This window comes from Protopterus annectens, chromosome 6.part0 (assembly GCF_019279795.1).
Source record: "Protopterus annectens isolate FY-2018-M chromosome 6.part0, PAN1.0, whole genome shotgun sequence".
Lineage (NCBI taxonomy): Eukaryota > Metazoa > Chordata > Ceratodontiformes > Protopteridae > Protopterus > Protopterus annectens.
Window position 1 is genome coordinate 346,314,520 of NC_056737.1, and position 72,089 is coordinate 346,386,608.

A 72,089-nucleotide genomic window follows, 5' to 3' on the forward strand; every position below is an offset into this window, starting at 1 on the left:
CCCACATCGAGACATTATGATGTTCACAAACCTGTAACTCTTTCTTGTGATGCTTCAAAGTATGGTCTTAGCACAGCATGTCTTAAAGAAGGCATACCAGTAGCCTATGCATCCAAAACTTTAATCCAAACAGAGAAGAATTATGCATAAATAGAAAAAGAGCTGTTGGCAGTAGTGTTTGCATCCTGAAAGTTCAATAATTATATTTAGTGAAGACCTATCCAAATAGAGACTGATTACCAACCTCTAGTGACAATTCTGAAAAAAATAATACATACAGCCCCAGCACACCTGGAATGCATGATGTTAAAATTGCAAAACTACAGTTTCAATATTGTTTATACAAAATGAAAATATCTTTACCTGACTGATGCTTTGTCAGAAGCACCCAGATTTCTAATAGAGCAACATGAAAACACAAAAGCAGACTTTGAAGTCATGGAAGTCAGAAATGTTTTCATCATCATATCTTGATGAGCTTAGAAATCACACAGCCTCAGACCCAAATCTCCAAAAGCTAAAAAATGTTATCAGTCAAAGATGGCCAACATGGCAATCCAGTCTACTACTTGATATAACAGAAGTATTTTTCTTACTGAGATGAGTTCATGATGGAAAATGGGATCATCATGAAAAGTCCTAAAGTGGTCATTCCTAAAGCATTACAACAGGGATATATTAAAATTTTGCATTGTGGTCACCCAGGTACTGATTCTACCAAAAGAAGGGCAAGAGGCATAGTATTTTGGCCTTATGTGTCAAAAGATATAGAGAAGGAAACTCTACCATGTTTAGTTTGCTAAATTGTTGAATAGTAATAAATTGCACCAACAAAAAGAACTACTTAAACTGAACCAGATGCCTGAATTACCATGGTCAAATGCTGCACTACAATAAGTCCAGCAAACCTTTTAGACCATTAAGATAAGGAGAGATTGTGAGAATGCAAATATCTAAAGGATATGACTGAGTGGGTATCGCTAAAAATCTTTGTGAAGAACTGAGACTTTACATACAGTTTGAAGGAATGGATTTCATAAGGAATTGACAACATATACTTCCACTCTCTGAACCAGTGACACAGCAGATTGCATGTGCCAGAGACTCTGTTTTTCAGAACGACTCTACACTTGTTCAAATTTCAGAGGATAGTGTACCTTCTTCAAGTAATCCTAATGTAACCCCTGAAGTTCCAATTGGAAAAGGATCCCCAGAGACTGTCTCTCTTGCTAAACCCAGTGATAATTTCTGTGTGACCAGATCAGGTAGAATTTCCAGACCCAACCTGAAATACACAGCAACTTGGACTTGAATTTATTTGTTGAAATGTTGATGTGATATCTAACATGTAAAATGTTTTGCTTTCCTATTGCATGTTGAACAAATTAAAGAGGGAGGATGTAGATCAGTATGTGTATTGAACCTAGTCAGCCACTGTAGCTAGATAGCACATGCATATAAGTTATTGAACATGTGCAAGTTCAGTGCCATTTTGTACAGTCTGTTGGAGTGAATACAGTCCTGAATGGAGATGCACATGTAGGTGTGTTTGAAGTAGTTAGTGAATCAGTTAGCTTAAGTACATGTTCCAGTTACAGTTCCTGATGTGTTTATGTAGAATAAATATCTTGAACCCTTACATTGATTCAGCATCTCTTTTGAATACATGAGGAGACAAGTGACATATGGCACCAATGAAAAACCCTACACATCCCCTCTGAACAAGGTTACAGTGATGCACACACTAATACTAGAAATATTATTGAGTGTGTTTTTGGCTTGCTCAAGTTACATTTCCAAATGCCCTGCAGTATGTTCCAGTCACCCTGGCCAAAATACTGGCAGCCTGTGCAATGTTGTTAGAAAACACAATAGGGCAACAAGGTGAAGAACTGTACTTCCAAGCACCACAGGCAAGGCCAGCAGGGCAAGTAGACACAGATGAAGAGTATGATGAAGAACCAGCAGTTGGGGATGATCATGGCAGATAGAGGCATACACAATATGGTAAAGGTCAGAGAATAATATGCTCAATAACTACCTAAGTGAAAACTTAAGACGCTAAGCACATACAAACAGTAACAGTGATGCAGGCAAAATTATTAGCATTTATATACTCATGTAATGGTTGTGTTCTGTGAACTTCAGAGAGAAGTCAACCCCAGAACAGACAATTTGTATCAGCAGCATTAACCATGGTAAGTGATGGACCTGAAAAGAAGATATAAAAGTGTTTACCCTCATATACAAGTCTTTTACTTCACTAAGATAAACTATGGCTCAGCTACCTCCAAAGGTGGCCATAGCAGCACCACCACAGGTATCATACCCAACACAACTGGGTCCTAAACTGTCAGTTTTGTCTCCACAACTCCTGCTTTTCCTGGACCAACTGCATTAGGTAGCTCTGCCCCATAAGCTGGTGCACTAGTACCCACTAAAAGTAGTAATAGTGGAAGTACTGATTTTGGTTACCTGTCAGGAGATGACAGAACTGGTAAAAGACAAGATAGAAAGGAGCACCGGTGCCCAAACTGGCAAACTTGAGAAAGTCCTACATTAAATAGCTAGGCTGATGCCCTGTACAACACTGACCCAGGTATCTGTGACAGGAGACAGTGATGACAGTTCTGATGGTGAGGACTAGACTCTCATTATACTCATGCTGACTGTGGATGCACCTCTGATATCCCCTACTGATCCACAGTCATAGTGTCCCCCAACCTTTTGTGTCCATTACCATCCTTGTCTATCTTGTATGCACCTGCTCCATAAGCTACCCTACATACCTAACCCTCTTATTCCTAGTCACCTTCCTCCAACATTCCTCTCTTAAAAATGTCCCATACATAGCTCTCAACTTTACCTATTTGTCTATTTGATGCACTTGATTTGGTCCAACTGGCTATATAGCATTACTTAGTTGTCATCCACTCCTGATGTGGTGGTTATCCAAATTTATCAAATTCTTGTTACAACTATACATTTATCTTGTGAGGAAGTGGATAGCTATGGTGGTCTCCCACTATCATCCTGCACATTCCTCTATTCTTCTCCTTGTGTCCTACCCTTTGCTTGCTCCTCATTTTCACCACTCTTCCAGCAACCCTTTTCACAGTTTTAATCTTCTGAAAAAATATAATCATATACAACACATGTAGCCAGAGATGGCCCATAAAAAACTTCAATTTTTCTCCTCACCTTTTGCACAATGCTTGGCATTATGCGCTAGCAGTAAATGACAGTAACTGGCATTTAATGTCCTATGGCAAAATCTGACAATATTACATTCATCCTCACTATTACAGTTATCTTCATGCAAATGTGCTTAGCCTTGTTGCACTATAGAAACACATGCTGATAGCGTTATGAGGATATAGTTACTCTTATATGTTTATAGGGCAGTAGGATGTAATGTACACCTTATTGGATATTACAACTGTCATCACTGTGGTGAAGCCTGATGGCTACATTCTCCTACATTCTCCTTCACTTCTGTTATCTGCCACTGTCCATTCAAATGTGTGTTTTTTACTATGTGAAGAATGAGTACCTGTGTGGTCTGTCTGCCTAGGTCTGTAGAATGCTTTTGCTGAGTGTCAAGGGTTCAAATCCAGAAGTATGTAAAACATTATGTAATGCTTTTCATATTAATTTTACGTGTGTAAATGTTGATTACATATTATATTAACCCACTATTATCATATTTATGTCTTAATTATGGTTCTACTATCCTACCCCTGCTTGATTCTTATTGGAAACACATCATTGTTCACACCATGGTATAATTATGATGAAAACTAAGATTAATACACCACAAAGATGGCCACAAATGACCCATAAATAAAGATCTTTTTAGCTGTCTCTCCCTCTCTGTCTCTCTCTCTCTTTCTCTCTCCATCCTTATTATTCTTCTTTGTTATTGAGACTGGTGATAACATGAGGAGACAGTTATTTTCATGTGTTAAACAGGCTTCACAGTTGAATGTACACTAAATGAGACTTTTCAAGTTTTACTACTGTTATGAAGTATGCTGCTCACAAATTCCCTTGTTTCATATTGTTTTCATACTCACTTCAAATGTTTGTGCATAGCTAATGATCATGTCTATAGACTGTCAATGAAGACTGTCTGTGTTTGAAGCCAGCATCAGGTCTACAATTGTGAACAATATTATTTTTCATTAAATGCTGCCCTGTAAAATTATAGATTCATCTGTTATTCCACCAGCAAACCTTCCCAGCAATAATTACGACATTTAGTCAAATAAAGGATATATATGGTGACAATTAGATCTGCAAACATTGTTCCTATGCACACAGAAGGTGGTAAGATTAAATCTTTAATATTAGCTTGCATTTTCAAAAGTATTTGAAGTATGAAACATATATGCATATTATCAAGTAGTGACTGCATAAAAAAACAGTACAACACAGGGGAAATTCAATAAAGCCTACACGGAGTGAATTTCTGTGTAGGTGTAGTGGCATGGAGCTTACACAGAATTAAGCTGCCGTGCAATCCAGAAAACAGAGCTGAGGGGCGTGCACAAGTGTGCAGGCATGAAAGTGTCAGTAGCGTGCAAATCACCTCATAAGCAGGTGAACTGCATGCAAATTAGGGTGTTGGAGTGATCCAGCAAGCAGATAGACAGTCCTGCAGACACCGTGTTGGTGTACAAAATGTACACAGAAAATATCCATGTACAAAAAAAAAAAAAAATGGAACAGGAGCTGTCAAAGCTTATTTAGAAGGTCAGAAATTGCACAGTAGGCAGATTATGTGCAAAACTATCCCCTGTGTCCAAAAAATCATGCAAAATAATGTAATAAATAATTTTTTTTAATACTCATATTATGTTTGCATGGCACGCAGCAGCATGCAATTGTGCTGTTATGAAAAAAAATATTAAAAAGTATAAAAAGTAAAAATAAGAAATATGTGAGAATAATGGATTGTAGGGCCCTGCATGGAGTATGTACAATGGTAGATTTCAGTGGTTGCTAAGGAGGCAGACTCTGGAATAGTAAAGTATCCAGGTTGTGTGCACGGATCTGTATACAAATGAGCTGGGGTTACTGAATAGCAAAAATGGGCTACTGTGTGCAGATCAGTGTAGTACAAGAACTGTGTTGGTGTAGCTGACATCAAAATGGGGTGTATCACTGTATGTTTAAGCAGATTGGAGCTCAGCAGCACCCGTTCGTGTGGTGCACTGCAGTAGTTAGCAGGGAAGGCAGTTTAATTAAAAAAAAAAGAAAAGAAAAGAAAAGGAAATTGCCTGGAAAAGTCAGTCATAGAAAATACTGAAATATTGGTAACCCCTGTTCCACTTACACTGGCCCATTCAAACCCTCAGTGATGTACCTGGCTGGTAGAATGCATCATAGTTAGCCAATCACACAGGCTGCATCGGCAACAGAGCACTATAAGGTATGCATACACCCTACAATCTGATTTTCACCCACACTCTGCATCATTGGAGTACAGACTTGGGAATTGTAACTGACAGAATGCTAGGGGCTGCTGCTGCCCTGCTACACCTGTATGTGTTAGAGGCTGAGGTTACTGCTAATGCTGTCACTGACAAAAGGCTTAGAGTGAGAAGGAGAAGAGTGTTCAGGCCCAGGGTAATCTTCCAGGAGCTACATAAGCTAGAGATTGTAGACCACTACAGGTTGGACAGGGACATACTACAACAACTTACTGAGCTCTGCCATCCTTAACTCAGACCCAGAGCAAACAGAGGGGAACTCATCCCAGTGGAAAGCAAGGTATGTGTAGCCCTTAGAATACTAGCTACAGGCACTTTTCAAAGACCAACTGGGGACATGATGGGGGTCTCACAGGCATCTGCATCCAGGGTACTCTAACAGTTCCTGGCTGCCATGCAAATACATGTCAGTGAGCACATTTATTTACGCTGTGTGCCTGAGGAGAAGGCTAGCAGCATCTCTTCTACCATGTAGCATATTACCCTGAGGTATTGGGTATCACAGACTGTACTCATGTACACATTAAAACACTGTCCAGTGAAGAGGGTAGAGTCTACATCAACCACAAGAGGTATCACTCCATCAACTGCCAGGTCGTGTGCAATGCCCAGAGCATCATCATGAATGTGTGTCCTTGCAGTGCTGGCATTTATCACGACTCCCATATCTGACATGCATCACAGCTGTACCAGATGTTTGCCAGGGGGGACATCCCATACAGCCATCTAGTGGGGAATGCTGGTTATGCACTGGAACCGTGGATGATGATACCCATCAGAAGTGCACACACACTTACCGAAGAATGCCATAATGAGGCACATGCAAAAACTAAGAACACCATAGAGTGTGTGTTTGGGCTGCTCAAGTAATGGTTCCAGTGCCTCAATATATCTAGTGGAGTCCTGCAGTACTTTTCAGCCACATGTGCACAGATGTTCACAGTATGTGCCATGCTACACAATATAAACCTGTGGAATCATCACAGGGAAGGAACACATAGCCCCCCACCACTGCCAAGGTCCCAACAGCCACACTCACAGGGAGACTCAGAGGAGGAATGACCTGAGGCTGTCCCTGTAGGCAGATGTAGGCATGCCCAGTATGCCCTGGCCTTGGCAAAGAGGGAAGGCATAGCACATGCACTGACAACCTAGGATCCTAGGGATTGACTGACACCTTACTCAGATTTGCATACATAGTAAAAAGGATGCCAGCCACACCACACAACCTGTACCTTACCATGTATTGGCTGTGTACTGCATGCATCAGACAGAGTCAACCCTGGAAAACAGGTACCACAACTGCTGCATGCACAAGGTAAGTCACTCTCCTTTACAACAAATGTACAGGGTACTACACTATGGTTGCATATGTATGGACCTGCTGCATTTATGCAAGGGAATAGAGTGGGCAAACGGGCTACTTGTAGAGAATAAAGAGCTGTGTTGGACAACAGGTACTCTGTCCAATAGTGACTGTTCCTTAATATGCAGTATTACAAGGCAGCAAAACCCACCGCAGTATGTAAGGGAAGTGCCAAACAGTGGGGTCATAGGACAGAAGCATGACTCTCAATGCTACAATCCCCTATCCACAACACAATTGAAGTAACAGAGTATATGTTTGCAAGGATATATCAGCAGACCACACAATTCCAGTGCTGTCCCAGACAACCTGGGTAAATGTCCTATTTTCCACAATAAGCAGGGGTCAAAGTGTACATGTCTGTCTGCTGTTGATTGTGTGAGGAATCAAAGCTCACTTTCTGGTGCCTGTTGTGGCTCAGTGGGCTAAGTACAGTAGCATGGTTGATGGTGTTCATGGTTCAAAGCTGGATGTACCTACAACTTTTGCATGTGAGGTACTCCTGTGGTATAAGGTGGGAGGTTGGCATAATGGTTAAGGTGTTTTCCTTCAGACACATGGTACAGGAAGGCTTATACAATGGCCCACAAGGCAGTTAGCTTAGTACTAATCTATGAACCTATGAACAAGAAAGCTGGACAAAGCCAGAGACAATGGAGGGCAGAGGGTCAAACCTACAAACATTACATATGCTCTGAGTAACCGAGAAGGTGGCAAGTATAACAGCAGGTTGCAACAAGTCAGAGTAGCAGCAGGATGTAAAGGCCATCACTTATCTGTGTCAGTTGTGTTGTGTCGGCGGCTTTTCAGTTTTCCAGTCACCAGAGGAACTCGGTCCACTCACTATGGATGGCAGGTTTTTTCGTGCTGAGTTGCCAGCTCTGATGCACAACCTTCAATGAAGGTATGCCCATTCACTCATGTCTCCACACAGATAGCGCCTAGCTGAGAATCGAACAGGACAGTGTTATAGTGAGGGGCGGCTAATGCTACAAGTTTCAGTGGGTTCCATGTAGTAGTATATTACAGAGAAAACAGAACTGTATGAGGAGCAGAGCAGACATATGGGGTGGAATTCTGGGCATTCTGCAAAACATGTACAGTCAGAGGTGTGAAGACTGTCACCGTGTGTGCGATGTGTTACATCATGTATCCCAGTTACAGCATACCTACTACCACTTAGAGCAGAGAATCTGGACAAACCCATGAACAGTAGTGAGGCAAAGGCCCAAATATAAGGAGAAGGTTTAACTAGTGGCCAGAGAAATGTAGAAAGTTTGGAGAATAACAGGTCGTGCGGTAGTCCGGGTTTCCTGGTGTGTATGGAGTTAGTAACTTAAATGTCTGCCATCATTTCCTAATGTCAATCTATAATGATTTCCCACTGATGTACCAGAAAATCACAATGCTATGTAAAATGTTCCATGCATATGATGCAAAACTATGTAAAGTCTATTACAATCTATACAGTTGCTAGGTATGAGTCATATATGGACAAAATATCAGGGAGGTGCTGGACTGCCGAATCAGTTTTAGCAGCCAATTGGCTGCAGCACACAAAATCCCAGACTGGAGTATAGGTAGGTCTGGCCTGGAGTCACCTTGTAAGTACTGGCAGTCACACTGGGCATGGTCCTTCACTCAGCTAACTTGTCTTGAGCCCATGTCTGATGCCTCATCTGCCAAAAGAACCGATATCTGAAAATATGTCTGTGCTTACAGACAGCTATTTATACATATCTGTCTCTCCCTATACCCATCACACATGATCACCCTATCTATTATTATGTGGCACATACATATATTTATATATCTATAGAGCTACATAAATGGGTAGAGTGATGTAGACCCTCCACATATATCTATATAACACTGCAACATAACGCACACATAGCTACACCTAAGTTGACATCCCGTTCTTATATATATATATATATATATATATATATATATATATATATATTCATTAGTATATGTGTGTGGGGATGCATGAATGTCCACACCTTCACAGAGGATGCTGGATTTAAATGCACCTACACACATAACAGTTGTCTGATGGTAAAAGACCAAGGCCACATAATGACATACTCCAACCAACCATAGAAACCTGTGCCTGTGGAATGTCACCCTGTAGATGGACAATGGAGAACAGGTGTTGTAATGTGCAATGGCTTTAATACAGGACTTGGACAGGCCATATTGTCACTGGCCAATTTTCCACCTAGCAAACTGCAACTGGTCAGAAATGGTGATACTGGTAACCATACACACATAGCAAGGGTATTAACAGGTACGCCACTGCTAGGACACTCGATACAGTCACAGCATAAAACAGTTTCACTCTGCAGGCCACACAGACTGTGTAAGACAAGGCCAGGTTGTGTAGCCCACAACTACTGTGGCTGCAGCCACATGTACACCACATGTAACCAGTGGCATGTGCAATTCATACTGCAAGCTGTAGTGTGTAATAGCAGGTAGGTAAGTGCTCAAATCTCACAACAGCCACCGTGTGTGTGTGTGTGTGTGTGTGTGTGTGTGTGTGTGTGTGTGTGTGTGTGTGTGTGTGTGTGTGTGTGTGTGTTGTGTGTTTGTATATAGATATTTCTTTACAGTAGTACAGATATGCTCATATCATTTTGTGGGCCTGTGAATAGCATCTGCTGATGTCATCCACCTTAACAGCATTGGCTGACAATGTCAAAATAGATAAGCTCCACGAGGCATGTGATAACTATGTAGTGCTATAGTGTATACAAATAGATTGGTAGGGGTTCTAATCTCCCAAACAGCAACTGTGAGTGTGTGTGTGGGTATAAATATATCCCCTTGTAGCAGAATGCCTATCTCTCTGGAATGGTTATACATTTTAAGGTCCTGTGACTACCTGCCAACCTCCCCATTGGCGTCCTTTACAAGCCCTGCTGATCTCATCCAGTTTAACAGCAGCAGCTGACAACATCACAACAGATAAGCTCTATGACACATGCAATAAACAGTGCTGTAGTATATACTAATAGGTAGAGGCTCTAATATCACTAATGACAACTCTACGTGTGTGACTGCTCAAATATATTCCCATGCAGCAGTACAAATATGGATATATGGGTGTCCAATTGTCATGCATTTTACTGCCCTGCCTCTAATAGCTAGCCAAGGCATAGGCACTCACCCACCACACCACCACATTTGCATGCACTTACAGAATTCCCAGGTGACATTATCCAAGGGGTAGCAGGCCTTGTCAGGCAGGCACATGCAGACGCTGACTGCCCCCCCCCCCCCCCCCCCAACACTGGCCCCACATACATACTAAGGTAGCTATACCTTGCTGATGTTATATTTCTGCTCTGCTGCCATGCTGTCCTGTGCCACTGTATTGCTGCCAAGTCTCCATAGCTTAGCCACTCAGACCCCTGGAACAGAAACATATACAGTTCTGTGCGACACTTGCCATTCTGCAACACTGCTGCTAATCTAACATCATGCAACAAAGGTACACAAACTTTGATGTGTACTCATGACACATGCCAGCATACAGCACCTGTCATGCCATAACACTACTGCCCTAAAAAACACATGTAATGTAATATTGTCACCCTGTGCGTCAGACACATATTTGCATGTATAAAAATGCTCACAGTCTGCCAAAAAACACAAATAGCAAGCTTCACACAGGCAGAATGACAATTTTTCTCCACCACTTTATTTGGTACCTCGGCCTTTCACCTTCAAAGAATACATTTTATATAATAAAAAATAAGATGTGTTAAAATGTATAGTTAGAGTGATGCACATGTTATTAACCTGATAGCATAAATTTGAACATAGTTATTTATAAGAATGCATTTAAATGAAATTTAAGATGCATATGCTTTTAAAAAGTTAATTGATTAATTATATGAGTGTATATTGAATGGGGTATAAAGGAATGGAGCACTAAAATGTAATTATTCTTTGAAGGCGAAAGACCGAGGTAGCAAATAAAGTGGTTTAAAAAAAATTGTGATTCTGCCTATGTGAAGCTTGCTATTTGTATTTTTTGACATATTTGCATGTCCCTGCATCAATGATTTGGATGGCAGGGATGTGGCACAGGTATCATCACATGCACAGCGTGTAGTGTGGGGATTCCAGAGGCCTAGGCTGAGCCAAACAGTTGACAGCATGTGTGTCAGTCAGGAGGGGTGCTGTGTAGCTGGGCCATGGAAAGGTTCCATGTGTGTCTGTTGGTGACCTGCATGCGACAGTGATGTTTGAGTATGTGCGTGTACACAGTCAAGTCAAGTGCTTGCCCTACACATTTGTATGTTGGACAGCTGTAGACTGTACATGGCAGAGTGGACAGTTCACCGTCTCTAGCCACGAACACAGACAATGGCTCTGCCAGGAGTGGCATTGGCATGACCATGCCCAGGGTAAAATGCAGTGCTAGTTGCTGACAATGACTGGTGTCTGCTGGGCCTGTGTCCCACATGGGACCACCCAGGACCACATGCCCATGGCTTGCCACATCATGGTGTGGACAGCACACTCCCTTCTCTAGTCCTGGAGGTACTGCCACTATGGGAACGTGCATGTGTCTGGCCATGTGGACTCTCAGCAGATGGTGTTGCTGACCTATGTCCATGTGTCTGATGCCCTACTCCCACCAGATGTTCCAGCACAGACAATGTGTGGTCAAGGACTGACAATGTCTCACCCCACCATCTGTCCACTACATCAGTGAAACAATCCATGGTGTCACCAATGTGGTGGAGGTAGTCATGGATGTCAGACTGTGCTGCATCCATGATTCTGAGCATCCATCTGGTGTTGCATTCATAACGTGCCTGTGCCTCCATGATGGACTAAAACATGCATCGAGTGACCCATGATGTGACTCCTGTGACAGGTGGTGGATGGACAGCAGTCCTCCTTCAAGCACCCTTGTCAATCTGCATTTGTGGAACCTCACCAGCTTTCTGGCCATGGCTAGTGTCTACACTCACTGATGCCATAGTTGCCATACTCTCTTGATCGATGTCCCCACACTCTGACTGTCTGATATCTGAGACTGCAGGGGACTGGGTATGTGTGGGCATCCTGACTGTGTGCGGAGACACTAGGAAAAGAAGTGGGATGTCAACCCATGGGACAGATTCAGTTGCCAACAACCCCACCTGTGCCTCACTATGGCCACCATCATCATTAGAGACCAATGAGATACTGCCACCAGGTTGTGAGGGGGGCACATTCCAACCTCCATGTTCACCTGTGAGGAGGAAGACAAAATAAGCACATTACTACCTGCACTATTATGTATGATAATCCACAGAAATTTATCTATAGGTGAGGTGCCTCAGTTGCATTACACATACCACATCTTATTTCTGATCCCATGCACAACAACCAAGCAGACTACAACATACACAGATGAGACCGGCTCTTTATAGCATGCACTGCAGCTATGTCCTGTTAATGTTGACAGTACTATGCACCTGTATTATAAGCAATATGTCAGTGTATGTGATTGACCTACACCTAAAAAACAGTGCACCCACCTTGACCATACTATGCCTGTTCTAGTATCACTGCCTCAGGTATGTACCATCTCCATATTGTGTGTGAACAGGCATCTGTAAGTGACTGCCTCTTCTATAGTAGACTGCATAGATCTTCTCAAAAAGAAGTGCAAATCTGTTACCACTCCTGCAAATACACAACTGTGATTACTCATTCATTGCATGTCAGTTAATCCTACCAAAATTGAACATACAAATATTTTACTCTGGCTAAGCATAACAGTTGTGCCTAGGCCAAAATGTCAGGCATTAATATTCTTAGGGTATATATGATCCATACAGCAAAAGTAGCAGACTTACCAAGTACAGAATCTTGGACTCTGGCCACACCTGATATACCTATGGAAATATGAGGGAGACATATTGTCAGCAATAGCAAATGTGACACTGTTACAGAATAATATGTGCGTATATCAACATGTACAGTAGCTAATGTTATACTGCCTACATTGCTGACTATGTGTACATAACTGTAGATTAAAACCAAACCATCCCCCAATACATATAAACCTGACACCCATGTATTGGTATGCAGAGGCTGCCACAATGACTGATACAGTATTATACTGATGAACACAGGAAGCTTACCTGGACACTCCTCTGCTGCGGATACTGTGGCACCCACCTCTATGATGTATAGGGTGATGGATGCTTGGGAGCTGGTGGTTTTTCCCAGGTTTGCCAAGAATTCCTCTTTAGCCGAGAGTGGTTGTTCTGCTGCGGGACCTCCACAGGTGGCAGCAGTGTCCCTGACCACAGCAGCAGCCCTTTGCAATGCAGCATTGACCATCTCTGTGGCTCAGTGTAAGACCTTCATGTAGGTTCTGTCTTGTAGCCCTATATTATTGACTGTTGTGATGAGGTCAGCCCACAGTGCTGCATGTTGGTCACTATTGTGGTGTGTCCTGGACAGCAGAATTTTGTGATGCAGTTTGAGGCCATCCAGGATGACATTATTTTCAGCCTCTGAAAATGGTGGGTGCCTCCTTCAATACATCCTGTCTGAAAGATAAGAGGGGAACACATCACAGAACCAGATCTGTTGATATCCACTATGTACAGACTCTGCACTTGAAAATTGCCCTGCACTATCCACTGCCACCTCCCACACCATATGCCACAGTCTACAAAGACACTATGTATGTCACTATCACCAACATAGTGGCAATACCAGTTGTGTCCCTGTGTGCCATGACAGAGTGTGCTGTATGTCTCCATTCCCATCAATGTTGTCTACTGTGGTGTGTCCCCAGTAGGCAAAGTTCCACTACTATCTCATACGGCCACTGTCAGACATGTGTGTGTGTTATTACAAGTATATGGGGACAGTCCAGCAACATCACTGTGCCACAATGACAGACAGCAATGCAAACCTGCTGTTGTCTATCCTCCCTTTAGGCATCATACTTCTCCAGTACACAAATGTTTGCCGAATGTGGATGTATGCCTGATATATGTGGTCTCTTTGGCACAAACCTATGGATGCCTGGCAATCTGGTTTGCCAATAATTGATGGTTGTTCTCACAATATGGAGAATATCGAGAAGCTGGCTGCCACATGCCAGAAGCCTCAAAAAACAGTTATGCTACAGTAATATCTGTTACTCTATTCATATTCTTACTTTGTATGACCAATATGTACACTCTGTTGCTGAGGTTTGGCCTGTGTCCTCCTAGTAATACTGGATACAACCTGATTTTGTTGTAGGGGGTTGCCAGGTATGTTAGCCATAGCTCTCAAGGAATGAAATATGAATGTGGACTAAACTGTGACCTTGCCAGTGTACATCAGGGAAAGTCATGAACACCTTAACAATGTCTGACCTATTCCTGTGTGACATTCACAGACTGAGAGGTGCTAAATGACAGTACATCATGTGATATGACAGCAGTGTCCACCCTTACTTACTTATTGTCAATATGTCTAACATACAATCCAGTAAAATTCGTACAGGAGCCAACCTTTGTAGGAGGGAGCAAGAGGGCCACAGCTGTGATGTAATTCACAGCAGGCACAGTTGAGAGGCATGCCTGTAGCTGTTGGACAGCAGAGTATCAACTACATGTCATTCCCAGAGATGTACTACAGGTCTACTGTTGTAATCCCTATTCCCCATAACTGCATCCTCACATCTATGTCCCATTTTATGTGGACATGTATTACATACCTGGTAGAGTAACATAATCCTGAAGAACAATGCTTGGTAAATCCCAGTCTGTCTTGGTATAGCAAGTTACAGACCTGTTTTCCATAGACAGTTGTTTGTCTTTTGCAGGTAATGCTCATTAACAGGTAATTACCTGTGCCCCAATCTGTGGCTCAGACCTGCTAATTGCATCCAGAATAGCTGGATTGCACTTTCATTAGACAATGACACGGCACAACAGTGCAATATTTAAGGCCTTCATGTAAGCCTTAACCCTTTTCTTAGTCTGTGAGATGGACATTAATGAGGTGTTGAGTAGGTACTAACATTGTCCACTGTTGAGGATTATGAGGTATGTCCACTGTTTTCCATGCTGTTTTGGCCATTGTCAAATGACTTTATGATTATCTGGCAGTTCAGTGTTAAACACTGTGGGGTGAGGTCAGTAAGAGAGAAGAGACATGTGTGTGTCAGATGTCATACCCATCAGAATATGTGTGCTGCTGCACTATCTGCTGGTATATCAGCTCTGTACATTTGTAGGGGCAGACTGTGACACATGTCCCTGTCACTTGACCTTTGCCCACCACTCCTTTATGTATGAGTGTTGTGTGGCTCTCTTGTTCTAGGGGGTTGTGAGGTATGGTAGGTCTGCAGCAGGTAGTGTAACATACAGTTGCATATGTTGCAGCCTGCAGCTGCTGCTTTTTGCCTAAGACTCATAGTGGGGGAGTGTGAACATATTGGAGGACAGCAAGCTGTATGTCTCACTGAGGGAGCAGTGTCAGCTCTGTCATCACAACAGAATCAGGGTGAGGGTGCCCATAACACTCCAGTTGTGGCATGTGCTTAAGGTACATCTGTTATGTAACAGTGGTAATCAGAGAGTAGTAGGCAACATATAAATTGGCTATACAAATATGTTCAGTGTGTCCTTACCTAAAGGCTTTTGACTTGCTAACATGTGTAGCAGTTAAGTCAATAGCAGCAACCTGTTGTGGTTAAAATTTCATGACTCAGTTGTTATTTGCTATATTCACAAGAATGTGATTGAAGTACAACCCACTGGATTTGAACCCAGAACTGTGGGTGGCAAAATGTACTGCATGCATGACATTTAACAGACTGAGTCACAGCTGCAGTAGATGTATTTGCAAGATATATGTCCATAAATACAGTCTATGACATAGGTATTGTATTAGCATGTGTTTTATGATGGATATGAGGTGTGACACTCAAATGTCTGTCATGATTTTCTAACCAAAGTCTTTAATGACTTGCCAGTACATTAGCAGACAGATATGTTTTTGTGAAATTTTAAAACTAGGGAGCACAGCTGTGGTCATTCTGCAACAGTTTGTACAGTTGACATCTATTCCGGCCATCCCAAGCCTTACATACATCCATTAATATTTATTTGTCTGTGTACTGGTGCAGTGTTGCATCACAGTCCAAGTACACTGTCAATTTCCCCTTTATATGTACTTGCAGTGTGTCAGTTGCAATCAGGATATGTTGGTGGAAACACTTGTTGTAATTCAGAGCTGAGTGGTCTAGTGGGCTAAAGCACTCTGCTGTAGTTGACAAGGGCCCACGTGTGAAATGTGGCAGGGATGATTATTTTGCAGATGTGCCTAACACCACCAACAACACATAAGATGGTTAAGGCAGTTTTAAGCAGGTTTGCACAGTGCGCTGTGCCACTTGGCTCTGCCTAAACCCACACTAAAATAAAAAAAGAAAAGAAAAAATGGTTGATAGGAAAGTTGTGAAATGGGAGTAAGCAGAAGGAAAAACATACTGGAAGGCAGGTATGGATGCGCAGGATGGGTGTAGGAAAGGACCACAACTCTCCATTTCTTCTACAGCAACAGCTGTGCAGATTTTACAAGAATTTGGAATTTGGAGCCTCACACCCCAGAGGCAGGGCTGAGGGCAACATAAATGTGTTGATTAATTGATGTAATAATTAGTTATGTCCAGTGAACAAATGTGTGAAATGGAGAGATACATATGGGGCAATATTTTTTGTGGGACAGGTACCCTTTTTTTTAAAAGAGAGAGTGGAATGTTGGGGAATGGATATAGGTACATGTGGGGAGGTAAGCTGGGTAGGAGAGGTTGCATCTGCAAACAGACAAGACAACATACAGGGGTGGTGTGTGACACATGAGAGGGTAAACACCTTGGAAGAGGAGGGTGTTGTGGAATCAGAGGTCTACAGGCCCCCAGACAGCAGCAGTGTGACTAAAATCTTCGCACATGGGCAGTCAACACTGCTCCTTCACTGCCTTGAACGTGACTATGCTGGAGGCTGGGCACTGGAGCCAGCAGGCACCTCCAGGTTGGTGAGTCTGCGCTCTATCTGATGCAGGCATTGCTCATACCTTCAATAAGCTATCCTGTACACCATCATCGGTAGCTCATCCTGGGTGACAACACCCCTCCATGCCTGCTCTCTGGGGGGGATGGGCCCCTTCAACTGAGACTGCTCCACCCATGGGTGGTACAGGGCCAATAGGAGGGGCTCCACTGGCTTGGGTCCCAGACATGCTGGAACCTGGTGCCATGGCCAGCTGAAGTAGGGTGGGTGGATCATCAGGAACCAGCCTACCCAGTCGAGCTGCAGGTTTGAGGTATTTGAATGTGTATAGGTTAGTAATGAACAAACCATTTAGTTAGTTATAACAGCATGCCAGAACATTGCAAATAACCCAGTAACATAACATTGCTTACCATATGGAACACAACAATAAGTAAGATAACAGTCAGTACAGTAAAATCATGCCAGTAACAGTTATGGCATAAGGCCAACAACATAGGTAATTCAACAAGATATGCTAGTAATGCATAACAATAATAAAACACATGGCCCAACATAACATTTAGGGAACAACATATGTTAATAGTAAACCATAACTGATGTATAACAATAATAAATTGTGGTGAAGATAAGGGGTGGGGAGAGAGAGAAATACAGTCCATTAATACCAGTATAGGCTATATAGTTTGCAACAGTACTGTAATATACTCTATTGGTCTGCCCTTCCTTTATGTATAACAGTGCCCTATAGCTGCTGTAGCACATACATACCTCTCAAGCTATCCGCATGGGACAGTATGGGCCAAGAAGTAACACCTGCAGGTACACAACTACAGTGGACTATTACATGTCAGCTAGACCTATTTAACTACCACAGTGTACTGTGGACTAACGTAGTGTGACTGTGGTATTGACATTATCATGCCAATGATAGATCTGTGACAGAGGGATTAGGCAACATTGATTACAGTAAGTGACATTGTGACACTTAAGAGACATGCATTGTGTGCAGTATGGAGAGTATATGACTATCATGCTATCCTTGGCAGGCATGGAGTTAGACCATCAGCAAACATTCACAGTCACACCAGGCCTACAGCCATATAAAGATTACACATTTTATTTAATGAATTAACTTTTATTAGTATTGCACTTGTTGCCTTTATTTTATGACATCTTATCAGATTCCTGATCAATGCTGTGAACTCTCGGTTATATCTGAACACACAATTTATTAAGCCATACTAAGGGCTACTGCACCCATTTACCTGTAATTCCTGTGGAGAGAACATCTGTCAACAATACATAACTGATTCAATAATATTTACTAGTACCTGCCACTGGATTTGAACCCTGGTCTGTGTGTGGCAAAATGTACAGAACACTGAGCCACTGCTGACTACTGCCTGACTAATATTCACCTGGAAACAAAATATGACCTGATATTAATAGTACAGGTTTATACAAGACTGCAGTGACACTTGAACACACATGCATGAGATTCATGCATGACAGATATACTAGGTAAACTGTACATTAATACATAAAATGCAGGTGTACACAATGAACATTTAGTGTGTGGAAATATCTGTGACATGAAGAAGCCATGATGATGTATTGGGTTGGCTACCTGACCCATATACAGCTGCATGTAGTATATTTGCAGTCTACAGCTATTACAGTTTCATACTTGCCTGCAGCACCATACCTCAGAGCAGAAATGCATATAACTGAAATGCAATGATTAACACAAGACAATCCTGATATACACAATCTACCTTGGGTGTTTCTGGTATTGCTGCAGATGTTAGTGCAGAACAAAGGTCATTATGCATATATGTTGTAGTACAGCTGTAAGTGTACAGTTAAGCATAACAGTCTTTATTAGCTAACCTTGAGTCACTTAGTGGCATTCTTTGTGTTTGCATTTCAGAGCAGATGTCATACTGGATTTCATGAACAACAGCCCTACTTATGCACATATTGCACAACACAGCTTTATTAGGGGTGCCTTCATGCAGTTCCTGGTATATATTCGAGTCTTTATTGCACAACAGTTTAGATAATGCAGGTGCTGCAATACAGCTGCAATTTCACAATTATTGCAGTAGAAACTTTATTTCATTAACATTATCAGGTTTCATGCTTTAATCTTTATTGCACTATACTTGGCAGTAGTCAGTTATTGCAGTACAGGCCTATGTTCACATTCATTGCAATACACAAATCTGTACTGTATGTACCTACTGGCAGTGAATTCATTACTCTATCTTGTGTATTTTACTATAGATTGCAAATTAATCTGTACTCACCACACTCACAGTGCAACCTGGCCAGATGCCCTGCATGGGCATCTAGGTTGCGAACTCTCTCCTCTGCAGCTGTAGGGAGAGAAGCACACCATTATGCGTACCTGTATATCACACATTCAGATCAGGTATTGGTATAACAATGCTAACAGGACAGGGCTTTCCCATCCCGAGCATCCTGGACCCAGGTGTCCAGAAGTCCGCTCTTCCACCACTTCAGATCATCATAATGGGGATGGTCCTGCTCACCTGTGCAGGGGATACCTGCTGCACTGGTGAGATCACGTGCCAGCTGGTCCAAGGTCTCCAACTTGTACTCTGATCCCTGGAACTGGCCCTGCAGCAGCCAGCATTCATGGTCTTTAATGAGGAGTCCAACCATGACCCTGGACTCCAGAATGTCCAACTGCTCCATCCCAAAGTGTACACCCTCAACACCTGCCACAGTTCCTTCACAGTTCAAACTCCAACAGAATATGCTGCATTCCCACCTAGTGCACTTAATATAGCTTGTTTTCCCACCATCATGCACCATTGGGCCATTTTTAAAACTGCAGCTCATCCTTTAGCAGCACTCAAACCAGCTTAGCTGAGCTAAGAACTGCTTAAACTGGCAATGCTCAGCAATGCTTGGCAGTGCTCAAACCAGCTAAGCAGTGCTTAAACAGAGATTGTTTTAGCAGTGCTTATCTTGGCTTAGCATGGCTTAGCAGATCTTAGCTGAGCGCAGCACATCATTATTTAAAAATAATTGGCATAATTTATATTTAGTAAATGATTGATTAATTTCCCTTCCCTGTATTCAAACCCCACACTTACTGCACATAAGGCCATGACTCTAACCGCTTGGCTACTTGGATATGTGAAATGCTGCTATAGTTTTATATATACCTCTCAGTTTAGTTTAAGCACCGCTAAGCACCGCACCACACAAACCCACTCAGTTATGCTTAAACTTGCTTTTTGGATTTATAATTAAATATATCCGGTTTCTGTTTTTAGATGTCTGGCACTTGGTCATTGCTGCATGGTGTGCCGTGCTGCACAAACATTTAAAAAATAAAAATAAAACATACCTATACATTGCTTTACTGCACTTTGACAGTGCAGGGCATGTGTTACTCACCTCCGGACACAGTAACAAACTCCCTACACTGATTCAGTAACCATGTTACATGGCTCTCTCTCAGTAATGTGCCTACATTAATATGCATGGCATGCTACTGAGGGGGAACTATGTACAGGGCCACAGCACTTTCCATGTAGGCTGTACACTATGCCTACATGGATTTTATTAAATCTGGGGGCATGTCTTAAACATGTAGACAGTCACCAAATATGAAGGCAGTGTAAGTATGCACCTCTATTATCCATGCAATTAATAATTTGCAGCGATCATCATGACAAATGTGTAAATGATGACACAGAAAATGCTAAAATGACACACATCTGTTCTGAAATGAATCGTAACCAGAACTGTCTTTATGGCTGCACTTCTTATGTGGATGCTGCTTGGTATGGTGCACTTTAGACCACTGTTACCTCTTGTTCTAAGTTCAAAACCTCAAAAAACAATTAAACACGTGCTAATAATTTGCCATCTGTTGCACAAATGAGTTTGTCAGTGGTGTTGTCCCAAAAATGTTTTTGACAAAAATAAATAATGCTGGTGGTTTATATTATTTGTGCATGTTTTAATAGCTTGGGGTAATCATGATATGATGAGTTCATTGTGATGCTCCTAAACAATACATAATTTGAATTATGTTTGCAATACAACACATAGATTTAAATGATGTACAGTGGTGTGGGACCTTTGCACACATACTTGCTGAGAGGTATTAAGTAGTATCCTTTCATGTGCTTGACATGTATGCTTTGTATGTACATTTCACATTGTGTACACATTATAAAATAATCATAATGACACAGCAATGTAATGAGGATTTGCATACAATGATAGTAAACTGAACAGTCAGGAGTGCTTGTTTGTCACTTCACTGTTTCTCAGCTATGATTATCATTTATCATTGACATGGTCAGTACATCATAATGCAAAACATGAACAAATGGATATAGAAGTTATCTGAATATTATGTAATTACTTGTGATCAACACATTGCTGTTTTGTTGACTTGTTAAGACACATTCCTTTTCACCCAAACATGTGATGCACACTATTGTCTCTGCACCACACTGATGAGGCCATCATTTCAAATTTGCAGTATCTCAAACTTAATGTCAGACTTCTCCCGGTGGTGCTTGCAGTTGAGACAATGTTCTCTCGTTGTGTACTTAGATGTGTTGGTGTTCAAATCCAGCAGTGGCTGGCTAGTATGAGTGTGTGTGTGTGTGTGTGTGTGTGTGTGTGTGTGTGTGTGTGTGTGTAATGCATGGTAGGAATGATTTCAACCACAGATCACATATGTACCCTTCCACTCAGGAGAAATAGTTACAGTACCAGAGGGCTCCCCATCATCTTATTCATTTTTTAGCCTAAAAATTTTCTCTGAAACATACTGATGAGGTCATCCTTTCAAATGTGCTGTATCTCACACTTAAAATTAGACTTCTTACATGATGCTTAAAGTTAATACAATGTGCACTAAATTGTAACAAGATAGGAGGTGGTTTGAATACAGCAGTGAATAACTAGCATAAGTGTGTGTGTGTGTGTGTGTGTGTGTGTGTGTGTGTGTGTGTGTGTGTGTGTGTGTGTGTGTGTGTGTGTGTGTGTGTGTCTCTAGTGCTAGGTAGGAACAGTTTTACCCACAAGTCACATGTGTATACTTCCACTCAGGATAAACATTTACAATGGGAGAGGGCTGCTACATCAATTTTTAACACAAATGATTGCTCTGCATCACAATGAAGATATCCTTTCAAATATGCATAATCTCACTTTTATAATCTGATTTCTGCTTTGGTGCTTGTGGTTGATATACTGCAAAGTGTGTGTGTCTCAAATGCTAGGTAGGAATAGTTTTATCCACAGATCACGTGTATGCTTATGCTCAGGAGAAACCGTTACCCTGGGAGAGGGCTCCTCCATCAATTTATTCCCCTTTTAACACAAATGATTGTTCTAAAACACAATGATGATATCATCCTTTCAAATGTGCCCTATCTTACATCTCCTGTGGTGCTTGCAGTTGGCAATATGTACTCTCGATTGTGCAATAGGTAGGTGGTTCAAATACAGCAGTGACTAGCTAGTATTAGCATGTCTCTCTAGTGCTACATATTAATAGTTTCATCCACAGATCTAATGTTTACACATCATCCTTTCAAATAAGCTGTATCTCACACTTATAATCAAATTTCTCATGTGCTGCTTGTGATTCATGCAATGTCCTCTAGCTTGTGATCTTAGGTAGATAGGCAGTTTGAAGCCAGGCATTAATCCATAGACTCAGTTGTAACAGAGGGTGTATGTGAATCTATATGTAGGTATAAATGTCACCTGCGGATCTGATGTGTATATGCATAGGCAGAGAGGGTTTTTCCACTACTTTCTGTCCATTTTAGCCTAAACAACTGCTTTGGTAAACTCCGATGAGGCCATTTTATCTCACCCTTGTAGCAAGACTTCTCTGGTGATGCCAGAAAATTATACATTGTTCTCTAAATTGTGAACTTTGGTAGGCAGGAGTTTGAGTCAGGCATTCTCATACAAATATTGCATTTTGCTTCTACCATCACAGGGATGATTGGATTATTACATATATGGTTGTATACACCTACACTCATGCAAGATATTGTCATGGAGAGACAACTTACATCACTTTTTCAGTCTTTAAGCCACATATATGCCTCGCAACACAGTTATAATGTCATGCCTTCAAAAATGCTCTGTCTCCCTCTTGTAGTAAGTCTTCTGTGACACATATGGTTGATACAATCTACTCTAGCTTTGTACACAGGTAGGTGTTTGAAGCCTGCAGTGACTAATTAGTGTGACATTTTATGGCTCTAGTGCTAGGGATGAATGACTTATACCACAATTGCACAGCTGCAGGAAGAGGGTTTCTTCATTAGTTTCAGTGTGTTTTAGCCCAAACAGCTGCTTTGCACCACAATGATGATGCCATTCCTTCAAATATGTTCTTTCTCTCACTTGTTGTAAGACTTTGCCTGTGGTATGTATGGTTAATACACAGTCCTCTAGATTGTGGGCTTACATAGACAGCTGTTCAAATCCAGCAGAGGACAACATAATGTTAGTGTAGTGACATGATACAGTGACACATTCAACAATGCAGTTAATACTGACATCTGTTGCATGTGTAGTTAGGCATTAGTTCAAATCTGGTAATGTGTGTGTGTGTGCAAAATAATATTGATAGACAAGAGTGGTGTACCCAACAAACAGTTATATGGCTAACTCACACTTGTGTGAACAGCAAAATGGCTCAATCCTTTTTTTCCCTCAGAATTTGTATGGAATATGTGACCATCAAATAACATTCACAACTTGAAGTGTGTACTTTGTATTATAATTTCCAGTGGCAGAATCAGTTAATAACCAGTTCTGTAAAGTGCGGAGCACGATTGGCAGGGGTTCGAATCTGGTGAGGTATGTCTGTCAAACAAATGTGAAATACAGGACTGTCTTATCCAAAGGAATGGTGATATGGCAGAGTAACAGGATCGCATTTATTCCTTGTTAGGGAACCATAGCCATTCTAAAATGATATTGATGTAATTCCTTCAAGTGTTCTTTATTACACAGCAAATATGCTTCTTTCTGTGGCATCAAAGGTTAACAGATATCTCCCTAATACCTTAGGCACGTGTCTGAGTCTGACAAAGTGTAACTGCTGAGTATCTCAGACAAAACTTACAGGTATTATTTAGTTCCCTGAAAATAATGTTCTGTATTCCATGACTAAATGGAAGCATTTACATATACCTTTTATAATTTTGTTCACAGTACTGGGATTTAAGGGCAATAATAGCTTGTTCATCAGTAGTTGATGTGTGCCATGCTACAAACATATCACAAAATGTGAATGAACTTGTGATAGGAGAGTTTCTTGTGGTTTTCTGGTGGGTAGGGGATACTGATGCATTCATTTCTGTGCTTCTGTCTGAGCATGCTCATTATTATGATGCAGCAGATGCGAACCATTTAACACAAAGCACACTAAGTACTCAATGTTATGAAACAGTTCTTGTCATTTGTTTTTTTTTTTGTGAAAACTTAATAGAACTGTCCTCTGGAATGTTGACTTTGCCAACATCTGCCCAATGGAGTTATTGACCTATGCACAGAGGATGACAACATTTGGTGCAAGTCAGTGTACAGTTGCTATATGTGTAATGTGAATTTTTAACAGTTCACTTAATAATACATGTTAATGTTTCACCTGATTGTGATTTATGTTAGTCTGCTGTTATACACATATTACCAATGTTTTCACTTCAGGGTAAAATGTGATGTTCAACATGATGCCATACTGCATTCAGAGTTACAATCTGATAGACATTTGTATTTTAATATGTATTGTTTGGCAGTTGCAACAGGCAGTTGCAGCAGGAAGGACAGACATGGTATGGCTGATCACACACACAAATGCATTATCCTCAAATAATTGCAAAATGACAGATGATAAATTTCCCCTGTAGCTGATGTCATTATACAGTACTGATGGCATGTATGTTATTTTGGACTAAGTGTTCTGTTGGCTACCTAACCATTTCTTATCTTTCTATTACACAAACGTACATCCTAAGCATAAGAAAATACCAACATTGCTACATAAAACTGCTCAGTTGTCAAGACAGTGACTACACGAGTTTTGCCTTTATGTGCATGTTAGAGTATGTTGCATGAACATGTTCCTCATTTTGCAATTATGCACATCTCACATCTGTTATAGTTAGACAACTGTAAGTATGGATAGCAGCACAATATTCTGTTGATATACTAGTCAATGTGACAATTATGTATATGTGTGAGTTCCTTCAGGATTGTAGTACGTAAATAGACAGTATGCAGGAACATTCATAGTTTCTACCTTTCACAACATGCAGGTTGTTGCCTCAAATGACTGTTTGCAGAATATAAACTATCATTGGAATGATTTCACAGGTGTGCATGTTTCTTCTCAGTATATCTCCATTTTTACATGTGTGTACACTGCCATTAGGGCAGCACAGTGTTGTAGCAGTTAGAGTTGTCGTCTCACAGCAAGAGGTTCTCAGGTTCCATTCTCAGCTGGGGTGCCTTCTGTGTGGAGTCTGCATGTCCTCCCTGCATTCACGTGGGTTTTCTCCCAGTGCTGTTTTCCTCTCACATTTCAAAGACATACAGTAGGCGGACTGGACACTCTGAATTGGCCCTAAGTGTGAGTGTGTGTGGTGCACCCTCCAAAGAGGGTTGGGCCCTGGGTTAGCAACCTGAGCCCATAAAACCTGTAACTGCTACAGAAACAATGAGTCCTGAAAGGTGCTCGTTGCCCCATCTACCACATGGTGCATAAATGGGAAACAGAGAGAGAGTGCACCGTCATTACAGCTTCATTATTATTTCTTTCATACGCTTAAGACAACGAAAGCTTTAAAATTATTTAACCTGTATGTATGTCTGAACATCAGAGATGTGTATGTAAATTATTTCCTTTGATGTCTTTCACAGTATACATGACAATGGTCATACATTTCCGTACATCAGTACCAAGGGTGTAGCTAGGCATACTCAGTATACTCCAGTGAGTACATTTTTTTCTGAGCATCTTCTAGAAAATGTAAAGTACAAACAGTGCATAATTTTTTTCAACTGTCTTAACTATTGTATAATTTACATGTCTATACAAAACATGATTTTCTAACAAGAAATATCCTTTTTTATAGTTACAAGTGGCAACAACTGAAAATAAAAGTCCCTTTCTGAAGTACACAGGGCAACAGTTTAAGAGTTAAGTACAACAATTGATAAATGGGTGGCGGGGGCATAACTTTTAGTACAAAATATAAATTTCTGGATACACACCTGAAGTATATTACCTGCAGTACATGCAACAACCCCTAATGTATCTGCATTCCTTATCAGCTGTTATCTTATCACTCCACTTTTAACAGCATTTTACATGCATGTTTACCACTTTTGTTACACTGCAGTTGTGTTCCTCTCACATCCTTTTGTCAACATTTCCTTTTCATTATGTAGCAGTGCCTGTGAGTGGGCAGGATTACTTCTACAGTTATCAGTAATTATTGTTACTGGTGTTTGTACCATATATATAATTACAAATTCCTTGTTAAGCTCACCCTGCTACTTAATTATGTCATTCAAGTTGCCCTTGCCTTATATTGTGCTATCTACACCACCTCGTTTAATAAGCTTAAGCTTATTTAGAGCCTCTTGTTTGTGCTTTGTGCTGCAGCCTGTCTGCAACTCAATGTGGCCACTAACAAGTGTTCTGTTCATGAGCAGGTGCTGCTTGACTGGTCTATATCAGATAATTGAATTTTTAAAAGTTCAAACACCATATGGTTGAGACCATCCCTCAAATTTACCAATATTTCATTCAGGACTAGCTTAGTTCTGCATGGAAGCGGCCATTTAGGACCAGGATGGAAGCACACCATGCATGGTAATGAGGTGCGTTGCCTGAGCTCCTAATCTTACATGAAGCATGTAAACTGCAGGGGACGTGTCTGAGAGCAGAGCTCTCAGAATATACACACCCCTGCAATGAAGAACAGCTGAAAGGGATAAGAAATGAGTGAGACCACTAATAGGTGTCCGCATATCCCCACCAACAGTCCCCCTGTGTACAACAGCAAGTATATAGAAATAAAATGAACAAACCCTTTTATTTTTTTAAAACTCCGATTAAAGCTAACCATAGGTGCATGGGTGTGCCCAATGCTTAGCTATGGTTAATGCAGCTTAAATGGCTGAAGAGGATAACAAGGAAGATATATGCAAATGAAGCAGCATAACAATAGTGTAGTGGACAGAGCATATGCCTTACGAGCAGGTATTCCTGGTTCGAGTCTCACTGCTGCACATTCCATTTTCCCTGGCAAAGCACATTATGAAGAATATGTTTGTTGCATAACCCACTAAATAACATATATTTATGAACTGGAGTATTGTAGTAAATGCACATGTGAGGTGTCAGTGTCATAATGAATAAAGCACTAGTAAGCAGGAATAAGCATCAATAAGCAGTAGTAAGTAGAGCATATATAAGCACTAGTAAGTGTGTTTAAGCCCTTTTGCATGGGGGTAAGCAATGTGCACACAGGTTAAGCAATACTGAAGCTAACTTTCTGTAAGCATATGTAACCGGAGCTTAGCATTGCTTACCATCACACAAACCCATGCAAACAGCTTAAAAATGCTCAAAAGTGCCTTAATCACACTATATCCAATGACCCATGTTCTGTTCATCAACAAAATAAACAGCCTTGCAGGTCTTGAACCCAGGACCCTATACATTATAATCACAGCAATTAAACACCAAGCCATCACAGAAGCACAGAGAAGTGAGGCATCAGCAAATAAGTCTTCACTATAGTAAAGTCAAACGGAACCTGTGAAAGTAATCAGTATGCAGACATATGTTTCATAACCCACTACATAACATAAATATACGAACTGAAGTACAGCAGTAAGCCCAGAAGTCAGGTGTAATTGTAATAGAGTGTTGAAGTCCCCAATAAAACACAAGGATCCCATGCAGTGTACGTACACATGAATCATGAATACCAGACACACATATAAGATGTAATGAATAATAAATCAGTGCCAAAAAGGAAATATAAAGCAAAGTCAAATGTAAGCAACACTAAGCATTGCACAGGCCAGCTTAGCAGGTGTAAGCAATGTGTAGGGTAGCTAACTCAATGTGCCTAGTGTTATATTCTTTTAAACAATGCCAACCATGGGTAAACAGGTTTGCCCATAGCTTAGCCTTTTCAAAACTAGCCAATTATGAAAAAGTGTGGGAAATTGGGCCTACTTAAACCCAAGAGGCAGTAATATATATCATAACTGGTTGTAGCTTCCCTTGCAGACACTATGTCAGGAAGGGGAGATGGTGTGTGCTTTTGGGTGTAGCAATGGTGCATCCAGGAGTCCAGAGTCATGGCAGGACTCCTTGTCAAAGACCATGAACAGAAACTGCTACAGGACCAGTACCAGGGCTCCCAATATAAGGCAGATGCCTGGGATCATCTCATCCGTGACCTCACCAGTGCTACTGGCATACCATGAACTGGAGAACAGGTCAGGCATCATTATGCCGACCTGAAGCAGCGTAAGGGGACCTCTTAGACCAGTGGATCCAAGAGGCTAGACTGGCAGGGGATGTTCCAGCTGTGTGTCTTAGTCCACTACCTGTTTAATAATTGCCAGCTCATGTATATCATGGATAGGTATGGCTAAATATTCCTCTTATGTCCTCCACAGCTGCAGTTGAGTGGGCCACAAACCAGAAGCCCCATAGCAGTCACCTGGAGTGGTTGCGACATGAGGCAGGCCAGTAATACTCTTGCATGTGCTGTCATAGGAAATAAATCTAAAATATTAGTAAATTATTTGCCTGTATAAAACCTGTATTGTTTAAGGCAAGTACTGCATACACCAGCGAATATGGCAGGAAAAGACTCACAGTATGTACGTAAATAAAAGTGTAATAGCCTGACAATAAAGGTCTAACTGCTGGACTGCATGTGTATACTCTGGTGTCATATGGTAATGCAGATTTGCATTCACATAATAGTAGTGTTGTAATAAGCACTGTTACCCACACCATGCACTATAAATAGAATGTGTAGGAATGCCTGTATATGACTGGTGTAATCCCCAGAGGCCATTTAGTACAACTGAGAAACACATAGACAGAAAACAGGGAAAAGGCAGACAACAAAACCCGAATAGCAACTGCAACTGAGATGTGAACTGTTGTTTTTTTAGCACACGCAACCACGGTTCGAATCCTGCCAGTGGTAGTAATCTGCATACAGAATCATACCCCACAACTGTACAGATATATCCAGAATGTCCAGTATAGTGGCCCATATCTGTTGCTTGTCAACCTGTCCCCCTTGGAAATCTGTGGGATGATCCCAGACATACAGGCAGCAAACAGGAAATACAACTGATTGACACACATCTTTGAGAACAAAGCTGGCACACTAGCAACTCCTCAAATCTTTATGAGACTAAGAAGCCACATATGTCCCATTTACACCATCTTGTCAAGCAGTAGCCAGAGTGTGTACAGTAACAGAGTGAGATGTATGTGCATAATAGTAATGTGTCATTTGGTACTGTGTGTCGCAACAATCAGGTAGTGCTAACAAACATTCCTCCCACAGGTCTGTCAGATACCAACACTGTGAAACAAAACACAGGCTCTGATCTAACTTGAACCACTCACTAAAGTTTATTGTAAAACAAAGCACTCCTTTTAAAACTAAAAGGGTGGCAACATTAACAATCAACTCATTACCCTAATTACTAAAAGAATCAATCAATTAGAAAACATAAAAATCCTGTTGCAGACTTGACACTCAACAAAAATTCTGAATAGAAAATATTAAACCAAAATTATACTTTTCTTACTAAAACAGCAATCTTATTAAAGCAGCAATCTTATTAAAAATACTCATATATACTACTGTATATAACAATAATAAATAAATAAATAAACAAGTAAATAAGTAAACACTTTAGGTGACTTGTTTTTTATAAGAAAATCATTTTTAACAATACTGTTTTAATTGTTCTTAACAATACTGTTTATCTTATTAGTTATCTACGTTAGTTGAAATGTGTATCGTAATGTATTATACTTATTAACAGTTTCTTGTACATTTAACATACACATACACACACACACATGTAAATTTTTTCGTCAAGAAGTTTTAGGTGGACACTTTCTCTTCACCTTTTCTTTGACACACTTAGTCTTTTAGACAGTTACAGTTGTTTTGTAATTTTTGCCTTGGTTTGCACAGGAACACAATGTCCATTTTAAAGTGTTTACATATTTACTTATTTATTTATTCATTATTGTATTGTGTACTGGGTGCATCAGAGTGATGTAGCACATCCCACATGTGTCTGTAGAGCCTGGTATGGAACAAACCCTAGACCAGGCCTCAGAGGACAGGAACATATCTGTGTGTGCCCCCGGGGGGGAGGGGCGGGACGACATCCCATGGGTTGGTGCCACCTGATGGCAATGCTGGACCAGTACTTGATGTGGACCCAGGTTGGGACACACATGTGATGTGGCCAGGTATCATGGGCAGATGGATTTGAAGAGGTGGTTCTGCTGGCCAATAGTACATATACATGTTATTGTATCACTGTTATAGAACATATGTTGGTAGTAATAGTCTACACAATCCAGGAACATGTCCAACAGCATGATTAGATATCTCCAATAACACAGAATGTCAGATGTGCAGCAATCACAAAGCAGCCATACCACAGGCATATATGGAACCATAGTGGCCCTGACAATGGCATGCAGGTGAATAGTCTGTAGCAGGCCAGCAATGATAGTGTCCACACAGGGAACATGGCTACAATCACATAGCAGAAAGTGTGGTACAATACGATATCTGTCCCACTGGTAGGTAAGCTGTAGCCATACCTAATGTGTTGTGTGTACAGTTTGTGTAAACTGATATGGTGGGCGATGACAGAGATGTATATAACGAATTGTGATAACCTTGCTGTGTAAGTTGCTCAGACCTGTTTCCATCTTTATGTCTTTCAGCCAAGATGTCACATGCAGGCTTGCCTACCTATTCACCAGCTGAGAATGATATGCTTATCACACACCTGATCCAGCACTACCCAGTGCTGTTTGGCAGGGATGCCCATGAACAGCAGGAGCAGTCCGCACTGTGGAATGACCTAGTCCACAGGATGAATGATGTTGGACTGCACAACCACAGTTATGAGCAGGACTGGCATAATTGTACTGACCTGCTTTGCAATGCCCGTTGGCATGCTGGTGCAGTCCAGGGGGATCACCTCACCACAGGGGGGGGCCATGCCATCGAGCCCCCCCGACACGTGTGGAGTAGCTCCTGGCCAGCTTCATGGCACCTGCCCATCTGGCCAGCCAGCAACTGCTGGACACCTTTGTGGAGGTGGGTGGCACCCACACACTGGATGAGGAGTGTGCAGGTAAGGACACAGGGCACATAAGGAGACCACTGTTGTGTATACATCCGCATCGGTATAGGTAGATCATGCATATCTGACATGTCATAAATATATTATGTTGCTGCATTGTAGTGATAAATAGATTTCCAGATGTGGTAGCATTGTGGAACTGTACCATTGATGTATTGTAATAATGCACCCACCCAGTAACACTGCTACAGGTGTGGCCACTGACATTGCATCTCACCCTGTTATGTAGGTCCCTCCAGGATACCACCAAGGCAGCAGCCTGTAGCTGGTGAGTATGGTTTATGTAGATGCTTGCCAATACACTGGGCATGTAATGGCAATGGTATATTCCATGCACACACCTACCCTGAATGCATGCTGTACATGTGCACTTATTGTTGCTGTGAAATGCACGGCATCACAGTGGTGACCATGATGAGGTATTGGAAGGGTATGTCAGACACCTGCATGATAACTAACATCCTGTCATTGGGGAATGTGTCCACAGGGAGTAACATAATGGTGGGAGACATGATCTACAGTAGGGACATGTTCGGAACAACACCCATATACAGTGCAACACCAGTGTGTATATACCTGTAAGACAACGGCAACTGCTGCAGAGATACACTATGGCATAAGGTATTACAGTAGTCCACATTATCAGCTGGGTCTAGGCTGTAACATGTGGTGTTCAGTGTATGGGACACTGCAAAGTGACACACATGTAGGGATTACTTATCATGCATCTGCATAAAGGCTGAAGGAGGGGGGTGTCAGCATGACACACCAGTGCACTGCAGCAGGGATCCTAAGGATGCTAGGAATGGCTCTATCTACACATAGTCAGGTTCAGGACCTGTGGCAGCCATAACTCTACCCCACAGAAATAATGATGGCAGTGTGTGAACACCATGGGATGTGCACATGAGTAGACCTTGCAATCATGCAGAATAGGGGGACATGTGTAGGGCAGACTTAACATACACTGGACTGGCAAATGCAGATGGCCCATGCTGGTATACCCCTGCCAGGAGTAGTGACTGCTGTAGTACACACAACAAGAGGTGCGATAAACCGTCATGATAAGGGTGTGCACACATATACCCACATGGTGTGTATGCATCATGGTCAGCATCCACACACCTAACACAATCTATAGACACTGCATGTAAAAGTACAGGACATATGTCACATATCGGGCTCCTGTACTGCTAAGATATGTGGTGATGTGGTCCCATGGTAGATCAGAGATGGGTGTGTCAAATCAATAAAGGTGTGTACACCCCCCATAGCCATGGTATGCTCTGATGGTTGTCAGTTTAAGAGTATTGGATTGGTCATACATGGTCCGCTGATGTTGAGAGCTGTGCATCAGACATCAGCCATTCACAAATGGCATCTGTCCACATATCATACCAGGTATGTGTTGCTGGAAAACACAGGGGCTGTGAGCATTAAAGCTGACATAACCGACATAGTAGTACGCATTCAGCAATGGGCCGTACACCTGTGAGGTGTGATGCACAGTACATGGCCGGGTGAAGAACAGGTGCACATAAATACTCTGTTCATTGGTGCAGTGGTATCCAGGGGAAGTGGTGTTACCTAGTGACACAACACATGTATCACACACATGTATACTGTTGCCAGTATGGATTGACTATAGCTGCACTGCATGCTGTCAGGTACTGCGTCTATATTACACTGTCGAAAACTCAAACTGTAGACAGCGTAATAATCAACACGAAAATGTTAAAACCCCCGAACATCAAACACACAAAAAAAAAAAAAAACCCGAAACACAACACAAATTGCTCTATGCAGGGGGGCAAGCTCCCTTGCACCCCCCACACCCCAGCTACTTAAATATACCAACTCCGAGATTGCACTACTTTGCAGTAAATGGAAATCTCCCTTTACGGAGATTTCCATTTACATATGTGATGACTTTCGCTTTCGACATTTTGGTGACGACAATATCAGCTTTGATACTGTTGGCCTTTGACAGGGTGAAGTAGACCCGTCAGGTACCATATGTTATGCATGTTGACAGAGGGATAATAGGAGGACTATGTGTACTTTCATTGTGCAACCTCACCTTATGTGTGTGTGCATCCTGGTGGGTAGTCAGTTAGTCTGTAGGGTCACTCTGGTGAAGTGGAGGGAGGTTGATTCATGTAGGATGCTTGTTTGCATGCGTGTGTGTTTGTGTGGCTGGCCATGTATGCATGTGTGATTGTGGGGTGTTCAAACAGCAGTACCTCCTTCTGTGATCATGCAGTACATGTACACGGACTGCCACATTACACACAAGGAATATCTGTCATGTGTCTAATCACAGGACAGCTGATAGTATAATATGGTCTGTAGAATGGAACAGGCATACAGAGGGAAGGTAGACACCAGCTACACCCTTAATATCGCATTCAGCAGAGAGGTCACCTACAACACATGTATTCAGCACTACAGATGCATTGGGGAAGTACTAGCCAACACCAGGGAATGTATCCATATATTACAGTTGTCACATGATAGGGTGAAGGAGCAGCACATGTGGCATGCACCGAGCATTACATAAACATGGCACACCAGTGTGTGATATTATGGATACAACGTAGTAGCCCACACACATAGGGGCCATGCTCAACATGTCCCGACATACAGAGGGTGCATACCAAATGACAGCAGTGAGGCCATGTAAAACCACTACACACAGGTCAGGCAGGTAAAGTAGCAACAGGCCTTGTGTTATGACTGCTTGTGTAGGCATTTAGAGGACTGATATGTTAATGAGTGGTTTCAATGTGTGTATGTCAACAAGTGTAATGCAGGATGAGATACCACATGGACATATATGTGGGTCTGTCAGTAAAGCCATGGACAGGTAGGTATTACGGAGGTGTGTCTGTGTGTGTGTGTGTGTGTGTGTGTGTGTGTGTGTGTGTGTGTGTGTACTGTTAGACAATGCTGCACAGGTTTTAAAGTGCATTTATTGTTTTCCCCCACAGGTGGCGAGGTGAGTCAGGTTCCCTCCTGCATGCAATCTGATGTTGGTGTACATACAGACACTAAAGATAATGATAATATAATAGATAATGTTGAGGCACAGGTGGAGTTGTCAGGGGCCGACACTCCTCCAACATTTGACATCCCCCTTTTAGTCACCCCAACCCTGCACACAGTATCAGTGCCTATACATACCCCATCATCAGTGGCCATAGAGTAGGGACAGCTGGCATTCAGTGGCAGTGCACAGGAAAGTGTGGTAACCAGGCCTACTGTGTCCGGCCACAACAGGCATAGCCAGATGTCCAGCAGGGCACCACATATGCAGATGCCCCAGGGTACTCGTGGTAGGGCCGCTAGACATCATGCCCCTTACAGAGGCGACATAGCTGGTACCAGCAGGTTCATGTTTCAGGCTGTCATGGTGGTGCAGGCACATATAGAACGTTACCACAGACAGGGCCTGAGGCTGCAAAGGGCTGCTCTCACATCTGAAAATGACAATGCCCATGAACTGGCTCGTGCCATCTGCGGATTAACTAAGTTAATGGATAGATGGTCTGGTGAGATGATAGCCCTCATCAACCATGATCTGTCCATGCTTGAACGTGTGGTGGGAGTGTGGCGATGGCCGCGTGGGCGTAGGCCAGCAACACCAACAGTTGTTAGTCAATGTGGACATGCTAAGACACTAAAGGGCTCCTGTAGTGGCAGTACAAACCCTGGCACTGCAGGGGGGGCGCTGTCCACACCACACCACAGCAAGCTATGAGCACGTGGTCCTGGCTACACTCAGGAGGGACCTGGTACCAGTGGACATTTGTCATCATCAGGTGAGAGTAGCACATCGAGGCCTGTACCTGGATGTGCCCATGGAACCCCTGGCTGACACAGTCTACATGTCTGTGGCCGGGGGTAGTGAACTGCACACCCTGCCATGTATGGTCTGCAGCTGTCCATAAACACCTGTGTAGGGCAGCCACATGGCAGAACTGTGTGCATGCATATCCACACACTATGCAAACACACCTAGGGCAACCCCATACCTACACACACCACATCACCACGCTCAGCTCACCACAGTAGACCCCTCACACACACATGGTGTCAAATCTATGGCCCACCCTTGGCCTCTGACAAATCAACATCACACCCTGTGCATATGATGATACCTGTGCCACATCCCTGTCATCCATACCATCAATCCAGGGACAGGCTAATATGGTTCTGATGCACACGGTGACTGCACTACAGTGTACCACAGTACTGCAGTGTCACATGAAAGGAGTAAAGTGTAATGCATAAATGGCAGGCAGTGTAGCTGTCCAGCAATGATGCCTTATAGCTGTTAGTAACACTGGTTGGTTGTGGTCTTTATATTGTTATCCATTTGTGTTGTAGGTGTACATGTGTCAGCACAATGATGCCCTGTGCATATGATGATACCTGTGCCACATCCCTGTCATCCATACCATCAATGCAGGGACAGGCTAATATGGTTCTGATGCACACGGTGACTGTACTACTGTGTACCACAGTACTGCAGTGTAACATGTTGTAAGGAGTAAAGTGTAATGCATAGATGGCAGGTAGTGTAGCCATCCAGCAATGTTGCATTAAAGCTGTTAGTAACACTGGTTGACTGCAGTCCCTATAATGTTATCCATTTGTGTTGTAGGTGTACATGTGTCAGCACGAGGATGGTCTGCAGTCATATTCCACAATGGGGCATGGCACTGTGGTGACACCATGGCTGTGATATATCTGGGGTACAGTTGAACAAATGTCAAAGGATACTAAAATGGTTTTTGCCAGTGCCACATGGACAGGTGACCCACTGAGGTGTGTATACCCTGCAAACTGATGTAGACCCATCCACATACATGCACACTGTTACTTGGCAACACTGGGACTAGACCCCTACCTAGCTATCTAGTGATACTGAAGTGTGTGGCTTACATTGCACACACCACACAGCGTTCAGGGTGAGGTGTGTCCCAGGTTACATGTTACATGCAGAACATCCCCAGACATGTACAGTATACTAATGGAGGATGTAATGGGTGTATATGGACAATACGTAGTGTGACATGCCATCATATACACATTAACAGACACATAACAGCCAGACACACATCCGAGATACCAGGGCCTATTGCTGCTAACTAATTTGACCGTGTGTCCAATGTGTTACAGGTAGGTTGCACACAGCACATGCATAACTGGCTTGGATTGTGGTATCAATTACCTGCATGGTTGATTGTGACAGTGGTAATCATAACATGATACATTGGACATATACTGGGTGTACCTTGGTGTAATGACAGAGTACACAGCACCCATATCCCACAATGGATATTGTACTCCCTGAAACCCATGATGACAGTCTGCCATATCCACCATCACACATTGGCCGTGACTGCGATACAACCCATTGTATATCCCAAGAGTGGTACTACAGGGATATGCATATAATGCACATGTCACATGCGTAGTAGGGTGTTGCAATGTCGTGCTTCACCTATGGGCAGCAACAACATTATCTGTACTAATATGTGGCAATGGGTATTGTAATAGGTGTATGTGGCCTCAGAATGCTGTACCCTACAGATATACAGACATACACAACTAAACACACATGCCAGAACACAATAGGTATTCCATGCCTATCACCCCATTTGTAAAACACTGTTGTGCTGGTACTGCAAGGCTCATGTAGCCGGTATGGGGGGGCTTAACAGGGTACATGTAATGTCCCATACAGCAGCAGCCACAACTGACTATGGCAATGGTTGTTGCATTGGTTGTGAAGGCCCTCATGGAATTACCAAGTACAGATTTGCTAACACACAGGCACTGCTATACTCAGTCATGCACATGTGCACACATGTCAGTACAGGGGTGTATCGCTGCAGGTGGTCATAGCTGTGTACATAGACATCTCCTATATGTGCCAGTTCTTACACAGCTGGGCAGACATGTCAGTGTCAATCAAGCTTAGGTTACCTGTATATATCCCAGCTGGATACCTGCCATCTGCACATCTGTACAGGACTGACAGTCATCAGCTTGGCAAGTAGCTATGCAGTAGCATGAGTGTGTTGACAGATAGACATCTGACAACAATATATATGCAATAACTACATGTCAGAAGCCGTCACTAACATGTGCTGTACAGACAGTAGTCTACAGTTACATTCCACATGACGGATCATTACCCAGTAAGGGGTATATACTGTGACACAGCTCACACACCAGGGATATGACAGGGAGGCCTCAGTGTCCAGCTATGCCCACAAGTGTGCCTGTTGTTAGTACTACATTTTGCACTCTGCTCTTGCCTGGGTTAGCACTGTCAACAGTAGTACTGCCATGATACACTACATGCCAGTGTGGCAGCACATACCCTGGGCTACTACACCCGTATGTAACACATTCACATGGACAATAGTGCTGTACAGGCATCATATATGTCTGTGTCCCACACATGACACTCACACCCCTTGTTACAGTAATGACAACACATAGGTGCATGTATTTTACATGGCATTACATACACTTATTGCAGACTATCAGACTGGGTGGTGTGACCTGGTTACCAGGGCTAAGCCATGCTTAGCAAGTATCAACATTGCTGCAATATAACAGCTGAGCTGATTTGCATACTGGTAAGTGATGCCTATACTGTGTAAGTGCCTGTACATTTACCCATAGCTCAGCACTTCTTAGCTTTACGCAAACCTGCACAAACCCACTTAAAGCTGCTCAAAACTGCCTTGACCACTCTGTATCTGACAGCCCTTGTTCTGCCCCACAACAAAATGAACAGCCTTGCAGGCTTGAACACAGGACCCTGAAGTCACAACGCTTAACCACTATGCCATGACCACCGTGAAGACAGCTGTTATTTTAGCAATATAACTGTCAATACACATATTGAGTAGTATTGAATAATTGCCTTTAGTTCCTGAATTGTGTAGTCCTTGTTATTAATATGATTGTTGCATCACTATGTTGTTTTATCCTAATGTGCACATAGCAGATACATACAGTGAGATACATCTAGGAGGGTATACACAACCGTGAGTTTACTCATGACAGGAATATGGTTGTATACATATAATAGGTCTATATATGTCTACATGTACATGCACATGTATACTCACACATATGTCTGTATACACATCTGTATAGTGCTAGATATATATGGCAATGGTTGTTGCATTGGTTGTGAAGGCCCTCATGGAATTACCAAGTACAGATTTGCTAACATACAGGCACTGCTATACTCAGTCATGCACATGTGCACATGTGTCAGTACAGGGGTGCATCGCTGCAGGTGGTCATAGCTGTGTACATAGACATCTCCTATATGTGCCAGTTCTTACACAGCTGGGCAGACATGTCAGTGTCAATCAAGCTTAGGTTACCTGTATATATCCCAGCTGGATACCTACCATCTGCACATCTGTACAGGACTGACAGTCATCAGCTTGGCAAGTAGCTATGCAGTAGCATGAGTGTGTTGACAGATAGACATCTGACAACAATATATATGCAATAACTACATGTCAGAAGCCGTCACTAACATGTGCTGTACAGACAGTAGTCTACAGTTACATTCCACATGACGGATCATTACCCAGTAAGGGGTACATACTGTGACACAGCTCACACACCAGGGATATGACAGGGAGGCCTCAGTGTCCAGCTATGCCCACAGGTGTGCCTGTTGTTAGTACTACATTTTGCACTCTGCTCTTGCCTGGGTTAGCACTGTCAACAGTAGTACTGCCATGATACACTACATGCCAGTGTGGCAGCACATACCCTGGGCTACTACACCCGTATGTAACACATTCACATGGACAATAGTGCTGTACAGGCATCATATATGTCTGTGTCCCACACATGACACTCACACCCCTTGTTACAGTAATGACAACACATAGGTGCATGTATTTTACATGGCATTACATACACTTATTGCAAACTATCAGACTGGGTGGTGTGACCTGGTTACCAGGGCTAAGCCATGCTTAGCAAGTATCAACATTGCTGCAATATAACAGCTGAGCTGAATTGCATACTGGTAAGTGATGCCTATACTATGTAAGTGCCTGTACATTTACCCATAGCTCAGCACTTCTTAGCTTTACGCAAACCTACACAAACCCACTTAAAGCTGCTCAAAACTGCCTTGACCACTCTGTATCTGACAGCCCTTGTTCTGCCCCACAACAAAATGAACAGCCTTGCAGGCTTGAACACAGGACCCTGAAGTCACAACACTTAACCACTATGCCATGACCACCGTGAAGACAGCTGTTATTTTACCAATATAACTGTCAATACACATATTGAGTAGTATTGAATAATTGCCTTTAGTTCCTGAATTGTGTAGTCCTTGTTATTAATATGATTGTTGCATCACTGTTGTTTTATCCTAATGTGCACATAGCAGATACATACAGTGAGATACATCTAGGAGGGTATACACAACCGGGAGTTTACTCATGACAGGAATATGGTTGTATACATATAATAGGTCTATATATGTCTACATGTACATGCACATGTATACTCACACATATGTCTGTATACACATCTGTATAGTGCTAGATATATATGGCCATGTGTACATCTCTTTGTATGCACATATATATATATATATATATATATATATATATATATATATATATATATATATATGGAAAAAACATTTTTTATACTTAAATCTTTATTCAGTACTTCTACATTAGAATCACTACCCATTTATACGTACTTGTCACTGTACAGTGGAATTAATCTGTATACAAAAGGTGTTTTGAGCTATGTCTGTTAATAAGTTTATTTTGATAATGATCATGAAGAATTTCTATGTAAATATTGTAATGTTTGGAGCTTTTCTCCCTGGGCTTCTGCTGAAAATGGACATATATCCAGTCGGACTATCCCAGTCAACAAATGTAAAATAAAATAAAATAAATAAATAAATATGTATATATAGATATACATATATGTATATATAGATATATATGTATATAGCTATATATGTATGCATATCCTATGTTTACAGATATGCCTGGTTATGTTGGTATATATTTAGATATCTATATCTATATGTGCGTACATATCTATTCTGATATACCTACTACTGTCAATATATATGTATATATCCATATGTATATGTGCATATGTATCCCTATCTGTATATGTGTAGACATATATTGCTCTGTATATGTATATATCTGGGTGTTGATATGTATTTGTATGTACATATACATATCCATCTATATATGTCAATATGTATATGTGTATATATCTATATAGATATCTGGATAATTATATATATATATATATATATATATACATATATTTTCACCATATGTCCTGAACGTGGAGTACTGTAATAGGGATTGCCTTCACAGACATGTGTGTGGGAGGTCACATTTGCTTTTAACATGTGCGCCATTGGCTAATGACAGACATCCTAAGGACATCATAGTACAGTACCGCTGATAGCATGTAATGCTCCTGTGGACTACAGCAGAGATATTGGCCAATATATGTGGACATAACTGACACACTCTGGACAGTCCAGAGGTATACACAGAACCACTTAGTGCAAGACATGTGGACCAAGCCTGACAATGTGGCTGTTATCAGCCATGTAGATGGGTATAACACGTAATGACTGGCATACATTTGCCCCCATAAGTTATGCATTCACACACCCCTGTCTGTCCTGACACATCATAACTGCTGGTACAGAGGTACCATGGCCACATACTACCCACTAGATATTGTACATCTGTACAGCATCCCACTGCTCTGTATGACATACATGACTGTTAAGGGCGACTTGGCAACAGTACATCTTGCAAGTATCTGGATATGACATCCCACTGGGTAAGTGCACTAAGTGCTAGGCATGTAACAAAGCACTGTGCAGGCTACAGGCAGACTGGCTCAACACTGGCCTACCTTTCCTATGGGGTAATGCTCATGTACCTCCATATATAGCAAGCTCTACAGGCATGTCACAACACAAAGTATGATACATCACTGTGGAAGTGCATAACCACAGCCAATGTGAACACAGCCACAGCCACATATGGTAAGCTAGTATAATATTACAGTATATGGACTATCTGTTCTACACCATCCTCATATGTGCCACTCACACACTAACCCGTCATATACTGGGCCACTACAAAGTATGGTCCAATACCTATCTGTGGTATGGGATGTGTGTGTATGGCCCTACAAACATGTAAGCTGATAGGATAACATGCAGTGGAGCAGCATCTAACATCAGATAGAATGGGAACAGGAACAATGACATCTACCACAGTCTGTACACAGGCCACAGTACATATTGACAATACACACACTGTTGACATTCACCTTACATACACAGTCTTAGTATTGTACACACAACCACAGAATGTCCGGGTTATGTCATCAAATATAACCCTTACTACATAACATGTGTAGCAGTCTGATATCTCACTGGCTTGTTATCAGATATGATGTCACTAATTATGGTGTACAGCAGATATGCACCTCATACTGCATGGCATATGTACAAAGGTTGACAGAGTTGTGGCTGGAGGTACATACACAGGGCCAATATTGACATGTTGCTGTGATAACCTCATATATTTACTGTTGTAACAGGGTTTGTTGCAACATATGTCCCATGAGAGATATGAAGTCAGTAACTCTCCTGGCTGTCACCATCTACAGACTTCAATCCTCACACTACCTTCTGCAGTCCACAGATAGGTGCTCACACACCTACCAGCACAGGGTATCAAACCCCTGATATCTATGTAGTGATATCACATTTCTATGCAGTTATTGGATGCACCACATAGGTTACATGTTGAGGAGCCATCAAAACATATATGTGATGGTGAGTGACATCTGTAACAGTGATATGGTAGCTATATGGTAGGTGTAGTACACATGCCTGTCCACATGAACAGGTGCCAGTATCAACACAGCCACACTTTCACAGGGATGCACAAACACTGACACACTTGCCAGGGCCAGGAATACAACTCATCAATAGTGAGGATGCCACAACACATTACTGTGCAGCTATCACATGCATCACAGGTGTCATACAGAGGTTATGTGAGCAAAGGGTATGTGGAGGTGTCTGACACTGGACAGCATGCTTTGGTATGCCATTGGGGGTTGGAGTAAGTCTGAGTGTGATCATACGCATCATACAACACACACACACACACACACACACACACACACACACACACACACACACACACACGGTGCCAGTATTGACATGCATGGGTGCATTGCTTCACGGGTGTGTAGTGGTCGACTGTGCAAGACAGCTATACCAGGCTAGGTGATGGGTATACCTTGGCATAAGCCCACATGACATTGGTCTGCATTGTGGCTCAGGGGTGTAGTTTCTGGATTTGCCCACACGGGTGGGTATTGTATTCACCACCCCATCACCTGGGTGACTATTGTGTCTGGCCAATCCTGTGCATTGCTTGCCACGTATGTATTCCTTAGTCCATGACATGCATGGTGTCTGGGATGTGCACACCTCACACATGCATGTACAGTGACATGTGGAACTGTACCTGGGGTGTCTGTCCCATGTTGTGTACACAGATTGTTATCATTAGATTTGCCAGTCCTGGCCTCATGTGGCTGGAACTGTTAATGGAGAGCAGATTTACCCTGCACCTACATTGATAGCATGATACCGGCATTCACTGATGTCAGTGGCATCTGTCCATACAGGGCATGTTTTTCAGGCATGGTATATCCTTTGTGGGTCACATTTGATGGCACCACAGGTATTGCAGGTGTCCAGTGGGAACATGGGAAAGGTGCACTATTGGCATTTGCATGCCTATTGCACAGATGGACAGGGTGCCATGCCCTCTGTAGCCCACTGCAATCACACCATGGTTACTATCAGTGGTCAATATGCAGGGTGCTACCAACTTAGCGGCTGTTGCCTAGGCAAGTCTGTGTGTGTATGAGCCATGGTTTGAAAGTGTTCTCTGGATGATACTAGCATTGCTAACTTTGTTTGTCTGGCCTTGATGTCACAAGTAGGGGTGTGGATTTGCACCCCATCTTCTTGACTATTTCACATCTGTTATCCCTGTACAGTGGACATTGTGATATATACTAGGCCCACCATAGAAGAAATATGCAAAACCCACTCCACATTGAGTCCAGTTGTCTCTCTCTCTCTCTCTCTCACACACACACACACACACACACACACACACACACACACACACACACACACACACACACACACACACACACACACACACACACACACACATACACACACACGGTGCCAGTATTGACATGCATGGGTGCATTGCTTCACGGGTGTGTAGTGGTCGACTGTGCAAGACAGCTATACCAGGCTAGGTGATGGGTATACCTTGGCATAAGCCCACATGACATTGGTCTGCATTGTGGCTCAGGGTGTAGTTTCTGGATTTGCCCACACAGGTGGGTATTGTATTCACCATCCCATCACCTGGGTGACTATTGTGTGTGGCCAATCCTGTGCATTGCTTGCCACGTATGTATTCCTTAGTCCATGACATGCATGGTGTCTGGGATGTGCACACCTCACACATGCATGTACAGTGACATGTGGAACTGTACCTGGGGTGTCTGTCCCATGTTGTGTACACAGATTGTTATCATTAGATTTGCCAGTCCTGGCCTCATGTGGCTGGAACTGTTAATGGACAGCAGATTTACCCTGCACCTACATTGATAGCATGATACCGGCATTCAATGATGTCAGTGGCATCTGTCCATACAGGGCATGTTTTTCAGGCATGGTATATCCTTTGTGGGTCACATTTGATGGCACCACAGGTATTGCAGGTGTCCAGTGGGAACATGGGAAAGGTGCACTATTGGCATTTACATGCCTATTGCACAGATGGACAGGGTGCCATGCCCTCTGTAGCCCACTGCAATCACACCATGGTTACTATCAGTGGTCAATATGCAGGGTGCTACCAACTTAGCGGCTGTTGCCTAGGCAAGTCTGTGTGTGTATGAGACATGGTTTGAAAGTGTTCTCTGGATGATACTAGCATTGCTAACTTTGTTTGCCTGGCCTTGATGTCACAAGTAGGGGTATGGATTTGCACCCCATCTTCTTGACTATTTCACATCTGTTATCCCTGTACAGTGGACATTGTGATATATACTAGGGCCACCATAGAAGAAATATGCAAAACCCACTCCACATTGAGTCCAGTTGTCTCTCTCTCTCTCTCTCTCTCTCTCACACACACACACACACACACACACACACACACACACACACACACACACACACACACACACACACACACACATACACACACACACACACGCACACACACACACACACACACACACACACACACACACACACACACACACACACACACACACATGCATACAGTTGCCATGTCTGGGATTAGAACATTTGGAAGGGGACGGAGACCCAGTTAGGAGAAGTTTTGGAATATTTTGGAAATACAACCTCCTTTTTGAAATTTACTTGGCATATATCACAAGAATTAGTCAATTACCTAGTTGTAACTATATATAAGAATAAGGAAGAGAGGAGATTTCATTCTAAGATCTATAGAAAACCCACAAATTCATACTTGCACTTTGAGAGTGAATACCCCTTTAACCAGAAGAAGGGTATTATTAAGGGGCAATTGATTAGAGCATCAAGGATGTGCAGTGAAGACTGGGTTTTCTTTGATGAAATGGCTTTAATGAAAGAATTTTTCACACAGTTGCCATGTCTGGGATTAGAACTCCTATCTAACTAGTTTATCACATCACAGCAGTACACAGTTGTAGGATGCGCCACGGAGATTACTAGGCTACAGATTTCCAAAAGATGTATTTCACAATGTATGATATCAGCAGCCTTGCCAAAGTAGGGCATTTGAATTGTAGCAAGTGTGACTAGCCTAAAAAGCATTGCTCTCTACACAGACAGACACACACACAGTTGCCATGTCTGGGATTAGAACTCCTACCTAATTAGTTTATCACACTACAGCAGTATGCAGTCATAAGACACACCACGGAGATTAGTGGGCTACAACTTTCCAAAAGGTGTATTTCACAGTGTATGACATCAGCAGCCTTGCCAAAGTAGGGGATTTGAATTGTAGTGAGTGTGACTAGCCTAAAAAGCTTTGCTCTCTACACAGACACACATTTGCCATGTCTGGAATTAGAACTCCTACCTAATTAGTTTCTTACACTACAGCAGTATGCAGTCATAGGATGTGCCACGGAGATTAGTGGGCTACAACTTTCTGAATGGTATATTTCACAGTGTATGACATCAGCAGCTTTGCCAAAGTAGGGTATTTAAATTGTAGTGAGTGTGACTAGCTTAAAAAACATTGCTCTCTACACAGACAGAGACAAACACACACACACACACACACACACACACACACATGCACACATACACACACAGTTGCCATGTCTGGGATTAGAATTCCTAACTAACTGGTTTATCACACTACAGCAGTACATAGTTGTAGGATGCACCATAGAGATTTCTGAGCTACAACTTTCCAAAAGGTGTATTTCACAGTGTATGACATCAGCAGCCTTACCAAAAAAGGGAATTTGAATTGTAGTGAGTGTGACTAGCCTAAAAAGCATTGCTCTCTACAAAGACACACACACACACACACACACACACACACACACACACACACACACACACACACACACACACACACACACACAGTTGCTATGTCTGGGATTAGAACTGCTACCTAACTAGTTTATCACATTACAGCAGTACATAGTTATAGGAAGTGCCACTGAGATTATTACTGGCCTACATCTTTCACAAGGGTGTATTTCAAAGTGGATGTCTTCAGCAGGCTTGTCATAGTAGGGCTATGGGGAGGGCAGTTTGTGAGCATGGGCCATAACCCATTCATCTAGAGGTTGACACACCACATGCGGGCACACACAGGGTTATATTTCACAGGTATGTGTATACAGCTGATAGGTGACTACTTCCTTGTACAGTTATGTTGCACAGCTAGCACCTGCACCACATAGTCCATAATGCTGACAGATACCAATGGCTGAGGTCTACAGTGAGTGACATCTGAACCTCATGTGGTTGTAGCCATTTGGCTGTGTGTTGGGTGGGACAGGCCTCATAATGAATGGCCCCTTGTGACAGTCACTCTCTTTCACACATCTATGTATGTCTACTTTTGGCTTATTATAGTGTGTTATATGCCTGTATTCCTATCCAGTGCGTGTGCAAAGCATGAGTGGTGCATACTGAGGAGTGTCTGCACAACATCTGCAACTACCAGATATGTCTGGTCCACTGTTGTTTGCAGACATGGCCTTCATTTGTTTAAGTGTGTGAGCATGCATAGTATGACCTTTCAGTATGTTGTTGACTGAGATTGCCTTCATTTCTCTAAGTGTGTGAGCATCCACAGTATGCCCTTCTGTATTGCATGTGTGCATCGAGTCTAGGTAGTTTGTACTGCAGTGCAAACCTTTGTGTTGTACACCTACAGGTAGCATACTGTTTCTGCAGGGTATCCGTCGATCATTTGACAATATGGGGACAGACTGTACAGGGGATAGTGTGTACTGTAGGTGATTGCATCTGCGCTGCTTCAGCTGCATTTTACTGCTGTTAGCAGAGATATCCAGGCATGTGTACTGTTATACACAGTGATGTTTTCTGTCTTCATGTACTGTCTGGTGGACATTCTTGCTCACAGTGATGACTTGGGGGACAACGGTGACTGCAGCTGTATCCGGTATTGTGGGCAGACACCTTTGTATTCATGGTAAGTTATGCCATTCTGGAGGGGGAGCTGCAGACACTTGGTGCTGGGTTTGTGTATCCAGTTCAGCACCTTGGTACAGCACTGGCAGAGGATCCCATACTTGTCCACCCATCAACATGGCAGTATGGCCTTATCTTGCTGTGGCAATGCCTCACAGCTGTACAGATTTGCACAAGTTAGCCAGAGGCAGGGGCCATGGGTCAGGACATTTACCCTATTGTGGTGTACTGGCAGGTGTGTAGCCACCCATTTATGTGTTTGCAGTCAGGCATAGTGTGTGCACACAGCTTGTTGTCGGACCCTGCACATTAAATGCTGCCCATGCTCCCACACCCCCCTCTGTTTTTCTAACCTCTTCTATACATTATGCATACATTCTGTGATACTTTCCCATCACAGGTGTGTGTTAGTGTTGGTCCACAGTTTATGCAGTGGGACATGTTGGACATGTTGCTGTGGCTTGTCCACATGGCCTTGCATATGGCTTATTTGGAGTGTATGTTGTTATTTGTGTGTCCATGACATAACATACATTGTCAGTACGTGTAAGACACAGGCCTTTGGCAGATGCCTGTGGGGCATTAGGTGTTGCTGCAGACCAGATGTGGCAGGACATTGCATTCTGTCAGTCCTACAGTCCCAGACCACCATACAGTATATTCACCTGGGGTGACAGGGTAGGTGTGATAGGTGTTCATGCCAATACCTTCTATCAGTCTTGATTAGATGGTGTGGATGCTGGCAGGGTGCTACCTACAGCTAGGGACACATCTGCATGGGACACCTGCACTGCATGTTGCAGTCTTCCGCTATTGCCATATACAGGTGGGGTCTTACTGTACCCATTCCCCACAGCAGGGATATTACCAGAGAGGTGCCTGTGGGTAGTGTTTGCATGCCTGGATGCATATGTGCTATGGACACTACTTGCATCAGACACACAGATATGCATGGGACATTACAGTTATGCTGGCATATGCATGTACATCAGCTGATTCCCAATACATCAATCCTACCTCCTTTGTGATCTGCAGGTGTTCAGGCAGACATCACCGGTATCCCTTACTACAGGTCCAGTTATTGTGATGCATACCTATATGTACAAATCCAAGGGTGTCTTCATTTCACAGTGACACAATATATACTGTATGTCTGGTGTACTTTCCCCTGTGTACTGCTTGTCAGTCTTTCAGATGGTGACACATATTACCACCATACATTTACAATGGCTTACTGCTAGCATGTGTTATACTGGTGGGGATTGTCTTTGGCACGGCAGTCATGAGGGCTTGTCCCTGTCATCAGCAGTAGTGGGCAATGGCCACCAGGTCTTACCTCAACATTCATACATACTGACCACTGTCACACATTTTGAAACACACACTATCCTAATACACACAGACCTGCATATTGTGCAAATGCTACAACTTATCCTGCTACCTTGACCACCTTTGGTCATCTGTGGTCCACTCATATTATACCTACTCATACATGTTACTACATTTCTACACAGAATTGGGGGGGTCACACCTGAGTGTCACTACATTTCTACACTGGATTGGGGGAAGAGGCAAACCTGTCTGTTTCCACATGTCTACATAGGCGTGGGGGGGGCACACCTGACTGCTACTACATTTCTATATAGGATTGTGGGGGGACACACCTGACTATGTCTACATTTCTATGCTGGATTGGGGATAGGGTCACACCTGACTGTTTCTACATGTCTACATGGGAGTGGGGGGCACACTTGACTGTTATCACATTTCTACATAGGGTTCTGGGGAGACATACCTGACTGTTTTTACATTTCTACACAGGACTGGGGGGCACACCTGACTGTTAATACATTTCTGCACATCATTGGGAGGGCACACCTTACTGTTTCTACATGTTTACATAGGATGAGGGGGCACACCTGGCACTTGCACACATTTGCTATGACTGTACTAATATGTCAAGTACTCCATTTCAATCTGTATTCTAACCTATCATACTGACTAGAGGCATATCAGTGTACTACAGGTCTTAGCTTTGGTTGTCCTACATATTAGTGTCTGACTTCCTACCCTTCAGAACTAACATCCCACTGCCTGTCCTGCTGTAGTCTGTCTGTGTAGGCCTGGGGGGAGGTTACCCATAGGCATCATTCAGAGGCCATAGCACAGGCTCTGTTTGGGTTTGTCTATACCTGTCCTGCTGGCTGAGACTGTTGTTGGGTATGTAAACTTCCCTGACTGGCATGTGTGAGTCATATGGACACACATGTCACCCAGCACATTTTCTGCAGTGGGTTTTGTCACCCTGTGCAGTACTGGCTACTATGGTGACTCTAGTATGTGTTAGAGATGTCATGGTGCCACTATGGGTGCCTACTATCTGCTGCCATAACATTCAGCCACCCAGTTCCCTTGCATGCTCACATCCATACCATAATACAGGTAATGACACATTCTACTCCATTTGGCAATTGGTAGGTTGATTGACTTACCTTGTGGGTGTGCCAGGATTGAGGATGGTGCTGGAGGGCTGCCTATTTTGGATGCACATAGTACACTCCCTATACATAATTGAGCACAGCTAGTGTCATGTTTGGCATCCCTTTTACTGTATGTGCGAGTCAGAGAGAGGTGTCATTCCTTGGGTCCTTACTGTGTCAGTGTATGTGCTATGTGTTGCCTCTTTGCCAAGGCCAGGGCATACTGGGCACTGCTCCATCTGCCTACTGGGCCAGGCTCAGGGTGTTCCTCCTCCGAGTCACTCTGTGCCTGTGCAGGCCTTAGCATTGGTGGGGGGTGTGGTTTTGCCCAATGCTCTTCCTGCTACAGCTGTTTCTGCAGGATCATATTGTGTAGCATGGCACCTACCATCACAATTTGAGTACATGTTGCTGGTGAGTACTGCAATGCTCCATCGAATGTGTCCAGGCACCAGAACCGTGACTTGAGCATCCCAAACACATGCTCTATTATAAGTCTGGTCTGTGCGTGTGCCTCATTATGGCGTTCTTGTTCAGGGGTGTGTGTGCATTTCTGATGGGTGTCATCAGCCATGGCTCCAATGTGTAACCAACATCCCCCACTAGGTGACTGTAAGAGATGTCCCCATTGGCAAATCTGTGCTACAGCTATGTCAGATGCCAAATGTGGGAACCATGATAGCTTCCAGGGCAGCCAGCACACACATTCATTATAATACCCTGGGCATCGCACACAACCTGGCAGTTGAAGGAGAGGAGGCCCATGTGGTTGATGTAGGCCCTACCCTGATCACCAGGTGGTGCTTTGATGCATATGTGCATGCAGTCTATAGCACCCACTACCTCAGGGTATTCTGCTATTTGGTGGAAGAGAAACATATTGCTGGCCAGCACCTCGCGGGTGTTTAGGAAATATATGTGCTCACTGGCATGTGCTGACATGGCATCCAGGAACTGGTGAAATACTCTGGATGCTGATGCCTGTGAGATCCCCATGATATCCCCAGTTGAGCTTTGGGAGGTACCTGTGGCTAGTATTCCTAGACCTACACATACCTTGGTATCAACTGGGATTGGTTCCCCTCAGTCAATTCGGTGCATCAGGTGTGGCCGGCACAGCTCAACAATTTGCTGTAGGAGGTCCATGTCTACCCTATAGCGCTTCACTATCTCCAGCTCATGTAGCCCCTGGTATGTTACCCTGGGTCTGTACACTTTTCTCCATCTCCTCACTCACTGTGGGTTGATTGGCAGCATTCACATCCTCACCACCCTCAGCCTCTTGCACATGTTGTATGTTGCCTGCTGCAGCCCCTATCAGTTTGTAGTTTTGTTTGTTAAAAGTTCCCTGCTTGTATACACCGGTGGTGTAGAGTATGGGAAAAACCAGAGGGGAAGGTGTTTGCATAGTTTATAGTAATGTTCTGGGCTGGACTGGTGTGCTGCCTGTGTAATTGGCTGATTCTGATACATTTCAACTGCCAGCTATGCTAGTTCTCCTTGATTACCTTTCTACTACGGTTTTCCCTTCCCGTTGCCTTCCTATTTAATCCCAGTGCTCAAATGCACACAGAGCTGCTATTTCCTGGTTTACCTTTTTTTTTTTCTTTAAAACCTGGTGCGAGGCGTGCACACCTGTTTAGGCAATGTAAAGCGTACTAGGCAGACTCAGACACACCACCTTGCTTTCCTGTGCTTAGCTAGGAGTAAACCTGAGCCACAGGGCTCCAATCCACTTACAGTATGCCTGACTCCCACCCCATGATGCCAGCTAACTCCTAGGCTTGTGCCAAGCTATTCCTGCTCTTACAATGTTGGGACCTAACTAGCATACTGGGGAAAACTGGGATTCACTATCATTCCCCTCATTGGCATAGGATTTCCTGCTAATGCATAGTTACATGTCTCACACTGAGCCTCGCCCCTTAGCAACCACTACTCACTAGCCATGTTGTCTTCTGCCTGCCATTGACTTTAATGGTGGAATAGTGATTTTAGCTAGAATGCTTATTTTAAGTTTATTTTCTTATTTTTCCCCCAATCCCATTTGCACGCCACTGACCTACTCTTAAACAGCTGAGATCGGCTAAACAAAAATTAAAGTTGATTTTTTTATTTTTTAAGCTATTTTCAGTGACAATGGCCTTATACTTTGCAAATGGCATGCTTCCTGACTAATATGCAGCCTTTATTTGGAGCTGTCACGGCTCCGTTTTGGAATTTGCAGAAATGTACTTGGTTACTAACCGACTACATTTCTGCAGATTACACTAGTCCTGCATGGCCGGTTTCCAGCTTCCTGGATCACAAATTCACCTCATTTGCATGGATTTCTCCTGCAAATGGGGTAATTTGCATACAGGGGTTGAGTCCATACAGGACTAGTGCAGGAATGCTCATGCACACCCCTGCAGGCTATTCCTGGATCACACAGCAGACATATTGCCTGTTAGAGCTCCTGCACTAATCCTGCACGTCGTGCAAGGCTTGCAGAATCCAAGGGCATATGTTCAAACTCTTAAAAGTTCAAAAATCAAATAAAAAAAAACCAGAAAAAAACCTACCTGAAAGCTTAAGCAGAGAGGCAAGCCCCCCTGCACCCCCTGCTCTTTAAATATACCAACTCCGAGATCGCACTACAGTGCAGACAATGGAAAACTTCCATTGTCGCACTGTATGGGGATCTCTGTTGAAACGTTTGAACTTTTAAAAGTTCGATCATATGGTGTCAACAATATGACGTTAAAACTTTTAAAAGTTCGACAATGTGATAGAAACCCCTGCCTGACATGTCAGGTTGTTTAGTGACTTGTATATTCAATCAGCACTGCTGCTCATTATGCTAAGATGAATGAACATGTAGGCTTAGCAGAATGTGTATATACTTGTTAATGAATCACCAGGCTAGTGTTGTCTACAAGGTAGAGATTTATTCTATAGAGGATACCAAGTTTGGATTTGTTTCTTCCTGATTGTTTTAGAAGAAAGTCAAATGTCATATTTTGATCACTTATGATCTCTGGAAGTTTTCTCGGGGGGTGTCCTAGTTCAATTGTGGTATAGTTAGAACAGGTTTTGTTGAATATATTGTGGTGAGAAAATTGCTTGGGGTTGAACAGAACCAGTTTAGATATTTTGGGGTGGGGGGTTAGGTGCAAGTGTGAGTCATGCAGCCAATGTTCAAAAGATAGCAGGGATTCTTGGGTTATCTGTTGCAATTTTTCCAAATTCTTGGCAAAACAGATTAGTTTTGGGTCATCTTCATACCTGATGATGGTGGCCGTCTGGAGACTGATTATAAATTATAAAAAAAAGGAAGAGGTCCAGAATAAACTCCTGGGGGATGCCCACTTCTACAGTGAGAAAGGTGGAGATGTCTGTTTGCCATTTTACAGCCCGTTGTCTGCTATTGAGAAAGCTGTTAAACCGGAAGAAACCTGGAATCTTAATTCTAGTTAAGAGAGCGTACTGCACAGAAGTTAGTGGAATATAGTATCAAAGGTCTTTGACAGATGTAAGAATACTGCTAGTATGAGTTTGCCTTCATTTATAGTTTGGTTGATGGACTGTTTTCTGTGGGAATAATATGACATTTTTTAGTTCAGTGCCCTCCTGTCCAACCATCTTTTCACAACTCTCCTTCAATGCTATCATTACTGTCTTGTCTTTTGGTAGTAATACACCATGATGATAGCAGAATATTTTGACCTTTCTGCTGGATTAAGAAATTCTTGCTTTCCTGGACTAGTACTTCCTTTACTTGTTAGATCTATGAGCAAATATCCAAATTTGTGAATTTGATATTTTGACTTGACTTTGCTGTGATTGTTTAAAAGGGAATATTTCCCCCCAGATAAAAGCTGTCTAATTCTAAACATTTCCCATTTCTGTTCCTAAATTAGTTAACAATGTTTTACACCACTTACAAAACATATCCTTGTGATTGTCTGTTGCAACTTTAAACCTGAACCTGCATTAATCTAGACCTTTATTACTAGCCATCTACCATCAGCAGCTACTGTCCCACAATGAATCAATCTTATTAGCTGTATATCTAACTACATTCTTATTCTATCTAGTTTAGTTGCTCCCAAAATGTTTAACCTCTTTAAATTAGCTACTAAGGTTTGCTTACATCCACTCTCATTCATAACTTGACAAACTCTTACACGTCTCCCTTTTTTCCCCAAAACAGTTTGTCATTCCTTTTAAGCAAGCTGTATTGTAGAGGCAATATTTTCTTACAAGTTTTGAGGCCATCTCCATTTTAAATTAGACCAGTTTACATTATATTTCTTATTAGAGCTGGTTAAGCAAATGTATTTATTTTTATTTTTTTCTAAGGCTCAGGTGTATATTTTACTATAGATGATTTACTTTATATTGATGGCACATATCTTTAAACGTTTTCTCCAAGCCACTCTGCTAACAATAACCTGTTGATGCTTTATTGATTACTTTTATCCAGTAACCATCAAACTCAGTAGCTATTATTATTATTATTATTATTATTATTATTATTTCTATTTCTTCATTACGTTTTGTATTTTTACAGATTATGGCTGAATGTGTTTTTTTGGGTATTGTTCTCTCACCTTGTTAAAAGACAAAATAGAAATACAGAATCTAAAGTTTCATACCTCACTGTGCCACTAAGGCTGATTTCATTTCAGTGTCACTATTAGCGCTGCATTTCATATAATAAACGTACATTACAGAGCCATATTTCATAAAACCATATTTGTCTCCCAGATGAGCCAGTTTGAGGTACCTCATGTAGATGCTAATGATCACCTGGCACTTATTAAAAAGAGAAGAAGACACCTGGTACCCTGGCTGCATTGTCCCAAGCTAGTACAAAAACTAATTTGGGCCTCCCCATCAAAAGAATCAATATGTCTAATGAAGCTAATATGGTTATCAAAAAGTTAATGAATAATTAACATAGAAAAATTAATGAAGATTCCACAAATGGTTTACCAACTCAGACTGTAAAGAGGAAAATTAGTTTGTTGCATTATTTGTTATTAACTGATTGCTATTAAATATTGTTTCTCAATAAAATCTATTTTAATTTGGTCTTTTGAAAGTGTGGGAGCATTCCCTGCATTAGGATGCATGGTGAAATTTCAGAATTCATTGTATTTAAATGTAATGAACATTAAATAAAAAAGATGTAGTTATAATAAAAACATTATAGTTATTTTAAAATCTGCATATACTAAAGTTTAGATACGATTAAGCTTATATAGTAACTCTTCATTGTTCAAAAATGCATACTGAATTCTTAAAAAAAATTATTTATGTGATTGTCAAATTAATTGTTAAAAAAAATGACCAGATAGGAATAGCAAGCTTTCAGATACTTCACACTGTTCTACATAATGCAATGCTTATTGATATAAAACTCAGTTTCATTCATTGACTTCAATAACATATGCAGAGACTCTGATTACAGGTTTATTTCCACATGACCTTCCAACCCCCTTCAGCACTACAAACTGTGTGCATTATAATCATTAGAAATTATAGTTTAGCTACAGAGGCTAACTGCAATTAATTATGCCTGTGATGACTACAGTTTGCTATTATTTATTCCTTAACTGATAATATATATTATATTCTTCATTCCAAATAAAGATGCTTTGGAAATCTGTGACAGTGCATGGTAAACCTATAGGCCGTATAGCAATCCCTGGGGCCTACTATGTATAAGTAGAGGATGTCACTGTACATTTTCATTGTCCTTTATCATTAATTTATTGCACATATTGTGATTAAACAGGGCTAGCAAGGCTATTATAACAGGTGATTAAATTTGCTTATGTAGACATTAATGAATGCCCTTTGCTCCTTGTTAATCTAATTCAAGGAATAACAAATGAGTATGTATTTCACAGCTATTGGAGTAGTTTTTAACTCTGCTCTTCACAGCTGTTAATCAAGAACCTCCACTGATAATAAGTATCATGTTTTCTTAGAATCATCTAACATCCTGGCATGACTTGAGATTAGACCTTACATAGGCTAGGAAACAGAAACTTCATTTATAATATCACAGCTACCATTAAATTATGTAGCAACATGCCCATATCAATGTTAGCATTGACAGTCTTTTCTGGTTTGCTTGAAACTGACTGTGTAGGTATATTGCATTAGATGAATTAGCAAGCCTCTTTAACATTGTCCCAGGTTCAGCAGTGATGATTAATCACAAATATTTGATAAACACATTTTAAACACAGCTACTGCAATCCATAGCCTGAAATAATGTAAGGTAAAGATGATGATCACAAGTACACTTTATTTCTTTATTTTATTTTAATGTATTTGACATTTAGTTACCAGGAAAGTCCGACTGGGTAAGAAACCCATCTTCAGGGGAGGCCCAGGGAGAAAAGCTCCAATACAGAAGAAAAAAAATATACAGTTATTCGTGATTAACAACAAAACAAGAAACAGAAAAAGAACAAAAACTTATAGATGAACACAAAAGAAAAATACATACATTTAAATGGAAAAATAAGCAGATGTGTCAAAGCATTTATAACATACTTAAATTTTACATAGAGGTTTAGCAAATAAATCTGCAGTTATTATATTATCATAGGAAGTTTAACAAAAACATGGCATATAGGATAATATTAAAGGAGGGACAGTAGCATTCAAATGAAATCCCACAGAATAAGTATGAAGGCAATTTGACTAGACTTTATGGCTGGTCATGTTAGTTGAGTAAATACAGTACAGTCTCATTTAGCGGTGGAAGCAGTAGATAACAATAAGAAACTACAGGTAAGGGAGGTGAAGGAAGGTAGTGGTGTGAAGAGGAGTGGAAGAAATTACATAAGAAGATGGTAGGCTGAATTATCAACACAGAGAGTTTGTGTAAAGCAGTGTGGATGAGGGGGATCTAGATTGTGTGAAGGAAGGCAAAAATGTAGTCCTAGTAAATACAAATCAGATACTAAATGAAGAGAAGGTAACTGGGATGGGAGAAAAGCTTTAAATTAAACTAGGGAAAGTAAAAGGATTGGGAGTCAGGTTGATTCCGAGCAGGAACAGATATGTGATCTGAATAGGAAATCTTTTAGTTTAATCTTAAAATTATTGAAATGAGAGGTAGTTCTAATATCTAAGGGTAGTGCATTCCATAGTTTGGTCACTGAACAGGAGTATAGACATTGTTCAGAAGTTTTATTTGGTTTGTGTAAAGCTAAGAGAGCTGTTTGTCTTTAGAGCAGAGAGTACGGTTGGGTGCATAGATTTGAAAAATAGTTTTTAAGGTGGGTCAGAGGGCAGAGATCATGATTATAGATAATTTTATGGGCAGTTGTTAGTTGCAGGTAGTTTAGATGTTGCAGTACTTCCAAGTTAAGGAGAATAAGAGACGAGCAGTGGTGTTTAAAGTATGGTATGCCTGTTGCAAATTTAGCAATTTTGTTATAGCAGGATTCAAGCTTATTTTTTAGTGTATTCTGAAGTTTGGTTAGAAAGGGGGAACCATATAGCAATGAGGGTAGCAAGTAGGATGTGGAGAATGTTGTTTTGGTGGTTGTATCCTTAAAGGTTTTGTGTTGGTAGAGCAACCCTAGTTTGTTATGTGTTTTCTTGATAGAATTATGCATAAGAAGATCAAAGTTAAATTTGTTATCTGTTGTTACTCCTAATAATTTCTATATTGTTTAGTAAAAATATCTTAAAGTCAGTGGAGATAGGTTTAGAAGAAAAAAGAAGAGTTTGTTTTTTTGGGGTTGTGTAATGGTTGCGCATTATTGAGCCAGGACCTGATGGAGGAGAAGGCAGCTTGGGTTATTTGTCTGAGTTGTCTGAGTTGTGTTATATTGTTGAAGGAAGAGATAGGAGTTGAATCATTAGTGTATTGGATTAGGGAACTTTGGCAGGAGGCAGTGTGGAGATCATTTATAAAGATGTTGAAGAGGAGGGGCCAATGTTGGATCCTTGGGGAACTCTTGATTTGTTGGTTAGAAATGGAGAGAGACAGCCTTGCCATTTTACACACTGTTTGCCTATTGGATAGGTAGCTAGGAAATCATTGTAAAGAGGAAACAGAAAAGCCAAGGGACGAAAGTTGGTGTAGGAGCTAAGTATGCAAGACAGTATCAAAAGCTTTTGATAAGTCAAGAAATAGAGTTGTGGTTAGCTGGACAGAGCCTCCTGCTTTGTTAATTCTATCCATGAAGAATATTAGTGCAGTAGTTGTACTATGAGCTGGTCTAAGGCCATGCTGTGTGGGTGTTAGTAGTTTATTGTGGATTAGATGGTTAAGAAGCTGTTTGTGTGCACATTTTTCTAAAACTTTGGAGAGAGGAGATTGGATGGAGATGGGGCAGAAGTTAGGTAATTCAGTAGATTTGCCTCCTTTATGTAATGGGGTTATATTAGATTTTCTCCAGAGGGAGGGATCTATTGATGAGAATGATGACTGAGTAGTCAATGGAATCAGTGGTGATTTTTAAGTATTCAGCTGGGAGGTTATCAGGATAAAGAGAGCAGGGTTTTATTTTATGAAGTAGGTTACATATGAAGTTAGTGGATACATGATGCAGTCTGAGGGTTAGGGTTTTAGGATATGTTGCTGGAATGTATTGATCAGGGAGGAGTGGCCATGAGGTAAGTTTGGAGGCCACTGAGGAGGTGTATTTTGAGTTTGGCTGGGGAATTGTGATTAAAGGGGTTACTGGAACCAATGTAGCTACACTTTCTATAAAGTGAGTGTTAAACAACTCTACAATTTGGGTTGGAGACTTGTTTGTGAATGGGGAAGGGTTTTGTTTGGACCCTGGGGTGAGAGGGGACAAGATAGTAGACCAAAACGTTTTGGGGGCTGTTTTTGTAGTAGGTTAGCTGTTTTGAATAGTATTGCTTTTTCACATTAGTTATGAGCATTTCTGCCTGACTGTGTAGGTATCTGCAGTTTTGTGGACTTTGATATTTTTTGCTTTTATGCCATTCCTTCCAGGGTCTGTCTCTGTTTACTAGGAGAGATTTTGTGGACTTTGTTAGCCAGGGTGCATGGTTAACTTTGGTTCTTGTTCTTCTAAGTGGTGCTAGGCTATTGAAGGTATCCAAAATAGTTTATTAAAGTAGTTAACTGCATAGGGGTAATGTTTTCAGTGTAGACTGGTTTGGGGTTTTTAGTATATTAAAAAAGAGTTCTGGACTGAAGTTAGTTAGATTGTAGGAGGTTTTATAATTATGTTGTTTTAGTAACAGGGTGGGTATCTTATAAGTATAAGCTGGTAGGCAGTCACTTAAAGTGTCAGAGAGAGTGCCTGCGTTGGAATATTTATTTGGATCTGTGACAAGGTTCCAATCTAGAATTGATTCTTAGTTGTTATTAGAAATTATTTTTGGAATAGAAATTAGTTGTGTAAATCTAAAAAGATTTATGCTGTTGTCTGGAAAGTCCAAGATTAGGTTATGCCAACTGATATTTATGTCACCCATAATAATTGTTTCATTGGATATATTTTGTGACATCTAGGGCAGGATGTCCTCTAGTATGGAAGAGTGTTGACCAGGGAAAAGTAAAGGACTGTGATACAAAGTTGTTTAGTTTTGTTAAGTTTTAAAGACGGTTATGTGGAGTTCTGCATTGCTAAAATTTGGGATGGACTTGGAAAAGGGAACCATTGTGTATGAGGTAGGATAGACTAATGGTACCCCCTCCTGCTTTTTTTGTGAGTTCTGTCATACCTTAATAAATTGAAGCCTGGGGGGAGTAGTTTGGTGTCCTGTATGTTTGGCTTTAGCCATGTCTCAGTAATTGCAAGTATATTAGGGGTATGTTGAGATAGCCATGTGTGGCAGTCTGTTATTTTACTGCAGATGCTATGTAGGTTTAGTGTGAATAAAATAGATTAGTAGTGAAGGATTTATTATAAGAAAGGGTGGTTGAAGTAGGACCAGGGTTTGGGTGGATCTCACCACATTGGTGTAAGTTAGAGGAGTGGGAGGAGGAGGAGTATTTGGTGCTAATTGGAACTTTATTAGATTTTGGTTTTGAGAAGAACAGTATTATGGAATTACATCAGGGTTATGAAATGTTGTATTTTGTTACTACCAGGATGTGTGAATTAAATAGGCTAGCTGATATATTTGAGTAACTTTTCAATTTTTTGTTGAGGCTTGTGTTTGACGTGATATATTTATTTATTACATTGAATTAGTGGGTTGTGAATGCTGTGAAATGTTTTAGAAATGAGAGGGTAAGCATGATGAAGAGGAGGTAGATCTTCATAGGATAGAGATACACCATGATATGAGTAGGAAGTAGATATGAAAGGAAAAAAGAAAAATATAACAAATTTGGCAGGATTTAAGATACTAGTGGGGACAGATATGAAACAAAGGAGGTTTGGGCTAGCTGAGTGATTTGACCAGGTTAAGTTGTTGGGGATGGCAGATGATACAAGTTTAAGTGAAAAGTATCTGTGACTGGTGGAACTGAAAGGAGGGGTGTGGTTAAGGATAGAATAAAAGTAGGTGAAGTAAGGGGTGGATAGGAATTGGGGGGAGGGGAGAGGAATGGAAAGGGCTGACCAACCAACAAAAAAACAATCTGAGAAAAAAAACAAGGTTTAAGTAGTTACTTAAGTTTAAAGAGTAATGATAAGAATAAAAGAGATATAAACTACAAAAGATTAAACAAAAAATAAAATAAAAAAACTAATAAACAAAAAGAAAAAAACTGACTAATAAATATAGATATAGGATATATATGAATAGTCAATGACTTTAATAAAACTATATAAATAAACAAAATAGAGTTATAAATGGGTAAAACACTAAAATGAATAAAATATAGATAACTAAGAATAGACAAAATACTTGTAAAGGTAAAACACATGAGAAAAGCTGTCAGATACATTAAAATATAAGAATAAAATAAGAAACATAATACATACTAGAACAAAACACAATGCAGGCTGGGAGATGAAAAAAACACAGAACACATGAAAATGCTGCCAACAGATAGGAGAGATAATGCATACATAATTAAACACTATAGTACAAATACAAAACATACAATTTTGGCTAACAATAATCTGTAAACACTCCATTGCATATATTAATGTGAGAGTGGGGAGACATGAGCTGAATCTATACACACACAGTGTACATAATAAAAACTATAATAACCTAAACAATAAAAAACCTACTTTGTGTCTCTCTTATATTGGAACATTGGACCAGCAATGGTTTTATTCTTCTGACTCTAAATCTGTAAATTAAACTTGAAAATTAACAAATAGTGACATACTATAGTTAATATTTCTCCTTTTTCATAACTTTGAAATCTGAATTTCCTCTGACTCTAATTACTTTGGAATATAAAAAATAAAATAACAAAATAAATTAAATATTAAATTAAATTGATTATCTTAATTAAAATTTAAAAGAAAGAATAAATTTTAAATAAATAAATAAAATAAATTTCATTGTTTTAAACAATATTTATTCTAAATAAAAATTTAACAAAATCAATATTACAAAAGAAAAGACTACTTTTACATTAGATACATATCTAAGATGTTATAAACAATTTAAATTAAGACAAGGGGATATTCATGTTCACAAAAAGCGCATCTACTTGTCTTAATCCACATCAGCCCACTTAAAATTTGGGATTTAGTTTTTTTTAAGTTTTTTTGCAGTGAAATTTATCAGACTTTAAATTCTGTTTCATTGCCTTTTCTGTTGATGATATCAATAAACATAGCATAAGCCAAAGCATTTTTTTTTTACATCATCAGCCTTGTGTCTTGCTTCAAATGTTTTTTTGAATGTGTTTATATTTTTATTTTCCATGTTGCTGTTTTTTACAAATTTTGTTTTGTTGAATTTTTACATAAGTTTTATTTTATTGTGATTATTACTGTTTTTTGCATTCATTTTATATTTGTTTACAGTTTGGATTACCGATTTCATAATCTTTTGATAGTTTATATTAATTGATGAATAAAATTATATGCACAAGTTTTATTTGTTATGTATGGTTGTTTTTTTTAGGTCAACTATAATTTTAGTATTTTCCATTTTATTTTTTTTTTTTTAAATCAATTTTCTTTTTCTTCATATAACTGTTGGTCATTTTTACTGTGTTCTTATGGTATTTATTAATATTTTAATGTTTCATTTTTATTTCTATATTTGTATATTTATTTTATTTTTAATATCTTAATTTGTTTGTTTGTTTATTTTTTTTCTCATTGTTCATTTTTCTGTTTTTTTTAAATTTATTCCATTTAATATTTGTATTTTTATAATTGTTTGCCATAATTACCATTCAATAAATGTTTTCTTATTTACATGATTGTCCTCACAGTAAATTCAAGTCTTTTCAAAATAATGAAAATGCTCATGATTTGCAGTCCAATTCTAGGGGTCACCTACCAACATGTGTATGTGTGGTTCTATGTTGTAGTGTGGTCATTTATTGCATTCAGCCTACCTCCATCCTCATGTAAAATTAATTATGATGCTCCTACATATGCTAATTTAATAACCTAAATTAGAGATTAATGTATATGGGATTCCACTTAATGTTACATATCAGAGCCCTATGTGTAAATGGTAAGTATGTAACATAATGTTGCCTTGATTAAAATGTGGAGCAAAGTGTTTATAGTTTGTTGTTGTTGTAGAGCCAAGGCATGTGTTGAACAGTGTGTGTGTGTGTGTGAGGTGTGTATGTGTGTGTTTGTGTTTGTGTGTGTGTGTGTGTGTGTTTGTGTGTGTAGTGTGTGGTGTGTGTGTGTGTGTGTGTGTGTGTGTTGTGCAGTGTGTGTGTGTGTGTGTGTGTGTGTGTGTGTGTGTGTGTGTGTGTGTGTGTGTGTGTGTGTGTGTGTGTGTGTGTGTGTGTGTGTGTGTGTGTGTGTGTGTGTGTGTGTGTGTGTGTTGTGTGTGTGTGTGTGTGTGGTGTGTGTGTGTGTGTGTGTGTGTGTTTGTGTGTGCATGTGTCTAATCATGTGTGTGGCTAACATAACAAATCATGCAACAGATGAGAACAAGCAATTAAAAGAACATTGAATTGGGGGATCAGACATTACCACCTTAGAAAAAACAAATTTTAAAAGCCACTTAATCTTAAAAATTTGCAGAGAAAGACACAAAAAATGATAACAACAGTGATCACTAGAAAACAGAAGAAAATATTAAAATGTAAAAAAAAGGTAAAAAATTAAATCAAATACCCTTAAAATTATAAAACATATGTATAAAAAAAAAATGTAAAATAAAAAGTAAAAACATTGTAATAAATATTGTAAAAAATGTAAAAAAAAAGTAAAAAATGTAAACATGGAAGTGTAATTGACAAACATTATTACCAATGAAATTCAGATTTCTACCATTATTTAAACATAAAAAAGAAATTTTAAAAAAAGAAAAAAGCATGAAACTGTAGATTACAGCAACAACAGACCATAGCCAAGAACAGAAACAGAGACAGCACAATATGAGGGAGCAACAAAGCTGGACAGAACAGAGGCCTCAGGAGCGACAATGAAGTGAAGGCTGAAGTAGCCAGCTCCAAAAGCTTAGCCAAAAATGGAAGTAGCAAAACAGAACTCCATGGCTAGCTGAAGCCCTCCATGGCTCCCACTCCTGCCCACTCCCCAGCCCCCTCCCATCCTCCCCCCCTTTTCTCCCCCTCCCCTCCATCCCATCCTTCCCCTTTTCTCCCTCTCTTTTTTTCCAGTATTCATTCTTTCATTTTTTTTTTCATCATTTTTCATTTCATTCAGCTTCAATTATAGAAGAAATAAAATCATATAACTAACTATGGGAGGTAATAGCTACAATAGAAATCACTTCATGAAGCAGAGGATGTTCAAGTGATGTTATTCATCCAATGATGCATGATGAGTTGCACAGAAAAAATGAAGAATTAAAGAAAAGAACTTTCCTGTACACCTTGCTTTCCTTCCTACAACACTTAACTGAACAAGACTGCACTGTAATAAAACTGTAATAGGAAAAAGGGAAAAGGTCAGGGAGTCTGGGGTCTGAGCATTTCCCTTAGTCTCCATTATCTTAGGTTCCAAAGTGCATTTTTTCCATTGTTTGCCAAAATTATCCCTATTATCCAACAAGAAAATTTAAATCCTAAATTTTGAAAAATTTTGCCTTTATTTTCAAACTTACTTTTCTTCAAAGACTTCAAACACCTGACTGAGAACTGACTGCATTCTCTAATAAATGGAATAATACTGAATAAAATATAACTCGGGATAAGCAGTCCAGCCAGGCTGGTGAGTTTCCAGATTTGGTACCAACCTTTTGATGAATTTTTGCATTGATGAAATGAAATGATGCCTGAAAAAATGATTAGAAAAAAAATCTTGATTATTGAAAAGAACTTTCCTTATTCTTCCCTTTTTCTTTCAACAACACTGACTCTACTGCAAGAAGCCATTAATCAAGATCTGAAAGAAAGCAGGCCAGGCAGCAGGCTAGGCCAGAAGACATGCCAGTGATGGTTTTTTTCAGAGTTTATTTTATTTTTTTTTTTTTTTTTTTTGTTTTCTTTGGTTAGTCTGACTTGACACAAGGTGACCGTTTTTGACAGCAGAGGAGGGGAGATGGGAGAAAAGTTATATAAAAAATACATGTTAAAAACATTATAAACATAACAAAAAGCATAGAGATATATAAAAGGATAAAAATAAGTTTTTACAAATGATGATCAATCATACAGTGGTTAAGAAAGAATAAAACAAAACACACAGATATTATACAAATATACAAATTGAACATAAATTCAGAAAGAAGAAAGTTTTCACAAACAGACAAAAAAAAAAAAAAAAGAAACTATAATATAAAAGGTGCAAACAAACACTTGGTTCACAGTATTCTGTGAAACTACAAAGTATATTATATATTTGTGATGGATGATGAAGTCAGGGAAAAAGGAAATTAGTCTGGTTCTGTACAGGAACATATCCAAGCTTTGAATAGGAGATCTTTTAGTAGGGATTTGAAATTATGTTTACTATTTAGACCTCTAATGTCAGGGTTAGAGCATTCCAGGCCTTAGCAACAGCATAGGAATAAAGATATTTGCCTGAGCTATGTAAGCAATTGGTAACAGTTAGTAGGGCAGTACTGGAAGATCTTAGTTGATGTGCAGTATTATGGAAGGTGAGCAGACCAGACAGGGCAGGTATTTTATTTGGTTGGTATAGCAGATGATGGGTCAGGAGAAGTTGATTTTATTTTAGAAGGTTAGGGAGTTCTAACCATCCTAGTTGTCTTAGGGAGAGGCAATGGTGAGAACAAAACTTAGCAATGGTTGCAACTTTTGAGATTTTATTGGAGCAGGTAGATAGTTTTAGAAGGTCAGATTTGTTTAGGTTAGTTAGAACTGGGGAAGTGTATAGTAAGGTGGAGAGTAGATGGGTACGAGAGATAGTGATTCAGGATTCCTGTGTGAGGAAGCTCTTGCAGCGGTAGAGTGAACCTAGTTTTTTATGAACTTTGGCAATTGTTACTGTTATATGTTTATTGAATTTTAGGTTTTGGTCAATAGTTACATCTAGTAGCTTGGCTTGAGTTACTGGTGTGATAAGGGTATTGTTAGAGGATGTTATTGAGAATGACAAGGTAGGGGTGAAAGCTTTGGATTGGTGGAAGATCATGAGTTGGGTCTTAGATGTGCTTAGTATGAGCTGGGAGAAATTTAGCCATTTTTCTATAGTAGTGAAGGCTTCCTGGGTTCTATCTTGGGGTAATTGTAGAGAGGGGGCTGAGCAAATAAGGGTGGTGTCATCAGCATACTGTACTAGATTAGTTTGTTGGGTAGCAGAGGGGAGGCTGTTGGTAAAGATGGAAAATAGTAAGGGATCAAGAATGGATCCTTACGGAACACCTTGTCCCACTGGGAGGAGAGGGGAGAGAGAGTTATGCCATTTAACAGCTTGTTGCCGGAGGGACAGATAATTTTTAAACCACAGTAGAGAGGAGTTATCCAGATTAAGCTCAGAGAGAGTTGATAGTATTTTGCAGTGGGATACTATATCAAATGCCTTTGACAGGTCTAGGAAGACAACAGATACTAAGTTACCGAGAGTTGTTTTAAATAACCGATTTCATCCAATGATGGCCTGAAAAAATCCCGATTAAGGAAAGAAATTCAGTCTTTTGCTTCATGAAACAGTCTATTGTTGGCTACTTTTTGTTCTGTTTCAAGGTGAATTCCATATGAAAGCAGTTTTCCCATACTTCCTGCACCTGTTTTTATCTATTTGTACCAAGTACTAGATATTTTGTAATACATTCAGTTTGAGTGCCTTTTTTACTTGAATTAAAGAGTTATATTTATTAGCATTTTCCTTCAAGCTGTACCAGACACAAAAATGTTTTGTATTACATACACAGCTGGATGCCTTTCTGCTTCTCAGCTAAGAGCAGTTTAACTGATTATTTTTCCTACATATATTCTAGCAAACAGAAGTGTACATGCATTAAACTAGCTATATTTTTCTACATATATTCCAGCAAACAGAAGTGTACATGCATCTAACTAGCAAACAGAAGTGTACATGCATTGTTATTTTTACTACACATTTATTTTAATAAACATAAGTATATATGCCTAAATGTATATTTCTAACAGTTCTCCCTTTTTTGTTTTAAACACATAAAACAGTCAACATCGGTATATATTCTTTGGGTAAATCATAATTTTTACAAACAAACACATTGGGAAACAAAACCTTTAGTTTTCTTTTGATACAGCAAGTTAACACACATTATATATTGTTAACACAATGATAACAACCATTACTACTAGAACTGGATGAATTATTTAACAACTTTTTTCTTTTGAAGACAATTTTGTAAAAATGTCCCACCAATTATGAGCTGCCTTGCAGTTGTTGAATATGACTCTATACAGTGATGCTTTATACAGTGCTTTTAGTGACAATATAGGCAATGCTTGTGGATTTTATTAGAAAGGCATTGCAGCCTTGTTTTTTGGAAATAAACACGTGTCATAAATGTTAAGGTTTGATTTGTTACTATACATACAATTAAATTGAGGAAGCAATTTTTGTGAACAGTTTAAAACTTGATGGTAAAATTGTCCATTACACAGATAGAAAACATGGTTTATACACTGAAGAATGCTGTTTACATTTTAAACCATTCATTGTACAGCATATGCCAAGCATATTTATGAGCAACATATTTTTGCATTTGTACATAACTTAGTCCAGTTTACAAACCTAGTAACATTAATATTAAACTGAAGCCTGCTAATTGAACATTAAAATGTATTACTGTTTTTTTGTTGTTTTGTCTCACTACCATACATGTTAATGGTACCTTAATCACTTGATGACAATAAAAAGGCAAGGTTGTTTTTAATGATTACTGGATCATTAATGTAGACCAGTATGTTCCCCTCTTGTACTTTTATTGTAGTTTCTTTTGCAGTATGGTTTACACAGTCAGAGTAAAACTGAAATAGTGCCCTTTTCCCCTGGAGTATGCAGCATTTTATTGCAGTATTGTTTTGTAAAGATACATTTGCTTTATGCTGTGAAAGCTGTACATATGCTTGCCCTCTGGCTGTTTGTTTAAACCATGACATTCTGGTCAAAGGAAAGATTTTTAACATGACATTTTTATTTTTTTGTGCAAGAGTAATTACCTTGAGTTTTATTTGTAATATTATTTGCCCAGTACAGCCACATGTTACTAACATTGCTTTTGTATACTGTTTTTTCTGGAGTCCCTGCTATTTGTGGTGCTATTATACCATCACAAAAAATTGAAAAAAAAAAAACAAAACAAAATAACTAACACATGCTTAAACATATATATTTACATTATTAACATTTGCTGTTGTCTGCCTTTTGCTCTTATGCATTTTAAACAGATGCACTTTAGGTGAAAAGAAAATGCATGCATATCACTCTTGTGACTTTATGCCTTTATTGCTTTTAACTACTCTCATTATATATATCTAACACCTAGGGTGTATTATTTCCATGACGGTCTCCTAGTAGCTTATATAAGGGGTGGACAGAGGGTTTTTGCTTTATGGCCCTAAAATCCCCTCACACATACTCTAAGCAGAAGGGAATCAACAATGCTGACAGCATTGCTTGCTTCTGCCAGAGACATTTTGAGCAAGTAGAACTACCCCTTTTACTAAGCACTGTTGACCTAGGCTGCAGTCATGGTTTTACTCTGCTTGTGCCTCTCTGACGGGCTGAAACATTTTTTATTCTAGGACTGATAACAGATTGTTCCAGAGTGTCTTTACTACTTCAGTTATTTTAGTTTTCTTTGCAGACTTGCCTCTTAACTTCAGAAGCCAGCTCCCATTTATGTGGTTCCTTAGGCCTCCCTGTGCTGCTAGAAGTGGATACTTCTGTCCCATTCCACCCCCTGAAAGTGATTCATTCTGAACTGCCACACTCTTGTAAAGGGTTCCTTCTAAAGCCAAAACCCTAAGAATTAGACCTCTTCACCACTGGAAGTTGTTCATTTTTGGTCCCCTTGAAGTGTTTCTTTCTGGGCCCCCCTTATAGTTATATTTCTGGCCCCACTGGAATTGGTTCTTTTTGCCCCACTGATTGTCTTCCATTCTTTCCCACCTGTACCCCTGGATATCTTTTTTTTCTGGTCCCCCAGATATATTTTCTTTTGGTCCCACTGCACCCCAGGAAGAGGTATCTCACTGGCCCCACACACCTTTGTTATTTTTCTTCTTGCCGCACACCTGTATATTATTTCTTTCTGCTTTTCTTTCCTCTTCCTGCTGTCTGCACCCATGGAAGTGGTTCCTTCCTACCATCTCCTACTCTAGAAGTGGTTCATTCTTTTGAAGGTCCACCAACTAAGGCCACCAGGGGTGGCATGAAGTTTCTTTATGGCCCTAAACACCCAATACGTATGTTAAGTATTAGAAGGAGGGCATGAACTGAGCTGAAAGAAATTATCAGTTTCACAAAGACTGTTACAAGCTAACAGATTTGTCCCTTCTCTGCACCACAAAAAGTGGTTCTACCACCCCAACTGACAATAATGTTCACATTATATAGCATGACTTTTTCCACTGCCATGTGATAAATGGCTGCAGATGGAATAAAAATGACATTTTACTAATGGCCCACACATTGTTCTGGAAGTGTTCACTTCCAACCCACCAGCTCCACTGAAAGTGGTACTTTCTGCCCAGACACATCTCTGGATGTGGTCACATACAGACCCTGCACAGCCCTGAAACTTGTTCTTTCTGTCCTCTCCACTTACTTGGACGTTGTTTCTTCTGTTCTTCCACACTCTTTAAAAGTGGTTCCTTCTGCTCCTTCCTACCATTGGAAGTGATTCAGTCTGGCCATCCTCGCATCACTGAAAGTTTTTCATTCTAGACCTCTGCACCACTGAAAGTTGTTAATTCATGACCTCCTGATCCACTGAAAAGTGGTTCCTTCTGGTCCCCTCACCCCTGAAAGTAGTTCTTTTAATTCCATTAGACCATTGAAAATGGATCTTTCTGGTTTCCTGCACATCTGAAATGTTTCTTATATTCACCACATATATCTGAAAATGATTCCTTCTGGTTCACTGCACACCTGAAAGTTTTCATTTTAAATCTATTCAGGAAAGCTATACATCACTACTTAAAGTTTTCTCTTGTATTTTTGTCCACCTTGTTTCATATAGGTAACAAACATCTTCTTCCACTGCCATGTAATACATGGGAGAAAAGGGATACAATTACAGTCTTAGTAGTTAAACTCACTTTTTTGTGTTTTTGCTTTTTGTCACTCCTGCCTGCCATTTTTCCTATGTACCAACTGCCAGCCATCCATGTCTGTTAAGCACTGTTGCTCGTCTGGTCAGAATACAATAGATGAGACTTCATGGGTTCTGTTCAAGCAGCTTTATTATGTACAAACACATCAGGATTGAGGCTTAAAAACTTTAACTTAGGTAACTTATAAACAAACTAGCTATTAGACTCATACATGCTCACTCTCTGGCTGCACTTTCAAAATGGCACTGAAGTTACCATGTGCCTGCTATTTATATATGTACGTTCAGTCCTTGAAATGCTTCTTAAAGATACAGCACACATGCTCTGTTCTACATCCTCCCTCTTTATGAAACTGATTATACAACATAGACAATATCAGTTGACATGCAATCAATACAAATAATTTTCTGTCATGCAATTATACAGAACTAGCTACACAAATATACAATCAAGTCCAGGTCACTGCGTATTTCACACTAGGTCTGGAAACATGACTAAAATGTGTGACATAAACTTTAGAATCAGATTTAACAACTGGGACTGTCTCTGCTGAATGTTCAACCTTAGGAACATCAGGATCATCATCAGGAATGGAAGTAGATTTCAAGACACGTTCTGCAACAAGAACATTGTCTGAATTGCTTTGAAATCTAGAGTCTGTTTCATGGGAACAATGCTTCAATATTGATTCTGGTACAGGGAGAAGATGTCTGTGATTTCTCCTGTACTTCACACCCTCAGATTCTACAAAGTAGGATCTTGGCTTTGTACAAATACCTGTTACTTGACCAATCCAGTCAAAACCTTTCACCGTTTATATCCTCACTGTCTATCCTGCTTTCAATGGTTGAAGAAATCAGCTCGATTTATCATAGCTGGACTTCTGGAAAGAATGCTTCATGAATAATTGGGCCGTAATGGTTCTATTGTTCTTAGCGTTAGGCCTCAACAAACTTGAACTAATAGGCAGTGTTGTTCTGGCTTGCCTGGATAGAAGTCTCTGAGCAGGTGAGCCAAGTATATCATCACGGGGTATGTTTCTGATATTAAGTAATTTCAAAAAGACATCAGTATTATCGTGCTTTGACCTCTCAAGTAATTGCTTTGTACTCTGTACTGCACATTCAGTTAGTCCATTTGACTGTGGATATTCTGGACTATTAGTAACATGTACAAAGTCCCATTCTCTTGCAAATTTCTGAAACAACTGACTAGTAAACTGAGTACCATTGTCAGAAATAACTTTGTGTAGACTACTGTGGACTGAGAAATGATGTTTAAACTTAGTGATAACAGCAGTGGATGTTAAGTTAAGTAGCAAATGGATTTCAAACCAGTTCGAATAAGAGTCCACCAGTACTAAGTAATGCTGATTGTTCCACTCGAATATATCAGTGGCTACAGTTGACCAAGGTAGTTCAGGAACTTGACTTAGCTGAAGTGGTTCTCTTTGCAAATGTGGTTTAGTGCTATTGCATACTCAACAAGAAGAAAGTACTTTATCAATATATTTTACTAGAGAAGCCCAAAATACTAGTTCTCTCACCCTTCTTTTGGTAGATTCGGAATCTAGGTGACCACAATGCACAATCTGGATATTCTCTTGTTGTAATGAAGCAGGATCAATATTTCTAGGACCTTTGAAAATAATGCCATCTTCCTTCAACATCTCATCTCTGTAAGAAAAATAAGTGTGCATTTCTGGTGGTACACTAGATTGCTTTCACGGCCATCCAACATTAATGTAGTGGTTGAGCTTTTGCAAAATTGGATCAGTTTTTGTATGATCTTGCATCTCAAGTCTCATGGTAGAAAAATTATACAGTTCCATTACGTCAAAGTCAAAATTCTCTGTGCCAAGCTGTTCCATTGTATTTCTGGGTGATCTGGATAAGGTATCAGCCAGATAAAGAAGTTTAACTTTTGTATAGACCAATTTGAAGTTTCTACTTTTGCAATTTGAGCATCATTCTTTGTAATCTGACTGAAGCTGAATGCATAGGCTTCTTTAGAATAGTAACTAAAAGTTGGTGATCAGTTTCAGTCTGAATAGCTCGACCATAGATATAATAATGAAACTTTGAACATGCAAATACTATTGCCACAAGTTCTTTCTTGATCTGAGCATATAGCATTTCAGTTTGGGTAAGGGTTCTATGGGCATAGACTACCAGTCTGCCTTCTTGAAGAATAACTGTGCCAAGACCAAATTCTGAAGCATCACAGGAAAGGGTTACTGGTTTATTGACATCATAGTAACTTAATGCACATGGGGTGGCAATTTTCTGTTAAGGTCTTAAAGTGCTTTCTGGTGCTGTTCCAACCAAGACCATGTAACATTTTTGTGCATCAGCTCTCTTAAAGGTGCTGTCAACTCACTGTAATCTGGTATAAAACTTGCCTAAATAGGTGACCACACCAAGAAAACACTGTAGAGCTTCAACATTATCAGGTATTGGCATGACAAGAATAGCTGCTTGTTTGTATGGGTCTGGTCTCAAGCCAGTGCTGGTAAATAAATGACCTACATATGTAACTTCTGGTAGTCTGAATTTGCA